Genomic DNA, 51,004 nt, shown 5'->3' with positions numbered 1-51,004 from the left:
ATTAAATTTGATGATTTGTTGAATACCATTTTGTTAATTGTAAATACAAATATAATAATTTCATACTTATAATTTATTCAACTACAGGGCGTGTAATTTCTGAATATAATTTAATGTATATTGATTTTCTTTATTATAATCAGAGCTATATAATAATGTATACGTATCATTAGATACGCAAGCAATGGAAATATAATTCATATATTTATCAATACACAAATATTAATTGTCTTTATTTCAATGCCATTAATTTGTCATCTTAACAATTAAGTATATAGTTTCTATTTAATATAGTCATATATATTATTTTATCATTACCCGGCATGGGACAATTGGGACAGTGTCTTCCGGTCTTGCACGGCCAGTATTTGAATTGAATGTGGCCTAAAATGCACTGCAATGTTATATAAGTTGGTCCGCAAAGATCTGCAGCCAGTCACCCAGTGACACACAATGAGTCACTCGCCAACACACACACAGATACACACACACACAAACCCGGCCCAACACATGGCAGCTTTGGCCCGGTACAGCATTTTTGATCAGCACCACCCCGAGTATGCCTAGTTAGTTTCTCCGCCCTGTGATTGTTAGAACTCGGCACGGTATGAATCGGAATCATAGACTAGATATTCTGTTCTAAAACACACCCATGTAAAATCTGAAAACTTATTTCTTAAAATATCATAATTTTATTACATTTTCTTCAAAAGAAACGATAGATATATATTATTACTTGATGTTGCACAAGATTTTCATGTAATCTGATAAATTGATGCTTGCTGCTGGCTAAAACATTCACCCCTGTACCTTATCCCCTCCCTTCCTACTGGATGAGCGAACTGACCAATAAATGAGGTCCATAAGTGCAAGCTAAATCGACTACAAATTTTCTTTTGTGAATATATCCACTTATATCATGTATTCATTCAATGCGTTTTTATTTACTTTGTTAAAAGAATTCTTCATTCTGCTTAATCCACTTAACATAAATATAATTTTAATATCTGATTTTCTTTGATTGCCGCCCAGCTAGAAATCATACCATTAAAATCACAAATGAAATTTACGAAAACTTTGCAAAAATCGTGATTTTATAGAATAAATTGCAAAATTAATTTACATATAATCTTAATTTTGTATAGTACCAGTGTATTTTTAATTCTTACCTGTATTTTTTAATGTTGTTTTATGTGTGATCTTGGTGCCATTTTGCATAATAATTTTTAATCTGCATACAAATGACGCAGCAAAACTATTTTTTTTTGGTCATGAATTTTGCGATTACTTAGCAATTAGAGTGCGATTTTCTGATTGGGCATAGACTTAATTTTTTATATTATCAACTGCATACACATTTTTTATTGAATGATGATAAGAAAGCCCACTTTGACAAAGATGGATGTTGTTCTTGAAAATAATGATGAATGCAAATAAATATTGAGATGTTTTCTTTACAAAATGGATGGCCTCTTCTTAATAAATTTAAAACTGAAGTATCAGATATTAAGATGGGGAGTGTCGAAGATATCCTAGGGGTATTCACAGCATGACATTGTGTGGACGGCTTAATGTTTCTAGTTTAATTTTCAAAAAATCTCTACCCAGTCAAACATGCATTATCTCTCCAAAAAAATTAAATGACAATTTCAAATTCATAGAAATGATAGGAATGAGTTATTTAAGCAAACAAAATTTACAGTTTTTCCAAAGTCAGTATGATCTATCGAATGAAAAAGGTTTGAAACTGATAGAACATTTCTTTATACTAAAACATATTTTTTCTCCTGTTTTTTCCCACACTTCCAAAAAATGAAATTCAATGAAAATGAAATGGTTCTTACGTTAAAAAAAATTTCTCACGGGTCAAAAAAATGAATTTAAATGAAAATCATATGTACCATTTAAATCAAAATAAATGGTTCCCACATTCTAAAAATTTTCCCACGCTTGACATTCTTGAAAAATGCTAAATAAATGGACATTTAAACAAACCAAAGATCGCGTTTTTTGCAATGGAATGCTTTTTTCATTAAAAATTAAAAGTAAATGACCAGCATTTTTTTTTCATTTTTGTAATTTTCCCCCAAATGCCAGAAAGATGAAAAGAATGTTTTTTTCATTGAAAATGAAAAGTGAATGACCAGCATTTATTTTTCATTTTTGTAATTTTCCAAAAAATGACCTGGCATTTAATTTTCATGTTTGACTTTTTCCAAATTATGCCAAGAATCTTCATATCATTAAGAGATGAAAAATAAATGCTGGTCATTTACTTTTCATTTTTTTTTATGAAAAAAAACATTCCTGTCATCTTTTTTTCATCTAAATGACTTTCATTTAAATTTCATGCCATTATTTTTTTCTATATTACATGGTTAGAAAAAATCCCGCTAGATGTCTCAAATTTTAATTTTAAAAGTGGGAAAAGTTAAGTAAAAATAAATTTAATTAAAATTGAGTAATTATTATGTTATTAGAAAATATAACGGAAATATTTTTGAACATGAAAGGAATTTTTAACATTCATTTAAAATAAAGAAATCTTATTTGAATTACAATTTCAATTAGTCATATAAACGACTAATTTCAGTGTCAACTACAACACATTATTTATTTTAGTAATATCTTTGGCCATCATACTTAGGTACATGTGGCAAGTCCTTGGATGTTGCTTTACATTATATATTATTTCCTGGCATGTAAATTTCATTTCTCTACAAACATGACTGTGATTTAAAAGTCAGGTCTCCACAAAAATGATTGTCATTTAAAATTCATTTCTATAATCATCAAAATCGGTGCCATTTTAGAAGGGAGTTGATTCTGAAATATCCCTGATTTTCATTTTTCTGGCATGATGATTTTAAATGAATAGATGTAAGCGAAAATGATGAAAATTAAATGAATTTTAATGAAAATGTTAGCTGGGTACAGAATTATAAAATACATTAGATATACCATATATGTAATTCTTAGTCTCTGATATGAGCATCTTTTATTGTACCGTCGCGGAAGTCGTTGAGACTCCTTCCTCCGTCCGTCATACCCCGCGAATTTCAAAGCAGGGAGCAGCAGATACACACACACACACACACAGAGGCAACTTCAGTTAGTAGTGAGACTTGAAGACAAGAGAAGCCATAGCGCTTCAATTTTTTAAGTGAATAAATTTTTTGTATTAATTGCTAATAACTAACAAGTGTTTATAGTAAGATAAATCTTGTTTCTGATATTTTATTTTACATTCTGTTGACTTTTTATAATGTATTAGTAAAGCATTTTTAGAGATACTTAAAATTGCATATCTTGTAAAAATTATCTATTTTAGATATCAAAGAAAGAAAGATTTTTCTTTTAAAGTTGGGCCTCCGTGTGTGTGCGGGTCTGCTTCAAGTACACTTGCCTACTTGGTATACCATTTATACATACATATATACACAAATCAAAATGAGACATTAAAATACAAGTTTTTAAAAGAAATAAATTGTGATTTATTGTAAATGTTAGGAACCAGCACTACGCGGTTGTAACACATGTGCAAAAATTTCAAGTGATTCTACGCAAAATTGGTGAAAATAAAACAGTTAAAAAAGTGATTATTTTTAAAAAATGATGCAGATTAATAAAGTACTGACAGCATTTTTGCTGATTGGTTTATCCCAAGGTGAGTCAATTTTACTTTTTGGAATCTAATGAGAAAAAAACGTGAACTAGTGTTGCATAGCTTCCAAGTAGTAAGGTTTTTTAGTCCAAAGCTAAAGATCTCATAAATTGCTGGGTCCAATGTGTTTTAATTTTCAGGATGCTTTATGAATGTCATGACATGGTTTATGGCTAATTTTCTGACATCCCCACCTTTCCCTTGAGGCTAGGGGCGAAGCAACCTATATTTTTCAAAGTAGTTTTTTCATCTATCCGTTAAAATATCGCTAACCACTGAACCGATTGAATTCTCTATTATAAAGAAGCTTGCTATGGGTCTCAGAATGGATTTAGGCATTTTTTATTCAGAACTTAAGTCTTGGGATGGTTTTAGGCTTTTATTCTTTTCCTTACATTCCCATTACAAATACAGAGCCGCTGGAAGCTAGGTGCGCAGCTGCAAGCGTATAAGAAAGTATTACCAATAACTTTTATCTAACCATGGAAAAATATCAATGAGGCTTGACTTATCAAAACAAACTTTAAAAACACTGTATATAACAAGGATGGCTATATTCTTGGAGAAATTAGGTAGCTATACTTATTAGGAGATTTTAAAGTTTTTAAATATCAATATATTAGGCGAATATTTCTTTTAAATACAAGAACACTATTTTTATTGCATTTAAAAAAATACTTTAAAGATTTTCAAATTGTTCGTTTAAGCCAGACTTTATGACAAATAGCAAATTCAGGGAAAAGGGAATGTGATTCTGACAAAAAATTGTAAGTGAAAATTTCCCCACAACCTCTTTTCTTTTCTTTTCCCCTATTTATCCACTTCCCTTCAGTTACACAAAAAAGGTTTAACAGAAACAAAATATTTAATTTTCGACAAATGGAATTAATTGGCTGAATAGCAGCCCCTGAGCAAATTCAGCAGCTAGTAGGATATTAGAGTAAAACACTAGTGGGAGAAAGGGTTAACTTACACCTCCCCATCGCAACCGTCTTGTGGAAGCTTTCTATTGGGTCATTGAAAATCAACCAATTGTGTCGCTTATATTAAAACAGCCAAGTAGCAGAAAATAATTTAGAAGCAGACGAAAGAGGTCTTTGAAAAAGGAAGGGAGGTAGTTGTCTGTATATACATCTATACTAAAGATCTATTAATAGGATCTTAACAGAAAGATAGACAGACATACTACCAACCTATAATATACCTAGATTATTCAGTTGAATATGAATATTCGAATCTATAAATAATTTTCGTAGATCCAGGATAATTTGGCCTATTTTTATGCAATTAAAATAAGATACTGGGAAGTTAATTATAGGGGTTGTGGCTAATAAAGAAGGAAAGTTTAAGGTTTGATCTAAAACTAATTGTATGTCTGACTATCCAATCATTTTCTAGAGTTTATACATATACAATTCTTTACTTTTATTTGCATATTAAAGTTATTATTTATCCTAGGTATTATATAAAGTAGTTAGCGTTTTTTTGTCTGTCCCCCAAGGATCTCGCTAACCGCTGAACCGATATTGTTCTCCTATACAGTGAAGCTCCTTATAGGTCCTGGGAAGGTTTAAATTATTTTTGGGAAGGGTGTCTTCATGCCCCCCTCCCCCCCAAAAAATATTTTTTTACTCTTTCTTACTACTGAATCGAGTGAGTTGTTTTTTAAGGGAGGCTTTACATAGGATCTGGGATGGTTTTTGGCTATTAAATTTCAGATTTGAATATTAAAAAGGTTTTACGCTTTTTCTTAAATCTTAGAATAGGGAAGCTCTCAATACTGGGGGCGTAGACACTAGTATGAATATAAAGTATTAGAAAAAAGGATGACATCCTCTATAGAGATAAAACTTTGAAATTAAATTTATGAAAATAAAGTTAAGCTATTAAGACACATTCTATAAAATAAACAAGGATGTCAACATTCATAAGTAGCAAAGCTCAAAAAGCCATGTTGGACAAACGGACGAACCGTTTAAAAAAATACATGTTTATTTTTGTACTAACGGATAGATGGACATTTTAAAATTATCGAGTAGTTTTGCTTCTAAACATATTCTAGCAGAAGGACGTTCTTACAAGCCCTAAATGTAGATAGTTTTGCTTTAAAAAATGACAAAAGCTTTGCTTTAAAAAATTTATGTTCTTAAATTAAAGTTTAAATGTAGCCGCAGACTAAACATCATAAATTAATACCAGTTTTGTTAATCCTGGCCTTCGGTCCCTCAAGGCTAACAAAACTGATTTCAATTTTTCATTTATAATCCACGGAATGCTGTCTATATAATACGATGCAATACTATTCTTGTATTTTCATTTTGAATATCCCTACTTATATCCCGGCAAAAGGCACTCCTTAATTTAAGTTAAGACACACTAAATTTACTATTTTCATAAATAGTGTTTCAGTCGAGAACATTTGTTTAAGTTTAGTATAAAAAAGCTAAAAGTCATTATGTCAGAGTTACTACTTTTTCCAAATCGTACCTAACTATTACAGGAATAATCATTCCAAGTTTGTTATCAATGGGACAATTCTAACATGCCTAAATTAACGATAAGGGCTCTCCATTACGGTAATTATTTTTTATCAGGGCTCTGGGGATAATATATTAGACGATTATTTGAAGTACATCCCCAATTATAATAAATAAAATTACCCTACTGTAGATTTTTAAAAAGTGTAGACATTGATAGCTTATACCAACCTTTTAAGATTGAATAATAAGTCCCCAAAATGTCTAAGCCAACGAATGAGTGAATTCAGAGTATGAATAATAGAATATGTGAAATGTATCTGAGTGAATCTAGTAAGCAAGGCAGCATGGTATATATGAGAGGATGACTAATTCAGGCATATTCCACTTATACTTACTCTGGGTACGAACCAGCAAAAAAATTATCGAATCAAACTTGATCATAAAAGATAAAAAGGTTCTACATATTTTAGCTGATCCATGATATGCCCCCCCCCCTCTACAAAATCCTAAATCTTACAACTTGTTTTAAGCCCCTAAGGACTTTATCCATTTTTCTCACTCTCCTGGACTGTATTTTACATTTCCTAACCTAAAATAAGTGATTTAAATACATTTTACTTGAAAAACTTAAAAATAAGGGGGGGGGGGTATAGTTTGGATGTCAATTAGCAATATAAGGAATTTTGCTGGGTTTTATTTTCATTCCAGCTTTGCAAAACCTATGTATCTCTATGCGTAGTGTGTGTGTGTGTGTGTGTGTGTGTGTGTGTGTGTGTGTGTGTGTGTGTGTGTGTGTGTATGAGTGTGTGTGTACGTATTTGAAAGGAATGAATGATGCTTGAAAGTTGATGACGTGACGTCACTCATAGGCCTGAAAAAAAAACACAGCTAGGGAGGTAAATCCATGTCAAACTTTTGTACTGAAATATATCATACCACTACTTTTTAAAAATGTGATTATTAGAATACCCTTAATTTGTATATATACCTAATCAAGACGCAAAATGTCTATATGAAACAATAAAATAAAGTAAAAGTATCTCTGTGAGTATGTCTGTCTGTCTGTGTGTACCAAAGAATCTCGCTAACCACTGAACTGATAGGGCTTCTTACAGTTCTTTAGAAGGTATATGCGTCTATTTTGGGGGAGGATACGACCACCCTCCCTAGAGAAATCGCAAAAAAAAGTTATAACTAACTCCGTCTAGCAACAAAATTTTTAGGTAAACAGCTGATCTTAACATATGTAGATTGAAAAAAAAACATTTTACGTGCCCCTAAAGGCTCTTAGAGCCGTAGCTGCTAGAATTATCTATCTATTATCTACATACAGTATCGATCTAAAAGCTAAGAAATTATATGTCAACGACTTGACTCAATTTTAACAGAGAATCACATTTTCATTCAATAAAACACACATTTTGACTATTCTTTCTATTTACACATTCAAATTGGCAAAACTTTTTATTTCAAAATTTTAGAGATAGACAAATGCGCAATTTTAACATGATTTTATCTATAATAGTGCATTTAAAAATAGTGGCTTTGCCTAAAGCCTTAAGGGACTTTCTAATTAAGGGTTTGTTGAAGATTCCTCCCCCCCCCCCTTTTTAATTATTCTGTATACATTGAAAAAAGAGTGATGGTAACACATATATATATATAAGTGGTCTAGCCCAAAACCTACCCATACTTACTTAATTATAATATAATTCAATTATGCTATCGACCACTTAAGTACCTATATGATATTTCTATTTTTTTCACAGATAATATTTCTAACCTACAAGTTTTTTTTATAGTGCAGTGGTGTAAAGTGATTTTATTCATCATTGTATGACTAAGCTTTTGGTGACAATCACACAAAAAAAAAATGGAATAATGATAAAATACTTTTTTTATGACAAACCTTGATAAATTGATAATTACATACTACAATAACATTAATTTTGGTTCATTGATTGATAAAGTAACCAAATTTTTCACACTATCGGTATTTTTTTAACATTTGGTATAAATCAGTTAGGGAGGGGACAATAGAGTGCAAAACTCGTTTTGTTATGAGTTAAAACATTGGGCTATGCTAAGAGGTAGAGTCCAAATTTCCCCACTAATTATTTATTTTTTATCCAATCTTTCTTTAATTATAAAAATTATAAGTCTTTTCTAAAGCTGAATACTCCAAATATTACTCAATTATTATTTCTATGTATATTGCCTTCCTTGGTATATTCTAGTTGAAACCAAACTATCGAAGTTAATAATTCATACATGGTTTTGTAGTAGATTGAATAATATAGAAAGCAAATAGAGAGATAAATTGGTTAAAATAAACATGTCCTTACTCTTAAATTTTCTTTGATTGGATTTTTATTAAAAAGCCTAAAAATTGTTTAGGATTACTGAGCTCTGGCGGTTCTGAGATCTTACTATTCATTCACATAAAAATAAACATTAACCTAGGGATCAAAAGGGATAGTACAATGGCCGATAAATTGATGTACAATGTACATACATAATGATGATACACAAAATTACCCCTTTGAACGTTTGAACACCAATTAATGCACCAACGAATTATCAAAATTTACTAAAGTTCCCAAAGTTGTTAAGTAAGCGAATAAGAAAACGATAATATAAAACTTTGAAGACTAGTGTAATGAAAGCCCAGTGTCCCCTTTCTCTCTGACACTAACCTATTAATAAATGTATTTTGAAATTTTAAAGAGAACGTAGATTCTAAATATGAGTCGTGAAGCACTCTAATTATTTCTATTTATGAAAGCAGGCTGAGTCAATACTTATTAACCTTTGACTTTCAACAGATTTAAATTAGATTTGATCCATTTTTTGTTTCTTTTAAAGTCACAAACAGTATTGCTTTTGTCTATACCCCCCCCCCCCCCACCCCTACGGACACATCTTTATTATATTTTAAAGATAAAGAGATATTTATGAAGGGGATAGATATTTGGCATACTAGCGGCTACGCCCTTAAAAAGGTTCTGGGGTCACATTAAAACGAAAGATTGGAGGTACTCTCCACCAAAATGGCTAGAAACTTTTACTGGACCTTACAAGCTCCACTGCAAAGGAGAACCATGTCGGTTCTGCGGTTAAGGAGATCCTTCGCTTTACACAGACTTCCTGTTACTTTTATATAAAAAACAACTTTATAAAACAAATTTATCAGAAAGTGATATTTTCAAATCTTCAACAATTTGTTTTATTTTTCTGTAGAAGAAGGGATAAAATCTTACGTATATACCTAGAGAAATAAAAAAGATTTTTAACTCTTTATTATTATTCGATTTTTAAATTTTATATATAAAGCATTTATCTCTCTAACTGTTTGACCAATTGTAATGTCCTTCGGGAAGCGTCATATATGCCATGCGATGGTTTTAGGCAACTTTTGCAACATATTTCATTAACTGTCCGCCAATGCTACATTTCATTAGATTATAAACGGTCAAAGTTAAAACTGAATATTATACCTTAAAATAGTAAAATATACATGTCTATTTATCCTATTTTATGAGAATAAAATTTTATAATCTCTGAGAAAATCTCCTTGCTTCCCCTATTTAAAATCAAGGATAACAATACCCATTGAAGCAGCACTTATATATTATAACTTTAAAATGACAATTGAAAAAAAACAATTTATGAGTAAAAACGCTTCAATTTAAGCGAAGTGTAACAGTTTTAAAACAGTTCAAAATATACGTACGACTTCCTGACAATATTTATGGAGCTGCTCCATCGTTACAGTACGGTTTTAATTCAATATAACGGTTTTATGCTACACAAATTTATAACATTAGATATTTATATATAGACGAACGGGCACGCCCTAATCTTATAAAAGCTTCGCTTTAAGAAAATTGAAGAATCTTAAGCATGAAGAAGATTAATTTTTTGTCTTGTAATATTAGATGAAAGCCTCCCTATCAAGATATATTTGACAGGTATCTAAAGGGATAAGACAATGACCGATGAATTGATTCACATCTCCAATGACTACACACAAAATTACTCCTTCTGTAGATTAAGCCAACGAATAAGAAACGTTACTTTAAAACATTTGGGACACGATAAACAGCCCATTGTCCCCTTCCTTCCTGTATATTTGCGCAGGAAAAAAGAGCATCGTTAAATTATATAACACTGCTTATTCAATCATTAATTTCTAGCTTCCAAAGGCAAAATTCATCATATGAAATGTTTTAATCCTAAAAATGTTGATCTTATACTCCTTTTATTGAGCAATTCTACAAGACCATAAACTTTTAATCAGAAAATTTTGAAAATCTTTTGATTGTACATTGTGTTGACACCCCCCTTCAACACGCCTATGGATATAACTTTCTTGTTTAATGTTTATTCGTGCATAAAATGTCTTAGAAGATTTTTTAGTATAGAATTTAAAATGTTATTGCATATTTAAGAAATGAATTTTTTCTAACGGCCAGTAAAACTAGTCATTCACTCACTTAATAATCATTTGTAAAAATCATTAGTAAATTAAGGAGGACAAAGTAAGTTATAGCAAAATCTAGCATCTATCTATGATTTTAGTCGAATGATTACACATTTCCCCTGTAGAATTTAAAGGTCTCCCAAAGACTAACAGACAAAGTAATTTATATAATGAATGCTCATTTTACTGCTCATTGGTATCGGAAATCATTACAAATAAAATTCAGATGTCTATTTTATATAGCGGCCGAGAAAATTTCGCCCATTATCTTACAGATGGACGAACGGACGGATATTTAAACTATAAAGTTGTTTCGCTACTAAAAATCATTGACATATAAACAAATTAAACATACTATTTAGCTTTTTAAATATATTTTCATCATTTAACTAATTAGGAAACTAAAGGCTAGAAATACAGACTAGACGCTGGCCTGCTTAAAATCTTTGGCCCCAAAAAAACTTTTCATTTTTTACTTAAAGGCTTAAATTCCCCGACTAAGGGACATATTCTAAAAACATTGAAAAAGTTTGTTTGAAAGAATAGCTCTATAGTCTTTTTCTTTTGAGTAGGACTTTCTCTATAAATTATGCTAACTTTTTTACGAGAATCGTCCCCTGTAAACAAAAATATAAACTCATTTATTTTCATTAAATATTTTCTAATTAAAATCTAAAGATGTTTTATTTCAACACTAGATGCTACGCCCACTGAGGAATCTATTGTGAGGTGAACGGGAGAATAGACACTTTAAAGGAGAGTCATATCGGTTGGGCGGTTAGCGATATCCTACGGTACAAACAGACAGACAGATATAGACATTATTTTACTTTCATATCCCAAACTTTACATTGACAATTAAAAAGTATGCTCGCTATTATTATATCTTATGATTTAACTGACTATAGTCTGGCTATGATTGGAGTTATTGAGCAGCTGTACTCCTAAATGAATATGATATTATATTGCTACTAAAAAGAGAACTGACATTTTTCTATAATATGTAATAGAGAACAATATAATCCACTTTCATTTTACATTATTATGTACAATAAATAGGTCAAACTGTCTGTTTTAACAATAGTATACTTTTCTCGTTTTGTCTTTAAACCTTATATCTACATTATACTGCAGATTACTGCTTAGAATTGAATACTTTATATTAATAAAGCTGGGTATCTGTTTGGCTGTGCCTATGTTCCCAGAACGATCACGTTAATCATTTCGGGGAGGGGGGGGGGGGTATTATTTAACTGTAGTAGTATTTGATGGCTTTCTTATGGACATTGCTGTCTTTGTTGCTTTATTAGAATACTGGTTGCCTCGCCCCTGCCATCTATGGGCTATGTATTCAAATGGTTGAGTAAGAAGAACTATAGCCTAAATCCATCACAGGCTTAAATCTTCAAATAGAAAAGCCACTCCGGGACCTCCCGCCTACCTAAAAGCGAAAACTCAGAAGTTATTGAAACATTAAGCATCAGACAATCAATGTAAACATATTTTTTTTTCTTCAGGAAACAAGCTGTACGACTATGCCCTGGATGACGACTATGATTATTATGGAAATGACGATGGCAAAGACAAAACTGAACATGATTATGATACACATGAATATACTAAGGTAATATGTTATTTATATCATTACTAGTTTAATATCCACTGAAATGATCAATTTCGTTAAATATCCATCAAATTATTTTTTAGCAGCCGCGTGTAAGCCTCAGCGAAGTCGTCATAACTTTAAAATTCAGCTGGGTGTCTAAACCTGGTAATTAAAACAAGTTTTAAAAAACCCTTTATAGGCAATGTCGTGTATAAAAATATTGGGTGTTTTCCCACAAAGTTCCTGTCTAGTGATGAACCCTCCTTCCCCCCTTTTAATTCTTAGATTAATTAAAAATGAAGGGAGGTATTTTGTTTCGTATGACTATCACCTGCAATAAACAAACAAACGAAAGACTACACCCCCTCCCCTAATTTAAACGTATGTAAAAGATAGGGGGGGGGGGGGTTATATGCTCAACATAACACTTTGAGTGAAATCGCCAAAAAGTGAAGCAAGAATTTAAGTGTCAATCAAAACTGATAAAATCAATATTTTTGTTTATACAGCTTTTTTTTGCAATTCCTAAGTGCAAACACTTTATTTATAAAGTTTTCAAAATTCTTTAGCAGTTTAAATAAGCATGCCGAAAAATTTTATTTAGTAAAGTAATGGGGCATTGGTCCGTAAATTATACTGGTTCAATAAGTTTTATAAATACATACATTTTCTCCTTAGTTAGCTTAAAAACTGGTATTAAATGGCGATTGGGTTGTACTAGCTAGGCGTGTCCAAACTGTTCCTTCCATGATTTTACTTTTGGATGGTTTGCATTATTTTATCGTTCATTGTCTTATTCCTTAAGTATCCTATGTTTTATAATAAGACAATTAATAGAGGATACTTTTGTCCTTTGGTTTAAGAGCTTTTTTTAGCTGCCTAACTAATAAACAAGGATTAAACATTCCTCACGTCGTAGCAAAGCTCAAAAATATCATAGAAGGAAAACCTGACATTATAGAGTAGATGTTAGGTGGTCATAAAAAAAAGGTAGGAGGAGAAAAGAAGGATAAGATATCATGATATAAAATCACGAAATCTTTACATATTAATTTGTACATGTCTCTTGAAACATGACTGACGGACTGACGGACCACGTAAGTTGTATTTTGTATGCTCTTGGATTAAATCAGCAGTCTTTTTAAAATAGAAGGGGAGGAAATCCCATATCCACAATAGCGTTACAAAGCAAATTATAATGTAGCTTCGCTACTAAAAACAGGCTAATAGCTATACCAATTATACAGTGACTAGCCAAGTTATCCAAAAATAGAAAATAACTAACTCACACACACAGACAGGCAAATCAATGACTTCCCCCTCCGCCTATAAGGCCGGCGCAAATGATTGTTTTTTTTGTGAGGGATAAAATAATGATCTCCCTCTGTCTGATTCATGGGGGGTGGTGATAGGTTTTAGCCTATTTTAGATTTTTAACAAAACATTTCATACAAAAAACTAAAGGAATCGCCTCTAGCCTCATGAGGCATCGTCTCTGAATATTTTTGTGTGCTGAGGGGTTTCAGCTAAAAACATTAGGTTAGGTAAGGTTGAGTAAGAGACTCCAATTCTATTTCTAGCAGTGTTTGAGTTTTTAAAAGGGTTGCAAACGAGAGGTTTTAAAAGATAAACATTTTTTTGAGCTTTGCTTACAAATAACTTGATGTACAAACATATTTCATGCTCGTTAATTAAAATTGGACTGAAGTAAATCTTCCAAAAAAAAATTGTGAGCGATTTTGTAACAGCTACTATTTCGCAAATGATAAATGATCTAAAGTCAAACTCAACATAGCTAACACACTTTTTCCTCAACCTTTTTATCATGCTTCCATTTTTAGTAAATTGAATTCCTAGCGGGGGTGAGGCGAAACTATGAATGCTAATCATAATTTATGTCATAAACAAGGGGTGGAGGTCGGTAATTCCTGCATAGGTTGGGCGCACATACGCACTCACACGCACGCAAAGGGAGATCAGAGTCAAACCTTGCCCTACCGTTCCGCAATGGGTTGTAATAATATCTATTATCATAAGTGTAAACTTTAGTATGTATTATATGCATAAATATACACTCTAAAAAATTCGGAACTTTAATTGTTTTGTGTTACTAGAATAGAGTTTAAAGTTAAATGCATTTTATTATTGTACCTTATTTTTAATTCTTTTATATCATCTTGAAGTAAGTTTAGGTTCGGTTAGATTTGCGGGTTGATTCAGTGAAGTAAAATTATTCTGGAATATTTTTTTACAGTGTACTTTCTTTTTTGTAAGCATTTATAGCTTGTAACCCCTTTTAGGGCGCACCTAAATGGTTTCAAATAATTTTGATAGTTTCAATTTAAATATTTTGTTTATATTAGGAAGATAAGTATAATAATTAATAACAAAATTATTTACAATGGATATAAAATTCTATAGTATAATATAAAGTAACGAGATCCTTCGCTACAGACAAAAAAAAACTTATTACTTTATATAATAGGATAAGTATTTTTTTGTTTGAAGCTGAAGATCTACTGGTCCGAATTGATTGAACTTTTCAGGGAAGCTTTATAAATATCTTTGGATGGTTCTAGGCTATTTCTCTGATCACCTTCTCCCTCCCCTAACAACGAAGCAACTAGTTAATAAGAAAGAAAGAAAAAAATTCATTAAGTTTATTGTGCAAATATTTTTTAATTTTCTCTAACTTTTTATTTTTAATGCCAATGAATAATAATAATAATAACTGCTAAGAGCACTTTACATCCACACAAAAGATTATTTCCCCTTGATATATTAAATATTATATATCTGTCTAAATTTCCATATTTCCCTATTCTCAATCTATCATTTGTTCATTTTCAGAGCCAACAACTTTTTGGCAGATGAATACACCTATGTCATATAACTGGGAATGGTTGTCAAAATTATTTATGATATTTGTACAACATGTTTACTTTTAAGAACTTAAATAACATAAAAAACGAGAGCCTTTTTTGCTCTATCTTTGAGGTATTATGAATTGGTTAATATTAAGGTTTGATAATCAGGTCAGAAATGTTTTCCTTCTCAGTCCTTTAAACTTGAGAGAAAAGATTTTTTCAGTTCTTTCAAGTAGATAAAAAATAAGTGTTATTTGATGCTCCCTGAACAAGGTGTACAAATGTTAAAAATAATTATATACAATCACGAGAACACTTGTCAGTTTCATGTTTTAGGTTAGAAATAGAGGCAGTACAATTCTAATAGGAAATGACATTTTTTTGGGCCGCCATTCAAATTCATTTTCTTGATTTCTGCTTGGAAAGAGAGTCGAGAATGTAAAATAAACTCATTTTAGTTTAGACTTAATTTAAGCGATGGCTAGTTTAAAACATTTTTGCATAATCGCATACTATTGATATATAAATTTTTTAGGTAGTTTCTATCATTAAACATTGGTTTTAAATTACAAGGAGTTCATGTTACGGTTTAGATTTGTTAGGATGATTCTACTTTGCTGAAATAGACTACCATTGCTATCCGTTACTATTACACGGACAAGACTTAAATAAAGAAAATTTATGCTGTAAAAAAAAGTGAATCGGTATTTAAGTACTTGGAAGTTCCAACAGATTTTCAAGTACTCTAATAAAGTGATACTCCAAGCTGGCTAAAATAACGATATTCTACGCCCTTTACCACATTCCCCCCTTTTCTACTGGATGAACGAACTGACCAATAAATGAGGTTTATATTAGCAATTTTTCCTCTGCACTGTCAATATAATCACATATTCTATTCCATTCTACTATACAAGGGCTGCGATTAATAAATTAGTAAGTTTACAACATTGTGTTTCAAAAGATGTATCCCTCTTCATCGGTTTCGACCGTTTTTTTGTGCATTCTTTAAAAAATCAACAGAAATTGGATAGGGGACGGAGCCCGAGTTGAGGGGATGGAGGGGGGGAGTTGCTGATGTCAGATTTCTGTTCAATATTTGTCGTTTAATCAAGGAATATTAATAGAAAGTTAAGAAATGAGTGACTGACTATTTGTTTAAAGCCAATTTAATGAAATTTAAAAAAAAGTAATTGCAGTAATTATTTAATAAAACTAAGTAAATGAATAAAGTTAACAGAATAAGGATGACAACATCCATGAAAGCGAAGTTAAAAAAAAACGACAATAAAAGCTGCATCCTTTCATATCTTAAAACAAAATTAAGGTGAGGTTCGTCACAATCCTTCTGATTCCTACTTGGAAGTCAGAGCAACGCCCCCTGGAGGCTGGTAACGAAGTGGAAAAAAAAAGAATGAGTGTGATGGTCATGTCTATACCATTTCACGTCTCACTAAACACGACACCTTTTTAATGAAAACAAGGACAATACAAGCAAATATGACGGGGAATTTTTAAACATCTAAATTTTCCTTTCTTCAATCGCAAATGTATTTTTTTCTTACGTTGATAGGAAGGATAATGTAGGTAATTTTCAAATGTTTATTCCGATCGTATAGTAAGTTTCAAAGTGTTTTGAGTTGATGAGGTCAAGTTACTCCCACCCTCCTTTAAAAAGCCCTAAAACTATACTTTAAAAAATTGCAAATGCCGCCACCGTCAGACATGTTTACAACCAATTTCAATGATTGTAGAGAAGCTTTGCTTTACTAAATCTCCAATACCACAACGAAATTTAATTATTTCCCAGAATGTGATGCGCAATAGCAGGGATAAAGGGTACGAGAAAATATTCAATTTAAACACACACACACTTTTCAAAATTGATTTGGACCCGTAAAGCTCTACCCCTATGGGGAACCTCTTAATTCATACCTGACCAAACATAGAAAACTATAGATGGAGGGGGGAGGGGAGGGGTTAGGAATAGGGTAATAATTCTTGTCTCCAAATTAGCTTCAGCTAAAAAGTAAAGTTATGACTCCCCTTGTCTCCGAAAGGCTAAGGTCTAAAAATGTTTTTATCTCCAAAATAAAACATTTTTTCTATAATTTTATCATATAAAATGTACCAAACCCTTAAATCTGATAACAACTTACTACAAAAAGGGAGGGAGATAAAAGGGTGTGTATGCTGTTCACTCGGTTTTGTTTAATTATTTTATTTTCATGTTTTTATTTTTTTTTCATTTGTTGCATTACATAGGCGTTTTAGGGCGGCCTTAATTGATTTACAGTTTTTTCATTAAACTTTAATAAAAATTATTAGATTACGTTGTAAACATTAAACATTAAACAAGACTAAAATTAACCATGAAAACAAAACATTATATATATTTGCCGTCCATTTTTCTGCTGGTTAGTAATCTTTATTGTAAATGTAAATTGTCAATGACTCAATATGTCAAAAAAAGAATTATAACAGGGCTCGGCAGCCACGCGTCAGCCGCGACAAAGCCTCAAATTAAAACCTGTTCAGATGCCTTTTCAATTATTTTAAAAAGAAGGATTGCTATATTTGGGACAGATTCAGACTTCTATAGTTGATTTTTAAAATTGTAAAAGGTTGATTCCCTGAGGCTTACAGGCGGCTGACGCGCGGCTGCCGAGACCTGAATCATAGAAAACCATAAGTTTGATAAATGATAATGAACTATCACAATTAATTTTGTCATAATTAAGAAATGATCATTTATGCTAATTTTATAGGTTAATGTATTGTAAAGGATTATAGGCAAATTATTGGTCTCATTTTGTATTGTATTTTTAATAGGTTTATTTACAAAATTACAAAAAAAGATTTTTCAAACTATATAGGTATTTATTCGCCTTTCAAAAACGGTATTTTAGTGATTAATTGTACTTTTACTTTTTGAAATCACACGACTTGGTATCTGTCAATATAAAATTAATTTTATTTCTTTAATATATTTGTAAAATACTAACTTTTGTATTATTTTCAGGAAGCTGCCCTGGACGGCCTGGATGCAAAGATTCTGACCCAGCCTAAACACCTGGTGGTGGATAGTGGAACCACAATCATGCTTCCCTGCCAAGTTGACCAGCTTCCAGGTATATATACATATATCATATTTGTCATCTGAAATAACTAGGATTGGCTAGAAATCAAACTTGGTGTTTGTAAATATGTTTTTGAATATGGAGAATCTACAGCAGTTGATGTAACAGCCTTGTACCGTTTTTCCTTTAAGATGAAATTGGTTGAGATCTCGTTGAACCACTAAACCGATTGAGTTCTTCCTTTTTAGACGTCACACTTGACATTTTAGGCTTTCTCCTTTGAAGACCTTGTAGATGCTAGGTTTCAGCCACTAAAGCAAAGAAAAACGGAATCCCATTTTAATATGCGGATTATAATTGTGCATATCCAACGAAAAAGCTTTATGAAAACTTCTAAACTTCAAAATTTGATAATTACGTATAATGCCTTTTAAAATTTCTAAAAGTCGTCAATACATGGAAATATTTATTCAAACTCTTAATTTATGTGACAGTAAATATTTTTTTTATGGAAAATATGTTGTGTTTTTTTTACACAAACGCTATTTACTATGCTTAGATATGTTTGTTTTTTGTCTAGACTTAAAAAGAAACATATTTTCTATTTATTGTCTTTTATTCTTAACAAACAAACTTTTAAAGTTTCTTTTAAAAACAATTTAAATTAACAAAAATATTTTTTACATGTTTAATACCATTGTTAAATTGAAATAAAATAATTCAATATTTTTAGAATGAAAGAAATTTTATATTTCTTTTTTATTATGATTGACAGAAACTATGATGACGGCTATCATGTTTCATGTTCAATATTTTATATTCTCACGTCAAGTTTCGAGCTTATTATTATTTTATATTTAGAACAACGGCTACGGCACTAGCTCACGGTATTTTTCTATAGAAATGTCTCAAATATCTTTTAGATAATACTTATTATTTTATATTCATATATTTATGAAATTAAAATGATTTTTATTTACTTTTTTCTGACAGTATTTTTTTTTAAGTTTGAATCATACTAATATACAATAATAATCAAATATGTTACAACTTAGAAATTGTAAAAAGTTTTTTCTCAATAAAAAAAATATTTAAGAGGGAATTAATAAAAAAAAGTGTATATCTGTTGACATTAATCCTTGTGATATACATCTTTTTATGAGAATGTTTGATCCCCATCAAAATATCATAATCCTCTGCATACACCTCACCCCCTCAACAACCACCCCCCCCCCCTCCTAAATAAAAAAAATATAAGTTTAAATAAAAATAACTACTACTTAAGTAGTCCTTTAAAAAATCCAGTAAAAATCTTACCTTTTATTAATATTTATATATGAATATCGGGGAATTTGGAGGGATTCTCTTATGGAAATCCATGACCCTGATTATTTCATATATAAATATCCAAAAACGTTAAGGTACAGTTTTAAAAATATCAAAATTTTCAATATCGGATCAAGGTTCTAAAGGTTTATGAATATCATGGTTACAATGGAATTGACCACAGAAACGTAAATAAAAATTATAGGATTTAAACAATCTTTAAGTTTTAAATTTCGAATTGGTGGTCAACTTATTCATACTTTTCAAAACGACAGTAAAGTAAACAATTATAACTTTTTTCAAGTATCCACTTAGAAATTTGAAGAGGAATTCTTTGAATAAACTGCTTTATTTGTAAATGTTTGAATATTGACCAACGAATATTTCCAAGAATTTTTACATAGAATATCCAGTGCACACTAATGGATATAGAATACATGGATATTGTGAGAGATTCTCGCATAACCTGATAAAATGTTTCTCCTAGCTGTATAATATAACAATACCCCCTCATCCCTTCCTCTTATGACAGTACCCAGTCACTTCCTCTGACCATGGAGGTCCGTATATACCAGTATACGAGGACTGTATTAGTAATCTAATATTCAATCCAGACCTTGCTGCATTTTATTCAGATAATTTTTACCAAAATGGCTTTGTCATTTTAATTTTTAAAATAGATAATGTGGAAAAGATTTATATAATTTTTTTGTGCATTTCTATTTTTAAAACCTAATTATTCTTCGACTTTGATTGTGAACCGATAATTTACAATTGTTAAATTCTTGCGAGTTCTCAATTTAAATTTTAGACGTGTTTCACCAAGAACGACACATTTTCATTCAGCTGCGCCAATTAGGAAATCGGTTAACAAACAAGAAAGGGTTTGCCAATTTCCTGTGAACCTTATCACAGACAAAGTAACCCACCACGGACAGACTAAAGAGTTGCTGCGCTCTGTCAAGAGGATTAAGAATTCTAATCATTCCAACCGGGATTGCGCCGAGTCCCCTGCTGGGGCCTCAAACCATACAGTATTTAACCTAACCTAACCTATAAAATTTTGTGAAATGTATGCAGTTTAACGTGAAGGCATTTCAATTTTCTACTCAATAATTTCAATGCTTATTTAAAGGTGTTTGTAAAAACAGCGCTGGTAATGTCTTCTTCTATCGAGTCCTCATGACTATCTTTATTTTAGAACAAGTACAGATAATGTGGAAGCGACCTGACGCGGAGACCAACCAGATCCTCGTCATTGGCGACAACATCCAGGATGCTGATTATAAAACAAGGTGGGTACTTTATTTTATTTTACAAAGACGGAAAAAAACTTTAAAAGTTTTGTGTAACTGTTGTTTAATTGGTAGATACAGTCTCCCATTAGTAAATTTTCGACAAAATACCACTTCGCAATTATGCAAAGTAGCCCATAATTCATTATTTTAGATAATATATATGTCAGCACAAATACAAACAGATAAAATTTACACACAAAAATCAAAATTCGTAAGATTTTAGTTTAGTAATTAGACTCATAAAGTTCAAAGTTTTTCTTTGTTACCATTATTTGCAATTAACCAAAGGTTTTAGGGCAAAACAACAAACCCTTTGTGGGCATAGTCTGAGGAAAAAATAAATTCTAGATGAATAAAATATTAAGCGGCTTTATTTGATTTGCAATGACCTCTTCTGTAATACAAACTTCTTGAGAGGTTAAAATAAAAAAAATCATAAAGGACAATAATGACATTACGTAGGTAGTCCAGCATCAATTTACAAAAAAATTTATATTTTTTAAGAGCAGAATATGTCATTTTGCGAAAGCGATTGCATTGTAATAAAAACTATCAGTTTGGAAATTGTTGTGTTAAGTAATAGTTTCATGTTTAAAAGGGCGATTGAAGTAATATACATGAATAATATAGTAGCTATTAGTCTAATCTATATAATCTATTATAACAGAGCCAGCCCATTATTTTACACTTTGTTAGTTTGGATTATTATCATTAAATCAAATTTGTTGCCTTTGTGCTGCACACGGCAAGGTTTCACTCCTTAAAGATTACTATCTAATTGTATTCATTAGATTTACTGTATTTTTCTTTTCAATTAAACAAAGCCAGTCCTTAAAATTACAAAGGAGACTAATTCGACTTTCATAATACAGGGCTCGGCAGTTGGCTATTTTTAAGATCAGTAGCTGCTGGTCATTAAAAACGTTGAAATGGCAGCAGAAAGTTTACTTACAAGTTACTTACACAATTTCTTAACCACTAACCCCCCCCCCCCCCCCACCACCATTATTTTTGATTTTTTTTTGTTTCTTGCACCTGCGGGGGCCACTAGCCTTTACTTAAACTGAAAATAAGCATCAAAATACGTTTTTCAAAAGTTCGTTTGTGGTCCAGATGCAATATGAGGGAAACCGCCCCAAAACCTACATAGTTTCCTAGTTGTTTAAAGTTGCTTTGCTACTTTGCAATCAAGTTGAGTTGCACCAAATAAAATTGATTAACTTATCTTAATTTTTGTCCAGAACATAATAAATTAAGTTGACTATATAGAAAGAGGACAGTAATGGTTGTGCGGCGCAGTTTTTAAAGGTTAATTTAAAAGATTAAACTTGAAAACCTTGATGTAAAATTAAATCATTAGGATTTATCTTTTTAATGATAAAAGTATATCAATATTTAAACAGATATTTAAAAATATACAAATTAAAAAGTATTTTTTTAATACCTAAAAATAATGTTTAGATTTCACAAGTTTGTTATGTACGTCAAATCTACAAATTATAATTGGTCTTTATATTTGGAAATCGTAGGAATTTTCTTCTTCTAAAGAAGTTAGATTCAAGTTTAGGTTTTTGAGTATAGTTTAAGAAGTAGGGGAAGTAGGGGGGGTGAAGGGTCCTTCTTTAGTTGCTAATAAATATGCAACATATCAATTCATAGTAGTATTTTAAGCTTCGCTTTTACAGACATTGTTTTCCTTGTTTTAAAGCATATCTTGTTTTACGTACTTGCATATGTGTATGTAAATATGCATCTTTGTGGCTTTTTTTCATAACAGGAGAAAGTTTAGTTTGTTGTCAGGAATCAAGGGACTAATCCAAGTCAGGGAGACAAAACAAAGAAGCAGCAAATAGTGCCTAATAAAAAATGACAACATACAATACAAATGGACAATGATAGGCCAGTATACATTTTACCATTGGTCAATTATAATGAATATTGGCCTATCATTGGTCATTTGTATTGTATGACGTCATTTTTTATTTTGCACTATTTGCTGCTTTCAAAACCAAACATAGATTTAAACCAATGGGGGTCTTTTAAATCTATTTAAACTAATTATTTTGATTTGAAAATAAGAAAACAATGGGAGAACTTTGCAAATTATTAGCCCTTTAAGGCTTCCAATAGATACTGATTTTTTCCTAATCTAAAAACAAATGGTTTCTTCCTTAAGCAATGATTTTAAAATGTAAATTACTGCGAGGATAAACTTATTTCATTTTCTCTGAAGTTTGAATAATATCTGTGCTGTATACATTTAGAAATTGGCTAACCATAAACCAATGTCGTGGTACTGAATATCAAAACAAATTTTTAACATATTCAATACCAACCTATATTTTTCATTTTTAAGCAATAAGCACATATATAATTCCTAATAATGACTTTATTTTCATCATATATCCATTGTATATAGAAATATTGTAATGAATATGATAATGATGTTTATTTATAAAAGAAAACAATATGATTTGATGTAGATGGCTAGTTTTGTATTGTTATACCACAATTATTGACAGGTATACATGTATATTATTATATGTATGTATATATTTACATATACTTGCCTGTTAAACTATCAAGCCTTTATTATATCAACAGATATTTAACTATTAAACTATTTGATATAGAAGGTTAGTATAACTAGATTTGTTATTCCAACGGATTTAATTATTTTCCCACAAAACTATTTCTTGCTCCCCCCCCCCCTCCCTCTAAAACTCTTGAAGGGATTATCCCTGCAGCGATATCCTTACCTTTTACTTAACTTAATCTAACCTACAATAACCATTAAATAGAAGTTTTTCTGTTTTCAAAAATACGTGTTACATTTTTATATTGGTAATGTTAAATGTTAGACATAATATTGACATAGTGATCACTATTATAGTAAAAGCAATGTCATCAATAAGTTTAACCGGGTGTATACTAAGCATAAATGTATATTGATACATCAATTCATGTGTTGTATATGTTGATATATTTTTACATCTAAAACAAATCAAGGTCGACAACATCCATACAGGCGAAGCTGTAAGATTGAATATTAAACAAAAAATTGAGCTGAATAGTTTAGCGACTAATTTTAAAATCTGCATGTTCTAATAAAAATTGTTCAAAAGTTTTTTATAATTTAAGCATCTTTTGATAAGACAATGATGAATTGGTACACTAAAAAACGCCTTATGTATATCTAAAATATCGGTTTAATAAAGAGTTTTGACACTGCTACCAACCAATCGAGCTTTGAAAAGTCTCCAAAGTTTTTAGGCCAACGAATAAGAGAACTTATTTTTAAAACTTTAGGTTTCGATTCAAATGCAACGCTTGAAAAATATTTCCAAAAGGAAATTGTACTTTTTGTTGGACGTGTTCTCGTCCTGTCCTTAACATGTGCATGATTGACGTCCTTCTGGCAAGGGGTGATACAATTTACAAATTCAATACAATTCTTCCTGGTATACCAGCTGTTTGTATAAGGGTTAATTTTAGATATTGCAGTGATTTTCAGTACGTGTCCGAGCTTATCATTATCTTAACAGACAGTTTTTAAATCTTATTAAATTCTTCCCACTTGTTTTATCACTTAGATTTTATCGAGCACAATTCATGATATTTTTTGGAACCACCTTGTTTGTTTGATCAGAGTTGAGCTAGGGGTATTCATACAAACATACAAGAAAAAAGTTTTTGGTAAAACAGCTATTGCCAAAGTTTATGTGGTTCTCTGTCTTTTTTTAGTTTTCTCCTTGAAATATTAAATATCTTCTCTTTTTGGATTAAGTCTAGTTATTGTTCTCTGATTGGTCACAATTATTGACATCTACTTCTTACCCTTATCCGTTGGCCTAAAAAAAATCATAATAAAATTAATTCTATAATTAAATCATCAAATCTTGCTGAAGTGCATTTAAGTGCATATTCGTATGTATAAAAGTAATCGCTTTCTTTTAATATATAATGATAATAAGAACTCTAGAAATGTTATATTTGCGAAAGCATGAATTTGGTCTTTTAAAGAAAAAAATATGGGGTTTTGTTTGAACACCTTGCTGAGCATCGGAAGTTGGACTCATTACGAGAGATTGATTCTAAATGAAAATGGCTGCACTATGCATCATGGATATAGAGATAGGACAATGAGAGATTGATTCTAAATGAAAATGGCTGCAGTATGCATCATGGATATAGAGATAGGACAATGAAAGATTGATTTAATCTTCTTCTCAATTCTGACCAGCAACCAAAACTGTTCTTTTGGAAGCTGAAAATTGATTGAGGAAGATAATGTTAACAATTAATTTATCTGTCATTGCTTTTCCCTTCCCTGAATTTGCAAAAACAATATGATAGGTTTACATCACATCTGTAAATTAGATATTACGTTATTTCCATGCATTCTTTTGTTTATTTTATAAAAGCACAAAAGTTAAAAAGGTTGATTCTGACTAACCTACGTCTTTTTCTCAATGTATATATCTTTCTACTAGAAGATACGCCATTGAGGCCTTCAGGAAAGAGAAGGAACAGGGGTAAAATAGTTATAAAACTTCTCTGGACTGAAAAAAGATTCACCATATCGGTCCATTGGTCAGCGAGATCGTATGGAACATACAGACAGACAAACACCTTGTTACTTTTATATATCTTTCCATCTCTTTCTGTCTCCATACTTCTTTTCTTTTTCCCATGATGCAATTTTCAGAGCTCAGCTGATAATTGTATGAAATGCAAGGATAGAGGAGGCAAAACGTGTAAAAAAAAGGTTGTGTAGGAGTCCATTAATCTGAACCTAACTAAAGGGCCATTATAACTTATTATGTCTTTTGATTATCTTGGGATCCTATAAACTAAAGTAGTAAATTACTGTCTGCAAGATCTCGGAAACGGCCTTGGATGTTTTTTTAGCAATTTTCCTTTTATCCATCGTCCTCCTCCTGAGGCCAAGGGCAAAACAACTCGTATTGGGATATTGTGTTATTATTAATTGCATGTATTTCGTGTCCTTAATCCCTAATTTTAACACCAAATTTTAACCAGGCTAGGCCTTTGCGATTGTCAATTACATCTGAACAATAGCAATTATTTCCATTAGAAGCCCAGCAAAAATTATTTAGTTGTCCAAAATTTGCTTTAATGGACGGTACTGGCTGAACCCACGTATTTGTCATGGACATTAATACCCTTATTATAAAATGCTACGCTTTCATTAATCTGCAGTTAAATGGTTTCCAACAATGTTGTAACTACGTATAAAAACGTTTTACATTTCCTATATAATGTTATTTCAAGCGAGGCCTTACAAAAAAATATACGTCTAAAAAGAAATTTATTTTTAGGACTGAAGTTGAAATCAAAAAGGATGGAAGCTATCTGAATATTGGAGTCGCCAATGTAAGTTTTACTTTTTATTTTTTGTATATTATTTACTCTTAATCAAGAAATGACGTCATATTGGCCTACCATATTGGTTAATACAAATCATACTGGCCTGACATTGGTAATTTACAATATTGATATTAATATTATAATCATATTTAGCCTGGAGATGCTGGTAGGTATACCTGTGAGCTGGCTATACCTGGAATTAAACAGAGATCTGTCACCCATACTGTTAGCATCAGAGGTATAAAACTCTTTTTTTGATTATTTAATTAAACTTTCAATTCTTGATGTCCGCAACCTATTTACATTATGTCGTCTGCAGAAATCTAATAAGATAAGAATCTAATAACTCAGTTTAATTAGAATAGTGTGTAATGCAATTGAAGTACCCTTCATGAGCTGAAACATTGGTGATTATAGACCGTTTTTTGGTGTATTTTTTCTTAAATTTATAAAATCAAAATTTTGCTTTGGTCCGTACTATTTTCTTACTCTTTGAAGGGCTAGGTAGTGATAGCTGTGTGCGGCCTAGTTTGTAATTTTTTTGTAATTAAAATTTAAATTATGATTTTAGTTCCTCCTGAGATCAGCCAGCACTCTGACTCTGTGGTACAGACCAAGAAGGGTAGACAAGTACGACTGGTATGCAAAGGAACTGGACATCCCACACCTACTGTCAAGTGGACCAGAGTGGTAAGTGGCCATTTAATTTGAGTATTAGGATTTTTTTGTTATGTAATGAAAAAAAAAACAATACATTTTGTCTAATTAATGATCATTCTACTTAGGAAATATTGAAGGCTATAGTTTTTCCTAAAAAAAAATACATTCCCTGCCATCTCGTTTCTTAATTTTACTTTCAGCATTCTAAGTGCCATTTTTTCAAATCAGATTTAACTCTTTTTCTTCTCTTTATCGTTAGATTATTACAACATGCGATAAGATGCAGAAAAAATGATTTTGTAATAACTATTGCAAATTTTTGGGTAAGATAGTCTTCCATTAGATGAACTATCCCTTTTCTCTGGCTTTAAATGGTCGGTGTTATTGGACTTAACCATCCTTGTTTACAAATTGTCTATTTGTCATGAATAAAAAAGTGAACAAATGTACAAACAAACATTTACTTTGATGATTCAACGCAAATTGTATGGTACGTCATCCCCCTCAAGACAACTGGCAACTTTTTACTCAACATTGAATATATTGATAGAATATCTAGAGACAAAATATGTAGATTAAATCTATTTACTAAAAACAACTCTATTTTTTCGGCTGCTAAGTAAGATAGATTTCATAACTTTCTCGTGAAGATTTTTATGTCTATTTACTTTAGAAGTTAGATTAATTTAAATTTATTTGGAAGGGATGTGATCAAATTGATACAGCCATATAATTCTAACAAATTATTCTAAGCTTATGACATGACTAAATATTCCTGAAAAAAAAACATTGTGCCGCTAATGCAAAGTTTAAAATGTACATACATTTAACTGTATGAGTGGATTTTTTTTAGGAAGTCAAATATTTATTTTATTTTCAAGTAACAGCATTATTGAAAACTAAATCAACAGGATTTTTTATTTTACGAAGTAGAGTTCACCTTTCAAAAACCTTCCCCAGATATATGGGCCAAAGAAAATAAGTTATGATGGTTGAATTTTCATGAAAAAAATTTTTATAAGTTATTATTTGTGAAAAGGGATAAAATATTTTTTTCACGGATTTTCTTTTTTAAGCTTATTTTTTTATTAGTATGGGATGAAATTATTACAGTAGCTCTGGTAATAAATAGAAAATAGTTATAGTTAAACCATTTTTTTAATATCCTAAATTATAGGGTAAAGGCAAGTTACCAGATGGCAGCACTGAGAAGGAAGGAGAGGAGCTTATGATTACCAATGTTGACCGTCATGATGCTGGTGTGTACAGATGTATTGCTGATAATGGATTTACACAGCAGGCCTCTAAGGTAATAGTTAATTGTAGAGTAGAGTAGCTATAAATGACTGATAAATCGGATGACTTAAAACCATTTTGATAATACCTTTAATGAGCCTTCTGAGCATGACAATGTTTCAAAACCTTGAACTTAATTTTTAAATCAGAACCAATGACAGAAAGTTTATACAGTCCAACAGGGACAAGGGAATGATAGTCTGACAAACAATTCAAGGAACAATCCCCTTCCCCTTTTCCTTCCCTTCTTACCCACCCCTCTTCACTTACACGAGAAAACAAAATATACTTTTTTATACTTTAAAAGGTTTAGTGATTGTTTGTAGAATTGATTGTTACAATAGCTACCACTGCAGTCCAATATTTCTACTATCTCTACTTCACAATGAAAAAAAAGTACATGCAGTTTTTATGTTTAAATTTCTGCATTAAATAGCAAAATTTATTATTGCAAATTTTTATCTACAAGACTAATACAGTAACTATATTTCATGTTTTATAACATTTTTACAACTCCCTACAAAAGCTTTTAACAATATTAAACAATGAACACGATGAAATTTACACCCTAGAGTTGCATAAATATCCAAACATGAAAATACTTTTTAGGATATTGAGTTGAAGGTTGTTTACCCTCCTGAGATCAGCGTACAAGAAGTTTTTGTCCACACTAAGACAGGTACAGTCAATTCAATTTATTATTTCTTCTTGTGAAAAGTTTGTTCGTATTGGACCGCTAAAATTATTAGTGTGTCAATAACTTCAATGTAATTCAGTGGCGTTTTACCTCAAAGTGCCTGGTTGAGCAACAATTTCCCTTCTGACTTATTTTAAAAAATAAATTGGAAATTAGGGGAGAGGCATAGTTTTTCGTTTAGTTGTCTATTACTATAAGCATCGTTGAAATAGGTTATACTGGGCACTTGGTAACCCCGCAGGGTTAGGGCACCGCTGGCTTATTCCCTGCAGATTATTTTCTAAATATTCATTTAGAACTAAAGATGGTGGGGGTCAGAGCTCGAAATGCTCTTTGAAGGAAAGCACCATTTCGGCTAAAACAAGATTTAAGTTTTTTTTTAAATCAGATTAAGAAGGTATAAAATATTTAATTACGTCATGCCTAGTTCTAAAGTAAAAATATAAATTACAAAACTTCCACAACAATAAGTTACTTAAAAGTTACATAATCTATTAGGATAATAATAAATTTTGCTATGCTTTAAGTGCCCAAAGAAAATCTAATCTGAATCGATGACAACAACAATTATAAAGCCATTGTGTTATAATTGAATAGTGACTGAGCTAATTTAGTGGTGGAAAAATCAATGATTGCATAATCAAATTCTTTTGGTGTTCCTTCGTTTCCACAAAAAAATTTAATAGGACAGCCAAATAAGAAAAGATTGTTACGACTAAGACAATAATTGTTAGAAGCGTTGAACCTCTAAAGAAAATAAAGACGTTTATTGCTGTTTAAAATTCGGTGAAAGGCACAATAACAAGATAATATAGATAAAGCCAATTCAATTTTGACTTGTGGATATAATAATTTTAACATTTACAAGAATGTGTAGAACCTTACACTTTTATATTAAGATAATGTGTTTGAAAAGTTTCTGATTTTTGCTGAAATTTAAATATTCTTTTTCATGTATTTATGCGAATCTTATTGCAAACCAATAATTTTTGCTACAAATTGCGAATGGGAACATTTCATTTTTTTTATGGCAGCAGTTTTCTCATTTTAGCAAATATTTCATTTATTTATATTTTGAACAAGGAAAATTATGCCTAATTGGGATGGCAGGCAAATTCAGGGTCAGATTTTGTACAGTACATATTCTGTACAATAATATTTGGCGTTTTTAAATGTATAAAAAAACAAGGACAATTGTGTCCATTTGTAGTTTGAAGGGCCGGCAACATAATCATTAATATATTGATTTGATTTGATTATGTTTGTTAATTAAAGGTCAATAAAATGGACGGACATGTATACCAGCCCCAGTTATAGAGTAGCACCGATGCTAAAAACATAAGAATATTTATAAGAACTAAATTTTTGTTGTGATAATTTATAGATAAGAAAGAAAGGTTTTTCTTCTTTGTAAAAGGAAAAGATAACTAAAGGGATCCTATGGAGTTTAATCTTATGGGCATTTCAATCAAACTTATTTTTAACCACTGAACCTCCCTTATTTAATGTGTTTTAAAAAAAAATAGCACCCACGGAAGATTTAAGCCTTTGGTTCTTTATTTTTTCGGGGTACTATCCCGACAGGGCTCATCTAATATTTATTTAACCTAACTTAAAAAGCATTAATCTTACTTTTATTTCAATAATTTATATAAATTTGATTAAAGCCTGAATGTATAAACCGTATAACAAAACATTTTATAGAAACTCAGATTTCCAAAATTTCCTAGTAAAATCTCCGTTTTTTTTAAAGAAAGGCTTCCAATAATGATTATAGTCAATAAAGAAAGATCTTGCTGTTTATACAATAAAGCTAAATAGATTTTTACTTTCCCTTTATAAACAGGGAAAATTTAGTCAAGTTATTGTTTTTCTAATATCGTAAATAAGCCACAAACAAACATTTTAATAAATAAAAACATCATATCATAGCAGGCCGTTTCGGGGGTCTGAAATTTCTTTTGAGTAAAAAAACCCTATCAATTCTAATAATCTATGAAATAATGGCTACCGTACAAAAAATATTATTTGTTTTGTCTTCACACCCTTTCTACTATCTACATTTCAGAGTACGAAATGAATTTTAGGCTCAATTTATCAATTTGGGCGGAAAAATTGTAAAAATATGATTGAGTTAAATTTCAGAAGAAAGCTTCAATTAAGTTTCTGAATTGAGAGAGAATATCTTAACATTTACAGTCAAAGCACTTTTTTTGCAAATAAAAATGAAATTTGCAAAGCCCAAGTTTGATAAGCTTTTCAGGGAAATGTTATCGAAAATTAAGGTTTTATTAGATCACAAAATATTCTAAATCTACGTTCTCATTCCCGTCTTAGAGAAACGGTTTTCGGAAAACGGAATGGCTGTTATTCAAGGTAGACATGACGAATGATTTTTTTATGAAGGTTTACTGACTAATATGATTTTCTTGGCTGCTATGAAAGATACAATAAATTATTTATTTTTATGGGAGTAGCTTTATGCTTGTTGATATCCTAGTAAGTTGGAAAATGTGTTTTTTTTACTTTTTGCTCCATGTCCCTGCAAGCACTTGCATTCATTTATGATAGATTTTGCACAAAACTGGTCATTTTTTTATTTATTCACAATGTAAATAGGACATTAAAATATTTATTTAAGTTCCAATTCTAGTATTTTTATGATATTGCTTTTAAAAAATGGAAATGACTTTGATGAAAATTAAAATAGTAGGTAGGTATAAATATATGATTTTGAATAAGCACTGGATATTTTGTAGCTTTACTACAAAAAACTAGAATTATATTTCATGGAAGTGCTAAATTATGCTAGTGACGTACAGACATTGTACACCCAAGTTATGTAATAGCTACGCTATTAAAAAGTGTAAAACAAAGCTGTAGCTGTAGACAAGAAATATGGGTGCATTTTCATGTGACCTTCAAATAGGTGCAGATTGTTGCAACATCCCTTTATCGCCTCTGGACCTTTATACAACCCCCCTTATTTTGAAATAGATGCATTAAATTTGCTTAGTAGGCTTTTTGGTTAATGGTCTGACATGGTTTGAGCACTAAACAAGCGAATAAAACGTTCTTTATTTTTATATGCAGTGGGGATGGGTTACGTTGGATCCACTTTTTAATTAAAGGGTTTTACTGTGATATCTGTATGCAGGTGCAATCAAATATACATGCCTATTCATTTTATAATAGAAACTCTCATATTTTAGTTCATTTAAAGTTTTGTTATATTGTGTTGTTTAAAAATATGATTTATGTAAACCCAACAATATGTCTAAAAAGTCAACATCACCCTAAAAATGCAACACACGGTAGTAAATCCGTCTGAAAACAAACGCAAATTTAGTCATTTTGCTTGTCTGTTGGTCGCTCAGTTCTTAATGCATTTAAAAAAGATTCAAGCATGCCATAACGACATCAACGTTTCGCTCCTATTTTGTGCAAGCATTATTGATATTATTATTATTATATTAACCAAATGATATTTTAGGCAAAGATGTGGAAGTAGTGTGTAATGTGCATGGAGAACCCAAACCTTCCGTACTCTGGAAGAAGAACGGTCAGCCTGTCCAGCAGGATAACAGGATCAGGCTAGCAAATATTCATTCTAAGTAAGTTATTTTCTACAATGCAACTTTGGGGTACCTACGGGGGGGGGGGCATTGTTTTGAAAACTAAAGTCCTGAAATTGATTGCTCCAGAATGGCCTTGGCATAACTTTTGAGGCAATGGATCAGTTGGCCCAGAACAGGATACCCTAGTCAAGATGGAAATGGTCATGTTCGAAAGTTGAAGATAGTCTTAAATGACTTTATATTTACTTAACATAAAAATACTTTTTTTCAACAATTTGTTTAAAATTTGAATTTTTCAGGGTGGCTTTTACTTAGGCATACTTTTTTGTATTATACATTTCTTCCGTTTTTACTTAACTAAGTCGCACACACACAAAAAAATATATTTGTAAATATGTATGTGTAGAATTAACTATATGGCTTTAAGTTCACTTATATGGCCCAATCCAATAGTATTAAAGCATTTGGATCGAAACTCATACACAAAGAAAGACATTTTTTAATTTTCGATATTTTTATAAACCAGCATTATGCAGTTCTAAGAATAATAATGGCTAAGATGAAATGTCCCAAGAGTTTTTTTCAAGACACGTGCCTAGTATACCTAATTGAGTCTAAGCTGTTCCTTAAGATATGTATAATATATATTCTGTACGTTTGGCCGCTTGCTGCTTTTAGAAATTTCGATTATAATTTCCTTCGTATTTTGGACTTGATCCCTGTATTGCATAGTGTAATATATTGTGTAAAAGAAAATGAAATTATCCAATAGAAGCAGCTAAATAAGTTTCAAGCACGGATCTAACCCCTGTTAAAAACACATCTATCGTATACTTTATATAGATTTTATCCTAACAGATATTGCTTTACCTATTATTTGATTCAGAAAATGTTTTTCATCAATCTAACAAGATACAAAAATAGACCTAAAATTTTCGGTCATTTGCGGACTGACATTAGATTTTACTTGCAGAAAAGCTCCTCTGTTAAAAAGCTTAAATAGATTGAAAATGGATGCATGGCCTGACCTTATCTCTTTTATGGCAGATTAGGATAACTAACAGTATGGGGGGGGGGGGATATGTTACTTTTATCATGATCCCTTATTTTTAAGATAAGCCCCCTACATCCGACCCACATCTCAAATTTAAATCTGTTAAAAACTATGAATTATCTGTCGTTAAATTTAATGTTAGGTTAGGTTAAGCAAGATCCAAAAAAGACTCGAGCGGATAAGACCAACAAGTTTATGGCTACTCTTTTTTTTTGGGGGGGGGGGGGGGACGAGATTACAGAAAGGAATTTAACGAAGATTTCCTCAATTTATTTGTATAGATATAGGTGTAAGTAAATAGGGTGAGATTTTAAAGAAATATTTTATTTTTCCCCGATCATTTCTTAGTGTTAAAGATCTGAAACATATTTTTCCACCTTATAATTTACTAAATTTTTGCCTTTAAATCTTTATACATTACAATAAGTAAAAATAACGAAGATTTGACTCTCATTTTTAATTACAACATCGGACAGACAAATGGACGTACACACAGACATAACCAATGATCTTATTTACACTACCATTAGAACTAAATTTTTGAGGGATTTGCCTATCCATTAATTTGTGATTATGCAAGATGAAGCTCCGACAAGAGTTGATATTGATGCATCATAACAAAGGTTAAAAATCAACCTTATCTAAACTAAGTAGATCCTCTTCCGCCTTGTTTATCTCTGGTCCTTTTACAGCAAACATTTTCTATAGTTAGGCTTCTTTATTCTGGTATCCATATTTTAGGAGGAAGGAAAAAGCCACGTTATTTGGGGTTAGAAATCTTAAGGGAAAAGACAATGGATGATGAATTTGTTTACAGTTCCATTAATGATGGACAAAATTATTTGTGTAGATTAAAATTGTTGGACACTGCTTGTTAGTACCAACCAATCAAGACTAGGTCCCAAAAGTATAGTTTATTGTCCCTTCCTTCAATGTTAAACCTCCATCATAGAAACACCAGCGCATACGACAGTCGTGATGTAGAGTGGTTCGAATCTTGGTCCAATCTGCGTAAAAATTATATTAAAACTATGTCTGCATCTGCTATGTAAGATGCGCGACTTTTAAAAGAAGGGTATTGGTCGAATGCCTCCGACCAAAAACACATGCCCAAGTACGACTTTCAGGCAAAAATCAATCGGTTAAAGAGTTGGGTGTCATTGCCCTTTAGACTTACTACAAAGTTCTCTATCTAATTTGTTATCAATATTTTATAAATCTGTTTAGGCATTCTTTGACCATCAGCCAAGTGGAGCGCAGTGACTTTGGCGAGTACAGCTGTCATGCTTCCTCAGCTAGTGGTCAAGCACAACAGGATATTGAAATTTCAGGTAAATATATATATATGTATACAAGAATAAAGTGATAATTAAATCTTCCTGGCTGAAATGCAAATAACTTTTGTAACATGTATCTAATTGAAAAAGATGATAAAGAGAAATTTAAAATTATTTGCGTTTTTATCATGAAGTTTTAAACCTTAAATAGAATTTTTACTTGTCCTCATTTTATTTATTTCCTAAATATATAATTTGATTCGAATAACATTAGGACAATTTAAAATAACTTAATTTTGCTCTTTTTTTTCTCTTTAGCACAATATTTTTAAAAACTCTTAGCTGTAATAATTTATTAGTTTCAGTTTTAAGTTTTTATTCCCCTAATATGCATGTTAATTTTTGCTTTTTATCTTTGCTTAAAAATATTCTATAAAATTTAAATTTTTCTATAATTTCTTAATAGTCAAAAAAGAAATCCTAAACTCGAATTGAAACGAACTGTTGACATTATTGGTTTATTGCTGTAGTGCTTTGATTTTTATTACTTTACAGATCTTGTCACAAGTTTTATGCCATAAATAGATACATTTCACATTATTTAAACTTTTCAGCTTTGGACTTTAAATTACATTACATTATGTGCCTTTTATAGCCAAAAGTATATTATTTTCTTATGATAAAAGTTAAGTTCTGGAAAATTGAGCTAGGAAAATGGGCTTTAGCTACATTTAAAGTGTTAAAATAAAACAAAAATTTGTCTCAATATTGGTCATAAAAGTTAGCATTTTATTATATGAATTTAGTTTTTAAAAAGCAAGAAAGTTATGCATTTAAATTATCTTTTAAAAAAACTGTAGTAAATTATGAATTCTTTAAAAATACAAAAAAATCATTGAACAATTTAGTATATTGAATGTTAAATAAAAGACAATGACACTAAGTGTTAACCACGAAATAATTTATTTCCGACATTTATTAAATCTGGTTTATGTAATACTAACAATGTATAGTTGGGAGACTGGTTGGGTCTCTCTTCTCTTGTTGGCAAACATCCAAAGGGGAGGGGATATTTAGCTGTTTATTACACTAGTCCCCAAAGTCTTAGAATAACGTTATCTTATTTTTGGCTAAACAACTTTGAGTACCTTTATTGATTTTTTTGTTGGTTCATTTAGTTGAGTGTCGAAACGTTCCAACCACTCATTGTACTTAACAGAATGGGTATTTTTGTGTATTATCAATAGAGGTACACATCAATTTATCGGCCATTGCCTTATTCCTTGCAAACCTCTAACACTCCGATAAATTTTAAAAAGGGCAAATAACCACTTAAATACTGCATAAGTTGTATTTTATTTGTTATGAAAATCTCTTTGTACATCTGGTTAAAAAGCCTTTGTAAAAATATTTGTAACTTTAAGAAAAGTATACACTGTAGAAAATTGGATCCTTAATTTTCCCTCAACCTTCTATTTTTACATATTCTAATATTGTCTTTTCCTCAGGTTGTGTCAGGATAATGGATGAATGACCCCCCTCCCCCTCGAAATCATCATGATACAAAATGACCCCTTTGAACATTAAAATTATTTGTTGAAAAGTTTGGACACTGTTACTGTTCACAATCCAATTCTGATCCAATAAATCATTTTGAAACATAAAAAAACAAGGATGACAACATCCATAAAAGCGAAGCACAAAACGGTAAGACAAACGGACATTAATACTTGTATAGTGTCAGAACTGAATAATCAGAATATAAATGTATAAGAGTCAACGCAAAATTGCAAGTAAATTTGTTGAAAAACAGCTTGATTCAGGATAATGTTTATGGACATACTTACATTTTTAGGACTTGATTATAAAGTTGCTTCACTTATTACATTATACTTTGTTGTCCCAGGAATCAATACACCAAAAATCAGATCAATCGGATGATCAAGTCACATAAAAATTTGTTGTTAAAAAAGTAAAAAAATCAACATGTTTAAAATGGACGTACGGACATTTTGGTGATGATTATAGAGTTGCTACGCTTTCTAAATCGTACCTAACTATTAAAGGAATCACCATGCAAAATTTGAAATCGATAGGACAATTCTAACATACCTAAATTAACGAAAAAAGCTATCCGTTACGGACGTACGGACGGACGTACGGACGTTCGGACGTACGGACGTACGGACGGACCGACCCTAATTATAGAAAAGCTTCGCTTTTAAAAACTACCCTAAAAACTAAAGGATTCATGCTAACTTCATTCTTTTTCTTCTAAAGATGAATAAATCAAATTTACTTTTTAATCAAATAAAGTGTATGTATATAATTTTAGTAACATAACGGAAATAGAAATAATAACTTCCTTACGTGTGTCAGAGGTCTAGGGGTCCGTGAATACACCATTTTTATGGCAATAAAAAAATACAAAATGTAGGATAATTATTTGTTTATTGAATAAGATTCCAACAAATGTTATAAATGTGGACGATATTTTTTATTGAACATGCGCAATTTATCAGGGATCTAATGGGATATGACAATTGCCGATAAATTGATGTACATTGAAACACAAAATTACCCCTTCTGTAGATTAAAATTAGTGGTTGAAACGTTTGAACATTTAACTAAATTAACCAACCAATCAAAATTAAAAAATGTTGTTAATCCAACAAGTAAGAAAACTTTATTATAAAACTTTGGGGACTAGTCAACAGCCCATTGTCCCCTCTCTCTCTCTGGCAATTTATCTATTTCTCCACCATGTTAAGCAGATATAGGGACATATATCCACCAAATTCAATTTTTCTTTAAATTTCTAATTTGTAACCCTCCTTTTCAAATTTAATGTAAATCAGAACCCTTTTATTATGTATGCATTTATACCCTAAGCAGTTTAAAATGACACAAACTATGGATGATTAAAATATAGGATTTTGTGTCCGTGTCTCCAAAGTATCAATCATAGAACACAAGGTAAAATTGGAAAATTACACATTGTCTGTGGTGTCTCTTCAATCAAACTTAAAATATTTGATTTGAAATTTGCATTTTTTTAAAATAAAGTATTTATTTTTGTATTAAAGCCACACTGTCGATATAAATATTAGCAAGTGATGCTATTTTAAGAATGTTGTAATTTTGAAAGCCAAAACTACTTTTAATTAATGCCATGTACAATTAAATGTGGCAGAATATCCACAGTTTTTATTCGAATATCCAAGCTTTAATTATTTTTTTTATAGAAATTTTGAAGGGGATACTAATTCTATCAATAATAAGACCATTAAGTTTTTAAACGAGTTTACTTTTTAAGATATTTAAACTTTTAGATATTGTAATAATTATTTTCTAAAAGGAAAACTTTAGATAAAAGATACCTAAATTTGCGGCTGACTGGTCAAAACACCTAGTTTCAGCCCGGACAAAGTAATTTAAATTGAAAAGTACTTCTTGTGGGAAATCAGATATTTCACATTCAATAACTCACTAAATTATCTACCTTTCTTTTTAAAACAATTTATACATTTTCAAAAAACAATTTCTTATCTGTTCTTTATTTATATCTAACAAAATAAAATGCTTTTTATTAACTCTTTTCATATTGGTTTGGATGCTAAATAACATGCCATTAGATTTATTAGAATTTTGACCAATATAAGATTCTTTCTACAGCCAAATTATTACCAAACGAGTAAATAATTAGATATTAATATAAAGACTTAAAAATATTTAGAGTGATAACGTGTATAAATAAATTTATCTGCGAATGTCCTCTCCCTTCTTGGTTTGTTTCAACTTTCTAAGTTTTATTTACAATGTATGTATAATTATCAATTATAAAGGATTTACTGCATCAGTGCACCCGTGGCGGTTACTTTCAACATAACCGCTAAACATACCAAAATTACAAGGACAGTTTTATACATAAGTAGCGCAAAAACAACAAACAAACACAATATAGAACGCTACCTGATATTAAATCAAAACTGAGACTTTCTAATCTGAGTTATAGTTTGATGTCTAAACGTTGCAATAACTTATTGGATGGACTGACCTTCTAACTTATTCAAGTGATAGAGTAGCTATGCCACTTAAAATTATTCATGTGTTATGATTTTAAGTGCCTTATCGAGTAGAAATCTATGTTTTCGAATTGTTATTTGGAAATGAATATGCAATCTTTACCAATTGTTACATCAAAAAAGACACAATAGCAATGTATTAATGAGGCTGATTAATGAGAAGGATAAGGAAAGGGTTTAGAGCACTTTGTGCTCTGGTAATAATTTCCTATTATGGTCAATTATATTGCAAAATAGCTAAAAGCTAAAAATGTGCTTAGTTTTTCTTTAAAACTTTTAATATGTTTTAATTGTTGTATTATTATTTTCTTTTATCTCATTTTTAAATGTTTTCCCAATAAACTATTTGTTTACACGGAAAATGCTTTAATGTTGCTTCTTCCTTATTATTTTATTTATTTGCTTTTCGTTGAATTAGGTATGGCCGGACCCGCCGAGTACAAATCAGAGCCGGCCGGCAAGCAGGCCGACTCATACCTCCTGGAGTGGACCGTTGTATCCTACACCCCCGTCACCGCGTTCAAGGTTGAGATCAGAGAGGTGGGCACCACAGCCTGGCGCGAGAGCTCTGCCAAGCCTATTGAGGACGGGCCCTACCACTATGCTGGCAAGGAGTTCCTCAAGGATCTGACCTATGCAACAAGATACGAGGCCAGAGTGCAGGCCCGCAATGACGAGGGATGGAGCAAGACAAAGGAACATTTCTATTTTGCAACTGAGGGCGCAGGTTTGTGTGCTTTATTTTTATTTTTTCTTCCCTTCATTTTTCTTTGCTCTGTGTAATTATTTTCTTTTTTTAAGGTTTAACGCGACAAAACTTATAGTAATAGATCTTTGCTCTTTAGAAATCGTGAAAAACTAGCAAATTTTAGAAAGTAATTTTATGTGTAATACACAATTGTAAAGTGTCCATTTATGTGACTGTAACTAATTGTTTAAGCTGTCTAGTAATTATATGGGTACAGATGTACATATACATAAAACAATGACACATGTCCAAAACTATGAGAAAAAAGGCCAGTAAAAATTGAAGTTTCATTGTTATTTCCCTGTTTTAAAGATCTTTAAATCCAACTAACACTTTAAAATGTCACTGTCTTTGACTTAAATTGCCTACTTTAAACCAGCAGAAACTTTTTGCCTTCGCACAAATTTTAAAAAATGCAATAACGTTTTTTCTCTTATTCATTCGAATCCGGTGGATAGGAACCGGTTCTCATCCATACGAAAAAACTATGTCTAGCATCGTATTATATCCAGTTTTCTACGAATATAGAAATGTACAATCATAAGATTAAAACTAGTTTTTTTAGCCGGCGCCTTCGGCACCACGGGGCTAAAAAAACTAGTTTTAATCTTATAATTGTACATTCTATATCCGCGGAAAGCCGTTTATAATACGATACGAGAAATAACTATTAATGTATCAAAATTCAATGCAAACATATTTTTGTCAAATAAGCTCTATGCCAGATTAAAATATATTAAATAGCAAAGGCAAAATAAATGTTATCATTTATTTTTAGTTTAAAAATTTAAATTATAACGTATAAAATGTACAAATTTTGTGAATAACTCTGTTCATTTACTTTTGGCTAATACCACACGCTTTGTTTTAAGAATAGATTTAGAAAGATAGATAATCAATCCCATAATTGGACTAAGAACTAAGAAGTACGGTGTGGTAAGGAAGTGTACACGTTTTAGTACGAAAGGACAGTTGAAAGTTAAATTATTGGAATAATACTTTGGTTTGGGAAAGTAATTCGTCAAAAAATGTCATTGCTCGTATTATTGACTTGAATCATATTTGACTGAATATAAACCAAAATCTAACAAATTATAATGTGATTTCGTTTTGTACATATGAAGGAAATAATTAAATCATTTGCTTTTTCTTATTTTGGTAGAAATAATATAAATTTGTGTTGCTAATATTTAAACGGAAATGGAATCACACCCTTTCAGGAGATGAACATTTTTTTTACTTTTTATGTGTATAGCACATTTCCTTTTAAATTTAGAGAACCACTTATTAATTTTTTGTCTTAAATAAAGTTTTTTTCGTGTGTATATGATGTTATGGTCACTCCGAGTATGGGTTGGTTTGTGTAATACTAGGCTTTTACCAAGGCAAAAACATTCATTAGGTGTTGGCTACAGTTCTAGACAGGGCTCAGCACCCGTAGCTGTATTCAGCAGTTTTCATCACCTGTATCAAATGAATACAATGTAGCAACAAACCACCCAACTTTGCCGACCGGCCGCTAAAGTATGAAAATAAAAATAAGCAGCTTTTTCAAATTAAATAAGCGGTGTCGAGCCCTCATTTTAGATTAGCAGGATAAAAAGTATATAGGAAGAATGTCCATTTCTTTTGTTCAACATAAAGACTTTGGATGTATTTCCATAATATAAGGCTAGAACGGGAGAGAATATTACTCTATGTAATGGGGTATTTAGCCGTTTTAGAAAACGCAGTGGACAAAAAGATAGATAGACATACTACCTCTTTTTAAATTGTTATAACATTTTTATATAAAAGTGAATATAGGGGGAGATGATAATTATTCATTTCTTATTTTTGTCTGAAGAAAATGTTTTTCTACATAAATATATTATTAGTCAGACTCTCTTGAGAAAATAAATGTAAGATATTTTCTAAGATCATTTAGCATGATAGGATAAAACGTTTTGCTACTTTATTTATTTTTGATAAAGTATCTAATCTTATAAAAACTTCACAAAAACAGGGTTAATTCTAATACAAGTTTTTCTATAAGATACACATAACATGAGTGTTGGTTAATCTAAGTTTTGTAGAATACATAGATTCTGGGAAAACACCATATTTTCAAGATTTCTTACAACTACTTTTTATACCTTTTCCATAATAATTTGGAAACTTTATGATTTCCTTATAATTTTAGATAAAATTTAATACTTGCAAATATCCTTGTAATAAAGTAACGGAATGTTTGTCTGTCTGTACCGAAGGTTCTTGCTAACTGCTGAACCAATATGGTTCTCCTCATAGACGTCCAGGCTTTTTTTTTGGGGGGGGGGATTTTTTTAAGGGGGGTGTAATTCGGTTTTTTTTGGGGGGGGGGGTAAAATGGCGCGAGAAGCGCGCCGCAAATTTTCTCCCCAAAATTTCTCCAAATGCGCGCGAAGCGCGCAAAAATTTTTTTTTTTTATATTTTCATTTGGGGGCGGGGTATTTACCTCCCCAAAATTGTTTGGGGGGGTAAATACCCCTTCCTAAATGGTTGGGGGTGCCTACGGCACCCCCAGTGTAGGGGTAAAATGAAAAAAATTTAGGGGGTGCCTACGGAACCCCTAAATTCGTTTTGAGGGGGTAATCGCCACTATACCCCCCCCCCCTTGGACGTCTATGGTTCTCCTTCACAGGGTAGCTTCTCATAGGTCCTGGGAAGGTTTGTAAGTTTTTTCGGGAGAGTACAACCCACCCTCCCGAGAGAAATTGCACCAAGAAAAAAATTACACTCCCCCCCCCCAAAAAAAAACTTCTTTTAACTTAATTAGTAATGCGGGAAGGGCGGGGGTGTTCGACCTCCCAACCCAAATTTTTAAAAAATTTTCTTTTTGAATTTAAAATAATAAATTGGATTATCGAATTCAACTCTTTCCACCTTAAGAGCCCTTAGAGGCGAAGCCGCTTGTAATGTATAAATTAGTAGGATGTATGTGTGCCTTTGTGTGTGCGTGTGTGCGCGATTCTATTTGTTAGGTTTTTGTTTAAGGTGTTTATGCACTTTTCACAATCAACCCTTTGATTGTACAACATTTATATCATTTGGATGTCCAATAAGAGCAAATTTGGACCTGTTTTGGTGATGTTGCGGCGTTTCCAACCAATCACCATTCCGACAATATGCTACGTTTTATCCGACTATCACGAGTGTATTTTATTTTGTATAAAAAAAAAACATAAGGAGGTGTAAGCTGTAGGTGTTCAACGTAATTAGCTCTATTTGGAATGAATCAAATTATTTTTCTCCGCAAGATATTTTTTACACATTTTTTATGGGATGGGTTTCCTGTTGTTTTCAAATTCCAAATTATAAACATGGGGTTGATAGCAGCCAGATTCATATGGCTAGATTGTGACTGAGGATTCTTTATCAAGTTCGAATTTCAACCCAAGTAGCTTCATAACCTAAGATTCATAATAGACCGTTTGTAATTTCATAACATGTTGTAAAAAAAATAGGTTTGTTGTTGGTAAAGCTAAACAAATATCCTATCATAAGGCATAATCATTAAATACAGAGGCAATTTTTTTTATACACAATAACGTGCACAGAATTGTTATACAAAATGTTTTACATTTTGATTTTATTACAAATCCTAACGCCATGATTTTTGCAGTGGATTATGAAACTATGGCCATAAATTAAAATACATCTACTAATATTTCCATAAGATTTATGTTGATATATTAGGATTGGTGGCGCGATACCAAATCTTGCTCAATAGATCCAAATTTTTTCTTTCCAACCCTTTATTTTGGTTAAGAATGATAACCGGTTGTAAAAGAGCAAAATAATCAAATAATGACTGTTTTAAGGAAAATAAAATAATCATTTGTTATGCGAGCTAGTTGTCATGTTTTAAAAGCAGGTGACGCCCATTTAAGATTATTAAAAAAAATGCTGATTGAGGAATACCTTAAAATCTTTAAGATGGAAATTATAGTAAACATAGGTTGTGCTTGTAATTCGTAAACATTGGTTTCATGCCCCAAACTACCATATTACCATAAATCTACGTATTGTGCTCCCAACTGACTAATGAATTATTGCCCTTTGTTTTCAGAGCCGCCAGTGAAGGGAGTGACAGCCGGCTGTAGTGGACTAATTTCATCCAGTCTTGTTACAATTATCCTACTCGCACATCTACTACATTAATAGGTTAGTTACTAGTACTTTCAATGGCAATGCTACTTTATATCTGGTTATGTCTGCCCGTCTGTCTTATTGTTTGTGTTTTTTTTAACAAAAAGAGGATATTAGTTTTTATGCGAATATATGGCCAAGTTAAGCAAAAATCATTTTTAAATTCATCAAAATTTCAAATTTTAGGCATACATTAATGCCCAAACAAAGATAAACCAATCTAATGCTTTTTAATTTTCAGAATTTTGTTATTGAATTCTATTTCCTCCATCCACATCAGAATTAGTCAAGACAAAAGTCAATCTCATTCCCAGTGTTACAAATAATATATATGTGTGGTGTACTGTACGTACATGTTTTTATTGTACAACCACCAGTACTGAGTACAGTGTGCTGCTGGAACCACACTTCTTCTTGGATAAATATTTAGAATATTATAAACTTAAAAATACAGAAGTGACAAGTATAAAAACAGTTAAATTAATGCAAAAAGTGATCTGAAGAAAGAAATATTACTATCCATATATTTGGATAAAGTTACCAGTGATTATGTTTCAAATTGTTGATTATCTTGTAAATATGTGACAACAAATATTAAAATTCTCAGTTCTATCCACACAGGAATCATCCTGCAATCTTAAATTTACGAACAGCCAGTGAAATTTCAACATGACAAATAAAACTGTAAACAATGTTAGTTAGATTTTAATGCTGTAAGTTTTATGTTATTAATAATGCTAATTCAAATTTATTTTTATTCCTTCTTTTATTTAAAATAATGAAGTAATAGTCTTTAAAAGATAACTATTTTGATTTTAAGCAGAATTGATAAAAAATAGAAGAAAATTTTAAAAGGTTGTATTTATGTATGAAAATAAGAATTGTGGTAACTTTTCACAATTTCTCTGTTTTATTTATCTATCTGACTTTCAGAATACCTTATAAAAACTTCATCTAAAATAAAAGTAGTTACGGGTTTTTCTTGTAATGTAGGTTCTTAATATCTTTGAAATGTTTGAAGAAAAAAAAACTTTCCTATTGAAAAAAACACCGCCATATGAAAAAAATGCCGGATATGTGTCTTTGAAAATATATAGTCTGATTCTAAAATTGCTCTTTTTTATAGGATTGAACTCTAAAAAAATAAAGAAATTTTTGCTCTCTTAAATATAGTATTAAGGCCGTCTGCAATTTGAGCTTTATTAAACAATCAACTTTTGTTTTGATCTTAATTAAAAAATTAATTTATTTAAGTTTTTTCTTTAAATTAAGAAATTAGTGTTCCACTGTTTGAACTTAAAAATTAGTTTAAATTTAAATTTGAATGAGAAAACACAATTATGTAATCCATCTTTCTGTTGTTTTAAAACCATAAAAAATCCTAAATTTGTTATTTTTAGTTATTTAATAGTTATTATATAATTTCCTAATGGACAGGGGTTCTGCTAATTATTAATCAATATCTTCCTTCAAATTTTATCATTATACCCACCTCCACTTGTTGGAGACAAAAAAATCTGGGTTACCTCCAGTTTTGTCACAATTAAAATAAAATTAAATTGTTGAATCCCAAACCCCTAAAATGCCAGAATCCTGTTCTAGTGTTTAACTATTTAAACTAATTATCAGGCTTTCAAAAACTTGCTGGGGGGCTACTTCATTCCCATCAATTTTCAATATGTTAACGATTCATAAGTCAATAGGAAGCCACTCAGACCTACCAACAACCATTAGTTTTTATATTCAATTTCAAAGGTTTATGTAAAAATAACAAAAAGTAGGTACGGCATCCGCATATATGATGATTCTACTTATTATTTCTTTAACGGCATTAATGCAAGACTTTATTAACTTATTTTTTTAACATAATTAGAATTTTTAAACTAAAATAAAGTAAATGAAACAAAAATTTTGAAATTATTTTTTTATATTTTTCCCCTTCCATAATTTTCTATTTTGAGGAACACATGCCATTATTTCATGATAAAAACTTAATTACTTTTTTCACTCATTAAGATTTCAATTTTTTGCCAAATGTTTGAAAAAGCCTGTATTATGTTGGATATTCTGTTTGTATTGTATAATGATGTAAAAGTTATTATTATATTTCCATGTATTTAATGCTTTAGAACAATCTTGTGGTTGAAAATTTTCCTTTAAAAAAAGGCTGTGAAACCGCTTTTTTCATAATAAAAGTGATTTTTCAAACGTGCTTATGGATTTGTATGTGATAATTAACCACAAAATATGGTTATATTGCTTCCAATTTTATTTTGTTATACAGCTTTTCTATAACTAGGGTTGGTTAATTACCATATTTTATGTAGCGGTTATTAAGAAATCAATCCCATTTTATAAAGTAGTAAGATTTTTTATGTTTGTGGCCATTAAGATTTCTCTACTTAATGAACCGATTGAAATCTCCATTTTCAACGTCTCAGGCTATTTTATTTTTAGATATATCTAAGTCTGGAGATAGTTTTAAGCTATTTCTTTGGTACCCCTTGCATTACCCAGATCTTAGATGCTGCTGGGGGCGTCACCAAAAAAATCGTAAGTTTTTTTCTATCTACTCTACTTCTAGATGAAAGTCCTGAACAAACATAGCGCTCTTGGATGCTTTTCATAATCAATTTTTTTAATAGCACAACAAATAATTTAGGTATTTCATACGTCAGTCAGGTATAATACGGGATACAAGATCTAATAGAGCTAATTTTATGCAGTGCACACACTAGTGCCCGCAATCGCAATATATACTGTATCATTGACGCACAAGTATTCAGTAACTTCAGATTATTTTTATCCACATACATAAAGAAGTAAAGTTTTTGTTTATTGTCCAAAGCTTAAGATTTCAAGAGCTACTGAACCGATTGAGTTCTCAGTTTTAGGGAAGATTGGCAAAGGTACCAGAATGGTTTCAGGCTATTTTATTTCAAAATTTAAGACATGGTAAAATTTTATGCTTTAGTAAAACAAAGAACCCTAGATGCTAGGAGCGCAGCTACTCTTTTCACCATAAAGTTTAATGTCAACTTATTAGACAATGTTTACTTTAAAATACTGCGCTTCTGATGGACAAAATTTTCCCTGTAAAATTGATTTATTAATTGCATTGAATATTTACCACCAAATATCAGGTTTTTGACCAGGCCCAAAATTTAAATTATAATAAAATGTTTGTTGAAAATAAGTAATAGGTATTAACGTTATTTTTTTTTTATTATTAAAACCCTGGGTTGAAATAACTTTTTCAGTGACCTGTTTAAATCAATGCGAAATGAGTTTTTCAAAAACTTATATTTGGCTTATACGTTTTTTTCGCAGTTGTTAGATAATAGTTATTTCTCGCATCGTATTATAAAAAGCTTTCCGTGGATATAAAATGTACAATTATGAGATTAAAACCAGTTTTTTAGCCCCGAGATGTCGAAGGCACGGGCTAAAAAACTGCTTTTAATCTTATGATTGTACATTTTATATTCGTAGAAAACTGGATACAATACGATGCTAGACATAGTTTTTTTTTCATATGGATGAGAACCGATTTTAATCCACTGAATATTAATCGGTTTCGAATGAATACGAGAAAGCAAATTAAATTTACCTATTCCATTATGAGTGTAAAATCCTAATGCTTGAATCACGAGTTTTAAATTCTTTAGTAGTGCATTTTACTGGCTTGGGCCTGTCTGTAAAATATATATATTGTGCTACAAAAATATTTCCATTCAAAATGTTAAAAAAATGTAGGATGTCTGTCTGTGTGTTTATTAACAAGGATGATTTGTAAAGTAGCCTCGCTACTAAAAGCTTGTTTAACTAGTGTTTCTTTGGACTATGAGAGGTTCGTTAAGGATTGGGGCGAAGCGGATATTTATCTAAGATTTTAAGTGATAATCTAAATTTGATTGTTTACCTAAATCAATTGTGGCTTATAATTATTTCATCAAATAATATCAATTATATAATTTAACAATTCATTTAACAACAAGGACGATCACATCCAAATGTTTGTGATCTAATTATAACGCCATATCGATGAAATGTAAATTATTGCAACTTTTATTTGTATAAGAACAAGTCGATATAATTTATATTTTTTTAGTTTCTATTATTCAAAGCAGTAAGAATTTTCTACACCTATTGAGTGATCGATTAAAGGCAAGATTAATATAGTTCCTGGTGAGGTTTTTGCCTATTGTACTGCCCTAATAGATGCTTGGGTCGTAGCTATTAGTACATCATACAATTGTAAACATAATTCGTTAAAATTGCAATTAAACACAATGCTTCAAGATTTGATAGGAAATATAAATAAGCGATACAGAAAGACCAACAGGCACCGTGACATATAGTCTTCCTAAAATCGGTGAGGCTGACATTTGAGCTCTGTCAAAACTAACAAAAAAGGATAACTAAGTGGTGCAGTATTTCCTTACATAGAAAATTGTCCATTTGTATTGACCAAGGCATTCCCCTAGTTTTAGTATTGATGTACTACACACTAGATAGTACAAATTCTAAAGCGGTGTGGCCCAGAGTCGAATTCGACAGCAAGCCGTCGCGTCTCCATAATCATAGAGTAGCTTGACTACTTCAAATGCCATCTCTTTATAGAACCACCGCAGTATTTTAGCTCAGAGCGATAATGTAATTTAATAGCATATAATTTTATAATTTTAATATCACAAGCAAACAAATTTTAGACAAATTTTGTTACCCGCCGTCGTGGTTTTTAGAAACATAACTTTTCTATAATTTGTGTGTGTTCGTACAGCGTTATCATAATCTATATTTTAAAGTCTCTTTTGTAAAATAAAAATTGAGTAAGCGTAGTGACTCACTTGTCTTTAATTTAGTGATTTCTATGCCGATAAGGCTTCAAATGATGAATAAGTTGTTGCTAGAAATATATTCTGTTTCTTGAAAACGTTGCTATAAATATTTATTTGTAATCTTCTGCTGATTATTTAGCTGCGCTTTTATGTTAATGCCATCCTTGTTTGGGAAATATTTAAAGATGCTGAAAGATAATAAAATTTAGCATTTAAACAATTAAAAACAGCTTAAACAAATTAGCGGGTTTTTACTGCTGTATATTTTCATTTAATTTGGGGTGATTAAAAAGCAAGCAATAATTAGATTCTATTTAATTTGTTAATTTACTTACTACAGTAAAATTGCCGAAATATTTATCAGAAAACAATATTTATTTTCTAATTGTATGGTTTTTATTTAGTTATCTAAGGAAACTCACAAAAAAGAGAATTACCCCTAAATTATTCGTACACGAATTAGAAAAATATCAATTGTAAAAAAGAAAAAAGGTATTGTTTCTCCCTTTCATAATACAGAGCTGGATCTTTAAATCATTTTAGTGGTGAGCCAGATCGCGGTGAGCCGAATTTCAGCCAATCACAGCGCAGAGTTTCATAAAATGCTGTGCTCTTGGCTCACCCCGATCTGGCTCAACACTGAAATGATTTAAAGATCCAGCTCAGGATTTTGCTACAATTTAGTTTATTTAACAAATTTGAAATTTTGAATGAAATTTTGACTCCCTTGAAAGTTAACTCTAAGCTTTCCTGTCCATCCTTCCAATTAGTGTCAAATTAATTCTGATCCTGACACAAATCTTGGTATAAAAATTCAGAAGGATGCCAGAGGGTTCCTCTTGTGAATGGATAAAGAATAAGTGGTGGATATTGTGAGAGATTCTTGCATACCCTTATAAAATATTGCTTCCAGCTGGCTAATATAACACCCGACCCCTTATGACTCTACCCTATCCCCCCCACTCATACCGTGAAGGAATGAATTGACCAATAACTGAGAACTATATTAGCAACCTAAATTGACAACAAAAATTCCCCTGTCACAATATCCACCGATTCAATATCCATTCTCCTATGTCTGTGTAGGGTCTGCAGGTTGTTTTAGGAGCGTTCACGTGAGGTGGGACATATGGTTTTCTCACCCATTAGTGGTTTGTGAATTTAATTTCAAATGGGCTAACAATTTATTGGGGTTTTGGTCAATGGGGACAATTTTTTCTTTATTTTAACGACAAAGGTATTTCTTTTCACATTAAAATCACAAGAACGTTATAAGAAAGCTTCTCTTATGCTTCAGCCATTTTTGAATTTAGGGTTTTAATTTTGTAATTTGTTCTTTATAACGTAATAACGTCATAGATAAGATAAAACAATATGGAAAGAACAAATCTGGGCGTCATAACTTTAGTTCACAAAACCCTGCGTTAGAAGGGGGAGAAAAGAACACAAGCACCTCCCAAGCAAAATCATGTCTACGCCCTTGGTTAGTTTTCATCAAAATTAGGGTATTTACTTATATACACCAGGGACAAGTCAATGGGAATTAAATTTCTAAAGTTTTTTTTTCAGTGTTGTATTCAACGAAATGATGGACAATGAAAACAATAAATGTAACCCTTGATAGTGAAAAATATACTTACCGAGTGTACCTTTATTTTTGGTTGAAAATTTTTGACATTGTTTCTTTGTAGTAGGGCTCGGCAGCCGCTTGTAAGCCTCAGAGAAATCGTCATTTTATAGCTTTAAAATTCAGATGGATGTCTGTCTAAACTTGTTCCTAAAGAGACAATAATCTTTTCGAGAAAAAAATCCTGCTTTGTATAGATCCATGTATGATATATCAATTTCTAGACACACAAAGACAAACAAATAAGAGAACGTGGTTATAAACTATTTCCTTCCCGATATTTTTCATTTCTTCTTCAATCTTATGAAAACATGTATATTTTTATTCATTTTTGGTTACTATACGTTTTTTTCTTCATTTTTTTCCTAATTAATGCTATAACATCCTCAGAAAGAACAGAAAAAAGTTGTTGTTCTCTAAAGAGCTTTTTATTGCTTAGAATAACACCAAGAATTTTCATCTTATCTGTTTTGTGATGTTAAAAGCCGTGTCAAAAAGATTCGCGGAACCATGCATGATAATGTAGGAAAGAGGATGGAATACAACAGGGAAGTGAGATGTGAGTTTTAACCAACCAATCAAGATTTTGTACAAGTTCCCAAAGTTTTAAAGTCAACTAATGAAGAAATTATTTATTTCTAATAGTTACAGTCCAATATTCCCTACCTCCTTGGTGTAATCCTCTTTTAGGTGCTGTTACGAAAAAAGCTTTTGAATATCACCATAAATTTCAGTTTACCCTATCATAAGAAAAAAATATTTAGACAAAAATAGA

General features: G+C 31.0%; 1 protein-coding gene across 2 annotated transcripts; it reads left to right on the top strand.

The window, feature by feature from the left end:
• Window positions 1-3,110: 3,110 nt before the first annotated feature.
• Window positions 3,111-45,973, top strand: LOC145316533 (protein amalgam-like). 2 transcript variants are annotated; one of them, XM_080157105.1, is made up of 14 exons: window positions 3,111-3,667; window positions 12,145-12,251; window positions 18,123-18,231; window positions 20,708-20,801; window positions 26,147-26,201; window positions 26,349-26,433; window positions 26,767-26,885; window positions 28,033-28,164; window positions 28,761-28,830; window positions 32,342-32,462; window positions 34,708-34,811; window positions 39,261-39,569; window positions 43,682-43,776; window positions 44,003-45,973. In XM_080157105.1, exons 1-13 carry the CDS (start codon window positions 3,613-3,615, stop codon window positions 43,771-43,773), a joined length of 1,452 nt encoding a protein of 483 aa, XP_080013231.1. In that variant the 5' UTR covers window positions 3,111-3,612; the 3' UTR covers window positions 43,774-43,776; window positions 44,003-45,973. The 2 variants fall into 2 exon arrangements, with proteins under 2 accessions (XP_080013231.1, XP_080013232.1); XM_080157106.1 differs by lacking the exon at window positions 39,261-39,569 and having other exon boundaries at window positions 3,119-3,667.
• The last annotated feature ends 5,031 nt before the right edge of the window (window positions 45,974-51,004 follow it).

This window comes from Acartia tonsa, chromosome 4 (genome assembly GCF_053477335.1).
Source record: "Acartia tonsa isolate MP-2025a chromosome 4, ASM5347733v1, whole genome shotgun sequence".
Taxonomy (NCBI): Eukaryota; Metazoa; Arthropoda; class Copepoda; order Calanoida; family Acartiidae; genus Acartia; species Acartia tonsa.
The sequence above is the reverse complement of the archived record's forward strand: the minus strand, read 5'-3'. Positions and strand labels throughout refer to the sequence as shown.

What these genes read in the sequence shown, in the direction of transcription:
- LOC145316533 (XM_080157105.1), top strand. Translation starts at nt 3,613, where the DNA reads ATGATGCAGATTAATAAAGTACTGACAGCATTTTTGCTGATTGGTTTA. An exon ending in TTACACAGCAGGCCTCTAAG is followed by an intron (nt 28,165 to 28,760) that starts GTAATAGTTAAT and finishes AATACTTTTTAG; the next exon opens with GATATTGAGTTGAAGGTTGT. An exon ending in CTAGCAAATATTCATTCTAA is followed by an intron (nt 32,463 to 34,707) that starts GTAAGTTATTTT and finishes AAATCTGTTTAG; the next exon opens with GCATTCTTTGACCATCAGCC.